The following is a 72,089-nucleotide window of genomic DNA, read 5'->3' as shown; positions in this document are numbered from 1 at the left end:
CACACGTCACTCCTCCTCTTACTGCTGCTGCTGTATTTATCCTCCTGCTGTCAGTGGTCCCACCGCCAGGGTCCACACAATACATTGCCTGCTGCCAGTGCCACACATCACTCCTCCTACTGCTGCTGTATTTATCCTCCTGCTGTCAGTGGTCCCACCGCCAGGGTCCACACAATACATTGCCTGCTGCCAGTGCCACACATCACTCCTCCTACTGCTGCTGCATTTATCCTCCTGCTGTCAGTGGTCCCACTGCCAGGGACCACACAATACATTGCCTGCTGCCAGTGCCAGTGCCACACGTCTCTCCTCCTACTGCTGCTGTATTTATCCTCCTGCTGTCTGTGGTCCCACTGCCAGGGTCCACACAATACATTGCCTGCTGCCAGTGCCACACGTCACTTTTTTTTTTTTAATTACACCTATTTCAATGTGATTTTCCTTTAAACAAAAATGCATCCGAATTACACAAACAAACAAACAACACAAATTTTTTACCGAATTTTGAGCCCGACACCCGAACCGAATCCGAATGTCATGCGGACCCAAATTTGAATGTACCCGAACCGAATTTTGGTACATCTGAGCATGCCTGGAGGTTACTCTTGAAACTGTATATCCATATACAGACTTGGCATAATCCCTTTTATAGAGCTGTAGTAACCTTGTCCTCTCTGTCTCTGCATCAAAGTCGGTTTCAATTGATTGTATTCTTATAAGCCCTAATAAATCTGCTGTTATTGCAGTGCAGGTGGTGATCTTCCTCTTAATGTCCTGGGAGGGTGCTGTGTGTGACCTTAGCTCGTCATGTATTGTCTTCATATCTAACTCATGCTTCTCTACAGCATGCACCATGTTGGATAATTCATCCTCTGCACACTCTTGTTTTAGCTTCATGCGAACCTCATTGGTGTGCATCTTCCATTTTATGTACATTTGGTTGAATTTCCTTTCTCTTTGTGCACCGTCTTGTTGCATATATTCTTGCATTTTGGGGGTATGTCTTTTCTCACGAGATGACTGACTGTCTCAACTGGCCTATCTGTTCTGTGACTGCCTGAGACTCCCTAAGCTCAGCTTCTAAACTCTCTATCTTAGACAGGTACTCGTTTATGTCACAATTTATCTTTTCTATCTCTTCAGGATTAGAGATGGCCCGAATGGTTCACCGGTGAACAGTTCCAGGCAAACTTCCGGGGGTTCGCGATTGCGGAGAACCGCAAACTTTACCGGAAGTTCAATTCGCCCCTATAGTGCACCATTAGGGTCAACTTTGACCCTCTACATCACAGTCAGCAGGCACATTGTAGCCAATCAGGCTACACTCCCTCCTGGAGCCACTCCCCACCTTATAAAAGGCAGGCATCACCGGCCATTTTACTCACTCGTGTGCCTGCAATAAATAGAGAAGGGACAGCTGCTGCAGACTCTCTCATAGGGAAAGATTAGTTAGACTCTTGTAGGCTTCTTAGCTTGCTCTTTGCTGATTCTTATTGCTAAAATAGCACCCCACAACTGCTCTTTTGAGAGCTAATATTGTTCTTGTGATCTATTTTTTTGTGTGTGTCCCACTGATACTTGTGTTGCATAGACAGCCTTGATAATTCATACTGTGTGTGCCACTGCCAGGCCCAGCACATTCAGTGACTACCTGTGAGTGTGAAAGGTGCACATTACCCATCACTGCATATACCTACCTGTTGTTCACTGTACACCCACCCATTCCTTTACCCCTGTACCAATCTGGCAGTAAATCTGTTTTTATGATTTTAGGATACGTCCTTGAATAAATTATCATTTTATTTCATTGGTGTTCAATTGTCGTGATATGTAGATCATGGATAAACTTTTTTGTTGATGAGTGTCTTTATTACTATCCATGAATATGGTTTGGTTAGTGCTCTGTATGTTTGTAGTACAGTTGAACTTTTTGTGCACTGTCTCTTTAAGGGCTTTGCAATACACTCTGAGGCCCTCTTGATATGGCTTCTGCTCTAGCTCTGATGAGGTGCATCTTCTCGCCTCCTCAGAGGGTAATAGTTCTACTGTAACTGTCCTTGGATCCTTCCTTGAAAGATTTTAAAAACATACTGCTGGTACAAAAATAACTTTTTTTATTGGTAACATCATCAGGGTAGGGAATCAGGAACAAAGATGATCACAACTTTAGCAATATTGGTGCATATTGGAATTCTGAGCTGTTTCAAGTGGTAGAAAGCGTAGAAAGTGTAAGAGCGGTAGAACTAAGGGCAAACATACAAAAACAGTATTCAGTATAGACTCTAACATATAACCACTAACATTGTCATTAGCAGCATGAATCAAGACCAAGATAGCTCACCTATTTTCGCCTCATAAGATCTTAAGGGCAGTTTCTCTGCGCTGTCTCTCTCATAAGCCCTGAAGATTCTGTCTCTAAGATAGCTGCTGGCATGTCTGGCTAGATTCTAGAAGATCTCAGAGTGAGGCTGGGTTCTGATTGGCCTAGACTGTCAGTTGACTGGAGTACTCTGATTAACCATGTAATACCCTGTGCTTAGTCAGCTATTATATAGCTGATGCTGCAGGCTGTTACTCTACACACAAATAAACTTTAACAGCAGGCTAACTTTTCGGCTTGTCATGCAACAGACCTATATAGGTATATATATATTGTTCTGTACAGAAAACTAGCCCTAACTTGCTATAAACTTCTCTTATTTAACAATGACTATGAATTATGATGTCCAAATGTTAGATTGGCTTGGGCAGGCAGCTACAGCCCCTGCACTAGAGGCACCTATACCTGGCTAACCTTTACTGGGGCACCTATACCTGACTAATCTATACTGCTATGTTCTGATATTACCATTGCTGAGTGTTGACTTGGATTCTGCTTTGCCTGTGCATTGCCTAGTGAGGGGGTACTCTGCCTTCTCTGCCTCAGTCCCTATGTCTTGAGTATTTAAGGCCTTGGAGTAACAGAATGCTGGGACAAAGTTATCTCTCTGCTGTGTGGGGGCATACCAAATCAGGGGCAAACGCAGGATTTTTAAAAATTCCTGAAAGGTCCAGAAGTACTTATGTCCCCGAGCAGGGCCGGCGCTACCATGGAGGCAAAGTAGGCAGCTGCCCCAGGGCCCCAGAGCTTGTAGGGGCCCCCAGTGGCTACAAGAGGAAAAAAATTTCAAATCGGCCTTATAGTTTTTGAGAAAATCGATTTTAAAGTTTCAAAGGAAAAAAAATACACATTTAAAAACCTGCCGACTTTAATGGTTAATAGCAAATCCACCTTAAATGCTAGAAACCCTAAATTTTCAGGATATGTTAAGGAGATCATTAGAAATAAGAGGAAAAAAATATTTTTCAAAAAGACCTTATAGTTTTTGAGAAAATCGATTTTAAAGTTTCGAAGGAAAAAAGTATACTTTTATATGCGGTAAATGTCACTTTTAGTATCAAACCTAACGGTAGTGTAATTTTACATGCATCAAACGAAAGCGCAATAAATTTCCTGACGGGGTTTCCAGGGGGTCTATACGCAGCTGCAGAGCTTTGGCCAGGGATCGCTATACAGCCGCAATATGGCTGTATGAAGATCCCTGGCATTTTTTCCTATTTTACTAATTTTTTTTTATGAGGGTGGGAATTTAAAAAAAAAAATATGTGGAGTCCACTCTCCTGAAACTTTTTAACCCCTTGTCCCCCATGCAGGCTGGGATAGCCAGAATGTGGAGCTCCAACCGATTGGGCCTTCACACCCTGACTATACCAGTTGCAGAAAAGGTCCCCTAATGCCGATTTTTGTTCCGGGGTATATGTTGGGGGGGCCCCCCAGGTTTATTTTGCCCTGGGGCCCCATTGTTGCTTAAACCGGCCCTGTCCCCGAGTGCTTCCGAATACAGGTGGCTCCATACTGCCCATGCACAAAAGTGTGTTGACGTATTACAGAGCTGCCTATCTTTGGAAGTACTCAAGGATACGAGTGTTTCAAGGACACGAGGGGGGGGGGGATTCCATACATCTGGAACCCCCATCTGAATACGCCAGTGCAAATAGGTCTGAAGAGCAAGATTTGTACATACTGTAGGGACTGAAGGAAGGCAACAGATCTGCTAGGCCTTAAAGGACTTACGAGGTGAAAATAAACTTCGGAGAATAACAATTATATCTATCCTACTTCTCATAAAAATGTATTTTTTACATATCCCACAGTTTTATTTTATATTTAAATCTAGTTTTTAAGTTTTTACTGTTTCATTGTCTCTGCTCAATGACACATTCATTGCAGTATGCCAGAGCTCAAATCTATGATTTATTGACCCCTTTTATCTCTTTCCTGCTCTTAAAAGCCATTTACTGACAGAAAAATGTTTTATGGCTGTAATTACTTATCAGTGAGGGTTATGCTATAGTCTGACCCAGTCCGACCCGGTACCGACCCAGACAGAAACTGTCACTTTCATACCTGATGTTTAACTCTTTCAGGCAGAGAAAGAAAAAAAGGAACACAGCACAATTATTTGAGCGCTTGGCACTGTGCATACACATGTCTATCTCATCATGTCACATGTCACCTCGTAAGTCCTTTAAAAAGCAGAGCTCAAGTCATATTGGTAGCTAAAGCTGCCTCAGCAAGCTACAGGAGCTCAATAATCTACCCTCTTTATAAGTGTTTATATTCCAGCAGTATTCAGTATTCTTGCCTTTTCACTGTAGTCAATTTCTTAGGGAGAAGACAGTTAAGCTACCAGTGTGTCTTTGGGTTGTATGGGTAAACCTATGCCAACATGGGGATAACATAAAAGTTCCATGCAAATAGTTTTCAGGTCAGGAAGAGTGGCATAGCAATAGGTAGTGCAGAAATAGTTACTGCACTGAAACCCCAGGCCCAGAGGGGCCCTCCTTCAATTACTGAAGTAGCTTTTCATTGGTGCTATACTGGTAATAATCATCTTTATATGTGCTTTGAATACTGGTAATCAGTATCAAACTCTTCCCTCCCCTGCTCCCTCCCTTGCTTTCTTAAGGTGCGTACACACGCCTGATTTCTGCAAACTACGGGTTGTGAGACCCAGGCCCGGCCCTAGACTTCTTTTTGCCGCCTGAGGCAATCTGTAAAGAAATCACCACCGCCACCCCCCCCCCCCAAGCCATGGGTGTGGGGGGCCACCCGAGCTGGAGGGGATAGCGGGCAGGAAGGGGGTATTGGGCCTAGCGGCGGGGAGGGGGGTCGGACTCCCTCGCCTGGGTCCCCCGTCCTCCGCTCCCCTCCAGCTTTAAAAAGTTACGTCGCTGGCTGCAGCTATTGTAAGAGGCAACGGGCGGGGATCACTCACCACTTCCTCGTTTCAGCGTGTGCTCCACTGACGTCACTTCCTGTGGCATAGCAGGAAGTGACGTCAGTGGAGCGCACGCTGGAACGAGGAAGAGGTGAGTGATCCCCGCCCGTTGCCTCTTACAGTAGCTGCAGCCAGTGATGTAACTTTTTAAGCTGGAGGGGAGCGGAGGACGGGGGACCCAGGCAAGGGAGGGGGGTCCGACCCCCCTCCCCACCGCTAGGCCCAATACCCCCTTACTGCCTGCTATCCCCTCCAGCTCAGGCGGCCCCCTACACCCACGGACGGGCGGGTTCCGCCCCCCCAAGAAGTGCCGCCTGAGGCAAAAGTTTCACCCCGCCTCATGGGCGGGCCAGCCCTGGTCAGACCCGTCCCTGGGGCGGCCATTCTGATGACAGTTTGCATGTGTGTACAGTCTGTCGTCAGGCTGATAATGCTGGTTTTGACTGATCCGCTTGGCTCGGCTTGACTGATCTGCTTAACTGTCCTTGGCAGGTTCGGTGCTCCATATCTATTGTGTGTACAGTGCTTGAGAGGCCCCAATGTAAAACTCGCACTAGGGCCCATAGCTTAGACCTCTAGTGTGTGAGTTGAGAGTGATGGCCAATATGCCACCCTGCTGCTATTCTTGCTCAACACTACAGTAACAATTAAATCTCAAATCTCTGTTCTCCAGAGTTAGCATAACATGCTTCTTGCAGAAAACTATGGAATTTTTAAGACCTTAGGCCTTTTCACATACTCTTTTTGGTGGCTTTACATTGAACAAGACTGCAAAATTCAAGTATGGGTTAATCCAGTTGCTTTGAAACACTGTTCTGGAAAAAAAGCTCCTACATTTCTTTTACCTCAGGGACTTCAGTGAGGATTCTTCTTCATTCTGGTTGATGCTACCCTATCTCTGTCCAAAGAATGAAAAGGGCTACAAGACGCCCTCAAAAATAAAATTAATTGAAAACAATTTATTAAAAGTGGCAAATGTTGACTTACCTCTTTGATGAACCAAGCCAGATTTACTGGAGTTATGAGCACTAATAACAGACAACGCCTTTTGTGAAACACACTGCTTCTTTAGGTCAACTGAACAACGTGTCAAAAAGCATGGGCCATCAGGTACTTGTGCTAATAAAACCTTTCCAGTCAATGTGGCTTGGTTCATCAGAGAGGTAAGCCACCATTATTATTCTATTTAAATTGTTTTTAATCAATTATGTATAGATAGATAGATAGATAGATAGATAGATAGATAGGCCACCTCCTACCCCTCTTTATCTTTATTTTACTTCTGTTAGAGTTTTTTTGTTGAAGGTTGTTGTTTCTAGTGACCTTAAACTTTCTGTTATCCAGATTCCAGAAGAGTGACCATCCAATTATATACTCTGTTTTGGGGTTTCTCCCCGCAAGCATAATTGATGGTTGCAGTTGTTGCAACCAAATGTTGTGAGTGCCATTAGATTGATTACTTGATTACATTTTATCCATTATACAGAAGTACTACACTATATTGACTCCTGGTTTCCTTTATTTTTTGTCTTTATGGTTCCTAAAGGAGTTTTTCCCTTGTCAAGGACCCATTCTCTAATCCATTCTAAGTCATTTCAGGTGGAAGTCGTTTAGAATACAAAAAAAGGCTAGCTTCCTTCAGTGTCTAAGTAAATGTGAAAGATTAGGGTCCTGAGATGTGCTTGTTAAAGATGTATGTGCCAAGATGCTGATCAAGAGTGAAGAGTCTAGAATATTAAAGTAGAGAAACTAGCACTTGGAAGCTGTCCATCAAAGGCTGGCTTGGCAATGCTGTACATGTTTTCCTGTAGGTGGACATGCACAAGACCGCATGTGCTCACCTGTGTCTGTTACCATCTGTTTACTGGTGTATGATGTTGTGTGTTATGGTAGGCCTCCACCGCCAATGTAAGGTGGATCTCCAACTCAAGGAAATGCATTTAAACCTGCATTTGGCAGCGCAAATCTCAGCTCATTAGACACATGACCTGAGTGCAGCAGTGATAGCAGCGGGCGCAATGGATGATGGGAGATTGAAATCTACGTCCTGGCAGGAATACAAAGCTCAAAACAGTTTGTAGATTACAATTAGCTGCATTGACAAGAGGATAAATAAAAATTTTAATTATCTTGTTTTAACATCAATAGTAGAATCAGAAAACAAAGACCATTACAATAAATGTCATTTACACTTTTCACTAGTAGATAGAATGTTATTTAATGGAAATGTAATTTTTCTTTGATATAGAAATGTAAATAAAGAAAAAGTGTAGAAACAAATGGAAGGCTACTATGTACGGTAGTTTAAAAGCTAATGCGAATCGAAAACAAACAAACAAACAAATAAACAGATACTTATCTAAGGAGAGGGAAGGCTATTGGTCCCATAGAGCTTTCCTGTTCTTCTCACAGTCCCCTTGTTCCAACAGTATCACCTACTTTTCAATCTGCCATTATTGGAGGCTTCAGAAGTCCTCAGGAGCTGGAGTGTTTCTGAAGATGGGTGCCTCCATACTAGGCATGCATGAGTGCATTAAAGAGACTCTGTAACAAAATTTTCAGCCTTAGTTCTTCTATCCTATAAGTTCCTTTGCCTGTTCTAATGTGCTCTGGATTACTGCAGCCTTTCCTAATTGCACAGTGGCTGCGTTATCTCTGTTATATGATCTAATCTGTTTTCTTCTATCGGCTCTGTCGGGTTAAGGCTGGAATGTGTGGAATGTACAGGGCTGCTTGTGATTGGATAGAAGCGATACACACCCTCTGCAGGCCCCCTGCAGGCTCTGTATGACTCACACACAGGGCCTGATTTCTACTTTTTACCGCCCAAGGCCCACTGTCACCATCCGCCCCCTGACCAATCTGACCAACAACATCTCAACTAACCCCATCCCTCAACTTACATACACTTTTTCCTCAAACATATAGCCGTAAAGTGAACCTGAAGCAACATAAAAATTAGATATTTATCATAGTAGATCCTCCTGGGGCCCACTGTTCCAGTGCTGGGACCCCATGAGCATATTCAGACCCCGCCACTGCTGCTCAGAACCTTCTTCTTCCTCGAGGCTGCACTTTCCTCTTTGTACAAGCCCAATTGTACTGGTCATCTTCGAGCATGGTTTGTACATGCCCAGTAGCACAAAGCCACTTGTGTATGGCCTTTTCCTCTTTGCACAAGCTGCTTGTGCTATTGGGCATGTACTTGCACATACCGAGTACAGTTGTGCTTGTACACACAGGGAAGGAAGAAGAGGGTCTTGGGAAGCAGTATGGGTAGTCAGATGACAGCATTCCCTCAGTACAGGTAACCAAATGAAACCCCTCCCACCCCTGCTTTAGGGGAACGGGAGGATCAGAACTGGGGGCCACAGTGTGGGTGAAAAGGAACAGGGTGGAATGGGGGCATACTTGAGAAGGGCGTGTGAATGGGACCGTGCCTGTGCAGTCAGAGTGCTAAACTTACAGAGCAGCCAGTGGGAGAATGGAGGGGGACCAGAGAATGCTGTGGGACCTCACAACCAGTGGTGCTCAGCAGAGCTCGAATATTCGAGTAGCTCGAATATTCGAGCTCTTTTTCAGCTATTCGAGCTCGGTATTCGAGCTCCGAATAGCTGGAGATATTCGAATGGGCTATTCGAGTGAACTCGAATAGCACATTCACTATTCGAGCTATTCGAGCTCAGCTAACAGCGCTATTCGAGCTCGAATACCGAGCTCGAATAGCGTCATAGCCCAGATTGATGTCCTTAGAGCCAATCAGAGGGCTCCCAGGCCCTCTGACGGCAGCCAATCACTGAGGGGGACCCTGGCCAGCCCCTACCCTATAAATAGCGGCCACCATGTTCGGTTTTTCCGTCCTTGCCTGACTTTGTACAGAGAGAGATCTGCTCCTTTGTGCTTTGGCTTAGCAAGAGCTTTATTGTGGTCATTCACCTAGCGTTTTTGCTCACATACACCTCCTATATACACCTATATTGTTGTTAGTTAGATAGACATTGTATTTTAGTTAGTAGCTTGTGTGTTACTAGAGAGCCAGCTGCTGCAGGCAAGCTTACACAACTTTAGGCCTCAGGGCCTGCCTGTGTGGGCAGCTCAGCTGTTCTCTCCTGTCCTCTGTTAGTTTATTTCTTCTCATCTATACCAGTATTTCTGCTGTCCTTTACTAGTACTACTGAGTGATTGTATTTTGTACTGTAGTTATATAACTGTACTAGGACTAACTAGGACACTCACTGTCACTGTTTGTTCATAGCTCCTGCGTGTGACCGTGTGTGTGTGCGTGCACTGTCTGTAGTGTACACACACTCTATTTCCTTCTGATTACTGATTAATTATTGTAATTTCTAGTTGTACTTCCTGACTGTTACTACTTACTTACTGTACTAGGGACACTCACTCAGTCACTGTTCATAGGCTAGCTCCTGCGCGTGTGTGCGCGTGCGTGCACTCACTGTCTGTAGTGTACACACACTCTATTTCCTTGTGATTACTATTGATTATTGTAATTTCTAGTTGTACTTCCTGACTGTTACTACTTACTTACTGTACTAGGGACACTCACTCAGTCACTGTTCATAGGCTAGCTCCTGCGTGTGTGTGCGCGTGCACTGTCTAGTGTACACACACTCTATTTCCTTGTGATTACTACTGATTACTGAATCTGATTAAGTTGTAATTTCTAGTTGTACTTCCTGACTATTACTACTTACTTACTGTACTAGGGACACTCACTCACTCACTGTTCATAGGCTAGCTCCTGCGTGTGTGTGCGCGTGCACTGTCTGTAGTGTACACACTCTATTTCCTTGTGATTACTACTGATTACTGAATCTGATTAAGTTGTAATTTCTAGTTGTACTTCCTGACTGTTACTACTTACTTACTGTACTAGGGACACTCACTCAGTCACTGTTCATAGGCTAGCTCCTGCGCGTGTGTGCACTCACTGTCTGTAGTGTACACACACTCTATTTCCTTGTGATTACTACTGATTATTGTAATTTCTAGTTAGTGTACTAGGGGACACACTCACTGTTCACTGTTCACACTTACTGATTACCGATTATTGTATTTTGTATTTGTACTGTACTAATCAGTTAGCGATCTAATCACTTAGTGATTAGTGTCACCTCACCCACCAACCCACTCCATTAAAGTACCCCACTTTTCACCCGCCCTTTTAAAAAACTTTTGTGTTTACGCCCAAAACATCTAAGATGTCTGGAAGTGGCAGCCAGCGCGGTTTGGGCAAGGGGAAGGGCAGCAAGGGAATCAGGAGGAGAGGGAGCAGCATTGTGGCAAGCCGTGGCCGCGCCACCATGCACAGTTCCGCAGCAGCAGCGTCAGTGGCTAACATTCCTCCTATAGCCACTGGCCGTGGACGCCGCCCAGCAGGAGCATCTGCAACTCACGCTGCAGAGACACAGCAGCAGCAGCGTGTAGCACCTGCTCCGATTTTCCTCCAGCCGGGTCGGAAACGTCCCATTGAGGAAAAGGATGCAGACACTGTGGTGCAACTGATGACGGAGGATGAGCAGCCCGCCATCAGCTCTGCATCCGAGGCCTCCACCCTCACCACCACCACCACCACCACCCCTGTTCACAGCAGCCGCCCAGCAGGGCCTGGGGAGGAGGCCAGTTCACCATCACTCGCCGACCTGTCATTCAGCAGTCTTTTGACCCCAGGCATCATGAGTAAATTGTCTGCTGTTGTTGGCGATCTTGAGGAGAAGATGCTGATGGGCACTTTGGGGGATGAGGAATTGGACAGCAAGACTGTGGCGACAGTCAAGCAGCCCATCCATGCATCAGGAGAGGAGTTTGGGGGGTCATCATCCCAGCAGGACATGTTTCAGGAGGGGGAGGATGATGATGACACGGTGACAGACAGAGACTGGGTGCCACCAGCTCCAGGGGATGTTGTCATCAGCAGCTCTGAGGAGGAGGAGGAGGATGCGCTTGTGGGCCTTGCAAGGAGGCGCATCATTGCAAGCATTGGCAGCAGTAGGCAGGTCCCACAGCCTGCTGGTGTCTCAGGCTCAGCAGCAGCAGCAGCAGCATTTGCCAGTACCACCACCAGCCGCACCCAAGCCCCCCCCCCCCCCAACCACCACAGGGAGACAGGCAGCAGCGGTTCCATGCCGTAGAGGGTTGTTTTTGTCACCAATCTGGCGCTTTTTCACCATGCCCACTGTGGACAGCAAGTACGCCACTTGCAACCACTGTCAGCGGAAGTTGAGCAGAGGTGCAGACCCCTTAAAGTTCAGCACCAGCTCGCTCATCAACCACCTTGCTGCAAAACATTTCCACCAGCATGAGGAGTTCCAGAGGCTGAAGGCATCTGGTGCTGGCAGTGGCACCACACCCATCACTGCACAGCCTTCAGCAGCAGCAGCAGCAGCAACAGCAGCCACCCGCCCTCCTGCTCCTCCAGCAGCACCAGCAGGAGTGCGGAAACGCACTGCTCCTCCCCCCTCTGCAACTCCTGCCGCCGACACTGAGGCCTGTTCTGGCAGCCAGTCCTCAGTGGCCTCCTCTGCTGTGTCTGCTGATTCCCGTGCCAGCAAAAGGCCACGCCAGAGCCTTTTGAGCGAGTCCTTCCAGGGGGTGGTTAGGGCTCTGCCTCCCAGCAGCCGTCGCGTGTGGCAGCTGAACGGCTTGCTGGCACGGGCCATGTGCTCCCAACTCCTGCCGTACACGCTCGTGCAGGAGGGGAGCGACATGCGTGCGCTGCTTGCTTGTGCAGCCCCAGACTGGCAGCTCCCCAGCAGACACTTCTTCGCCCGCAAGGCCATTCCTGCACTGCACCGCTTTGTGATGGCCAATGTGGAGCGAGGGCTGGAGCACGCGGTTGGTGAAAGGGTCCATGTCACCATGGACTCCTGGAGCAGCCGCTTCGGGACAGGCCGCTACCTGTCCTTCACTGTCCACTGGGTCAGCTTGGTGGAAGGGGGTGAGGATGGGAGAGCAGCAGCGGGCACAGCAGCAGCAGCAACACAGTGGGTGGTGCCACCCCGCAGGGTCAGGGGAACTGCAGCAGGTTCCTCCGATCCTCTGCCATCCTCCGGCACACCTGGCCAAACCCCCCGCCTCAGCAGCAGCGTGAAGGCCCGCCACTGCCAAGCGCTGCTGCACTTGGTCAGCCTTGGGAAGACCAAGCTGACGGCAACCCATGTATTGGCCAAACTCCAGGAGCAGGAGAGGATTTGGCTGACCCCCAGAGGCCTTAGAGTCGGAGAGGTGGTTGCCGACAATGGGGCCAATCTGGTTGCCGCAATAGACAAGGGAAACCTGACCCACATCCCCTGTCTTGCCCACGTGCTGAACCTGGTGGTGCAAAAGTTCTTGCGCACCTACCAGGGGATGGGCGAACTGCTGGAAATGGCAAGGAACGTTGTGCGTCACTTCCGGCGCTCGGCTGCAGCCTGTGCGAGCCTGGAAGACGTGCAAAAGGAGCTGGAGCTGCCACGCCATCGGCTGATCCTTGACGTTCCGACTCGCTGGAACTCCACCCTGGCGATGTTGGAGCGTCTGGTTGAACAGAAGCACGCTGTCAACCAGTACCTTGCCCTGGCCACTGTTTCCGCCGCTCAGAGAAGGGACAAGACCAGCAACATCCCGTCCATCGTCCCCGATGATGACTGGAGGCACATGCAGCAGGTGTGCTTAGTGCTGGCTCCCTTTCTGCAGGCCACTAACATGGTGAGCAGGGACCATGCTATGGTCTGCGAGTGGGTGCCCCTGGTTTGTCTGCTGAACAGGGCCCTCGATGCTTTGCTGGAACAGGGAGCGGCAGCCTTGGACCAGCAGGAGCGGCAAGCAGCTGCACAGTCCACCTCTGAGGGGGAGGAGGAGGAGGACTTGGTGGAGGTCCCTGACCTTGCTGCCGATGAGGGGGATCAGCACAGTGCAGCTGAGTTGGTGCGGGGGTGGAGAGAGGATGAGGCTGAGGAGGGAGAGGAGGAGGATGAGGACAGCACTGCCGCCGATGTGCCAGCACACATGGCCCGCCTCTTCCCAATGGCAGCGCACACGCTGACGTGCCTGCACAAGGACCCCAGGGTGATCCAGATGAAGCAGAGGGAGGACATCTGGATCAGCATGATGTTGGACCCACGCCTCAAGGGGAAGTTGAGCCAGTTCCTGCCGCCTGCAGGAGGAGACCCAGCGCAACAAATAAGGAGCTTGCAGCAGGCCCTTGTTGAGCGCTTGGAGGAAGCCTTCCCCTAGCCTTCCACCCCCACTGTCCAGCCAGCACAGAGGCAGCAGCAGGTGCCTGCATCCAGCAGCAAGCGCCCCACAGACCTGCTGTCTCTCAGCAACGAGCTCTACAGGACTGTAGAGGCTCCGGCAGCAGTGACTAGAGAGGAGGTGCATGCAGCAGCATCCTCCTCCGGTCACAGCCAGCGCCTGACCCGAATGGTGGCTGACTACATGGGGTCCTACAGCGGGCTTGACAGCGATGCCCCTGTTGATCCCATGGAGTATTGGGTCAAGCGCCTGGAGATCTGGAGCGAGCTGGCGCAGTACGCCCTGGAAGTGCTGTCCTGTCCCCGCGCTGCTTCAGTGCAGTTGGTGGCGTGGTCACCGAGAAACGCGCACGTCTGTCTCACAAGTCTGTGGACAGACTGACGTTTCTCAAGATGAACCAGGCGTGGGTGGAAGGTGAGTTCCTGGCCCCTGTTGTCGGCGAGAGGGGGACATGAACTGAAGAACCATCGTTAATGTGCCTTACCACCCTTTACCACCTCCTGGCTCCTGCTCACTAAGCCAGCCTGGTTCACTTTGACTATTACGTCGCCTGCAGCCACACATTTTACCCCTACAGTGGGCTGCTGTGTACTGCCCTTCTGCTGTCTGTCTGTGTTTCCCACTGCAAGGGTACACAGATTTACCTTCTGCTGCCACTCTGCCACCAGCTATTACGTCAAACAATAGCTATATATCTGTGTAATTTGTTTTACAAACAAAACCAAAAAACCATAAAAAAAAAGGTTTAATTTTTCTGAGGTGCCCGGGTTGAAAACTGTGTTGTCCCAGTTGTGTATTGGACACAATGTGGGCTGCACGACCGCTGTCTGGGACCTCCTGTTGTGTTTATTTACGCCCTGGTATCACCGCTAGGTACCAGGGCTATTATGTCACGCTGCCTGCCTGCTGCCACACTCACAATACTCCTCCATTCCTCCTGCTGCTGCTGCTGTCTGTCTGTGTTTCCCACTGCCAGGGTACACAGAATTACCTTCTGCTGTCACTCTGCCACCAGCTATTACGTCAAACAATAGCTGCTCACATAATTACTCCTCCATTCCTCCTGCTGCTGCTGCTGTCTGTCTGTGTTTCCCAACGCCAGGGTACACAGATTTACCTTCTGCTGCCACTATGCCACCAGCTATTACGTCAAACAATAGCTATATATCTGTGTAATTTGTTTTACAAACAAAACCAAAAAAACATAAAAAAAAGGTTTAATTTTTCTGAGGTGCCCGGGTTGAAAACTGTGTTGTCCCAGTTGTGTATTGGACACAATGTGGGCTGCACGACCGCTGTCTGGGACCTCCTGTTGTGTTTATTTACGTCCTGGTATCACCGTTTGGTACCAGGGCTATTATGTCACGCTGCCTGCCTCATTGACTGCCTGCTGCCACACACTCATCCTCCTCCTCCTGCTGCTGAATTTACCTCCTGCTGTCTGTGTGTTTCCACTGCCAGGGAGCACATACAATGGCGCTTCCAACATGCGTGCGCCACCAGCTATTTGTTACGCTCAAAAATAGCTGCATTTCTTTAAAAAAAAAATATAAAAGAGAAATAAGTGAAGAAGAAGAAGACGATATAGAAAAAGAAGGAGAAGAAGAAGAAGGAGAAGGAGAAGGAGAAGGAGAAGGAGGAGAAGGAGAAGGAGAAGGAGAAGGAGAAGGAGAAGGAGAAGAAGAAGAAGAAGAAGAAGAAGAAGAAGAATATACAGTACTGAACAAAATTCTGGACACAACTTCTCTTTCCACCTTTTTTTTTAAAGGAACATCCCCACATAATCACTTGCTGTTGTTACTTGGAAAAAAAGATGTTTCTTGCATCATTCACCCTCAAAACAAGTGTTGGAAGCTATTTAAGGCCAATTTGAATAGTCAGCTCGAATAATGAGCTCGAATACCGACTCGAATAGTGAGCTCGAAGTCCGAGGTCGAATCGAATAGTAAAAAATATTCGACTCGAATATTCGACTGAATTCGAATAATTTACTATTCGAATTCGACCAAACTCGAATAATAAAAAGGGGTATCCGAGCATCACTACTCACAACTATGGGGAGGTGGAAGAAGCCCCAGGTAAGTAAAAGAGCAGAGTTTAAAAGTGACCCTGAGATGAATAATAATACGTTTTATACATACCTGGGGCTTCCTTCAGCCCCCTCTGCACCAATCGCTTCCACGCCGCTGTCCTCCTCATTCTCCCGTTAGCAGACCTGATAGCTTGGCGAGTGGGGACACACTGCACGCACCCCATTGCAGGAAGTACTCTGTGTCTGAGCAGTACTACTGCGCAGGCACAGAACGCTCCCAGCCGACTGGCCAAAGTTATGGGGCGGCTGCTAACGGGAGAAGGTGGAGGATGATTGCGTGGGAGGGATCAGTGAAGAGGGGGTTGAAGGAAGCCTCTGGTATGTATAAATCTTTTTTTATTATTCGTCTCAGGGTCAAGTCTGATTTAAAGAATAAAAAACACCACCGCACAATTCCAAAAATGTGATCTAAACGGAAAAAAACAAAACAGTATTTACAAATACTTAGGGCTTCTTCCAGCTGCAGGGGGAGGAATACTGCTTCTGGCCCCTCAGTTCCTTTACATTCCTCTCCATCTGCTGTAGCAACACTTACTACGCTGCGACTGTTCTCAGTTGCAGCTATGGTGCATGCAATCTCCTCCAGTATGCTTCCAAGCGGCAAGGCAACCGTGGTCCAGAGCATTCTGCACGTGCATACTTCATAAATATTCCAAATCGGGCATGTACAAAACATTACTTGCTGTGGCTGCTGTGCTGGGAGCATGATTGAGGAGGTGCTTGTGCACACAGAATATTGCATGCACCAAAGCTGTGATTGTGCTCAGTAGCAGCTTTTTAAGAGGGGTGACAGCAATATAACAGGAGGTATTAAGAGCTGAGGGGCAAGAACTCTATGGGGGTGGGGGCTGGAAGAAACCCCAGGAAGGTGTAAATCCTGTTTGTGTTGTTTTTTGGGTTTTTTTTTTTAAGCTTAAGGTCTTGTTAAAAACACACAGTGCATCTTCAACTTACACTGTCCTGGGTGCCTCCTCCACTGAATCAGGACGTGCCCTGCTCTCTCACTCCCTGTCCCTTTTGTGAGCCCAGGGCTCAGTGCACCGGTAACTACAATCTCTGCAGCAGTAGGAGAACAGAGGCGCCAGCAGGATAAAAGTGGATAAAAACTTTAAAATTTGCTGGGAGGAAGTGGTGGACTTACCTCCATAAAGCAGACACGAAAGACTGTCCAGCCCGCTTCATCAGGCAATAAAAATGGGGACAAGACAGAATTTCAGCAATAGCAGGTGTAGCGCCTGACTGAGGCGCTACACCTGCTATTGCTGAAATTCTGTCTTGTTCCCATTTTTATTGCCTGATGAAGCAGGCTGGGCCTGCGAAACGCGTTGCGCTGTTTTGGGGTACTAATTAATAAATGTGACTACTATTCAGACAGTCTTTCGTGTCTGCTTTATGGAGGTAAGTCCACCACTTCCTCCCAGCAAATTTTAAAGTTTTTATCCACTTTTATCCTGCTGGCGCCTCTGTTCTCCTACTGCTATACCGTGTCCACCCCTGGTGGAGGGGTGATCTACCCCCTTTCGCATCTACAGAGAGCGACTTCTTATCCCTGAGTGAGGACAGGTCTAATCTCCTCACCTGCCTATACAGTGGTTGCCTGTGTGGTAACCCATGTTTGTGAGTATAATTTTCTCACGATAACCTTTACTTCATTTATGCTTAACATACTACACTATATTGGGCTCTCGGTTTCTCTACACTTTACAATCTCTGCAGGTTCAGCCATGTGGAAAAGAGGGGGAGGAGTTGAGACTCCTGACACATTCGTGTCTGCAAAACACAGACCTCCTCTTGCTAGCTTTACATTGCCCGGGCACAAACACAGGGGAGGAAGTGGGGGCAGGGCAGCCTTATCTTGCGACTTTTACAGAATGACAGAGGCAGGGCTGCAGCGATACAGCCACTGCTCCTGTCATCCTCAAATTAATAAAGCTGCCGGGCGCTCTGTTTCTGTCTATAGCCGCTGCTGCTGCACACACACACACAAGCAATGCTTCTGTGTGCAGAGCAAAGCAGGGGCGGCTGCAAACAAATGCACAACATTTTTGAGAGGAATGGTGTCGGCAGCTGTTGGGACAATGGTTGACTGCTTGTCAACCCGCCCCTTCCTTGGCTCCGCCCTAGGCATGGGCCTCTTAGTGCCTTCCCACAAATCCGGCTCTGCTCACACACTCTGCTTCTGTCAGCCTATCACAAGCTGGTTAGTTTGTTTGTAAACACTGCCTAAAACTGTTAATTACAAGCCAGGATTGCAGCAGAGAGTGGCAGAAACAGCACAGAGGGGCCCAGGAGAACATAATGAATAGAATGGTATGCTTTTTGCTGTAAAATTTGTAGAGTACAGATTCTCTTTAAAGAGCCTGCTGGCGCAAGTACAGTACGGATCCCTATCTTTCACACATCCCCTCTGCCAATGGCGTAGCTAGGTTAATTGGCACCTGGTGCTGATTATTTTCAGACAATCTGCCACCTGAAAAAAAGGAAGGGAGTGATTGCGGTGCTCAAAGCACACCACGGAAAAATGGGTGTGGCTATGACATGGTTAGAGCTAACTGTAATGTAACAGTGTAATTTTAAGTTTAAGGCAGTGTCCTGAGTTTCCTCGCAAAACGCAGTTAGGCAAAGTGACCCTAAAGCTAATTGGACAACGTCCCCCAAACAGTTATCTCTGTCGGAGATAACATTTGCCTCATTTATTCCCACACATAAAATGAGGCAAATGTTATCTCCGACAGTTTAAAAGCAGCAAATTTTACCTTGCACACATGCAGTAATAGAAAGTTTACCTACAACACATGATATTCAGCAAACATGAAATGCAACAAACATTACCTCCCACATATGGTAAAATGCAGTTAACATTACCTTACATAGATGAAATGCAGTAAACATGTGGAATGCGGCAAACAGTAACTCTGACACATGTGAAATGCACATACATTACCTCACATGCTATATATAAAATGCAGCAAAAGTTACCTCAGACATAAATGCAGCAAACGTTACCCCCACTTGGTGCTGGAGGTGTGGAATGGAGCTGAAGAGTGGCATGGGAGGGTAACATTGGGAGTGGAGGAAGGTGACACTGGGACGCGCTCCCATGCCCAGGAGCGTTCTGCGCCTGTGCATCTGCGCAGGCACAGCAACAGAGGAGTGCATGCTGCCGGACTGTGCCTGCACCGACTGGCCCTGACCCAAAGACTTTCTGTGATGCAGAACATCCAGATGGTGCAGGAGGATGGTGAAGGAGGGAACAGCCTGGAGAGGCCTGAGGAGGCCAGAGTTATGTTTATTTTTTCTCTCTCCTGCCCATCTCAGGTTGGGTTAGGCATCACAAGTAGGGAGTAAGGTTAGGCAGCACCACAGGAGTTTATGCCCATTTTACTAGATGTAAAATTAGAGATTACAGTGGGGAATAGTACAATATAAATATTATAAACTATATTTCATGGCACTTCCTGGTGCCCGTTTTACTAAATTATACATTTAATAATGGCTATATCTGGTGTCCTTTTTTAACAGGTGCCTTTTCTTTATGAACACACTGTAGTTCCTAAGCAGCTAGTCATTTCTGCCATAATACTTTATACAGGAAGTGACTGTAGCTTCTAAGCAGCTAGTTTGTCAATTCTGAAAAGTTTTTCAGCAACTAGACAGTAGTGAATCCATTCTGTTGTCTTATAGGAAAGGAGTTATTTTAGTCAAGGGTATATTTTAATATATGCCAGAATGTAACAATTCTGCCAACAACAGCAAGACTGTATCTGGATTTGACAAAAGCTGACTGAGGCTGGAGCTCAGGTATATTGTGTGGACCTGTACACTGTGCACAGTGGCATGCTGTGTGCATGCCACTGTGAAATTGTATGCAGTATATTCTGGAACAATTCAATTCCCACAGCGGTCTGGAGGAGGCACCCTACATCACTAATCATGATGCTTTGTGAAGAAAGGGCCCTAATGCATGAAACTGTCATTAATACTTCTCCAACGTTATGTTTTTTTCACCATATCCATTTAATAGGTTTTCTGCAGCTAGCAAAAAAAAAAAAAAAAAAGCAAAAAAATAAATAAAATAAAATAAATAAAAAATAGTGAGAGAGATCATAAGAAAAGTAACACCAGCCGGCAGGCAGTCGGTGTTGCTTATTTTCATTACTTCACTCACTGCATAACGTGAAAACAATGTGCCACAATAGATATCAGTTATTTATTTGCACCACTATGTGTCACCTTGTGGCTTGTTTATAAAAGCCGAGCTGTAGTAGTACTGATATGGTTGCTTTCGTGCAGAATGGTTGCTGCTAGCATGCATCACTTAACGATGTATATACATATGGCATTCACTAGACTTGTCTCTATTCATATAGAAAACTACAAAATGTATCTTCTGTGATAAGCAAGAGACGCTCGGAACTACTTTTTCCCTGCACAGTAATAATTTTCATACAATAGAAAAATGGAATCTATCTATCACATATTTAGCTTCATAAAAGCAGTAATGCATGATCTCTTATGTAGGATCTCTCTCTTTCTACACTCACACACATGCATATATATATATATATATATATATATATATATATCTATATATATATATATATATATATATATATATATCTATATATATATATATATATATCTATATATATATATATCTATATATATATATATCTATATAGATATAGATATATAGATATATACACACACACATACAGATGATGTACTAAACTGGGAAGTTTAGGCAACTTGTATTTTTCAGGACTAGCCTCCAAGTATCCAATCCAATGAGGCTCAGCAAAAATATTGAACATTGAAATGTATGCTGCCTTGGTTGGTAATTTAAAACAAAAATGAATCAACCACAGCCTAATAAGCAACCTGTGCTCGGATAAAGCCGCCTATGTCGAGAACTGAAAAGATGTCGGAGGCTGAAAAGAAACCACCAAGTCGCAGCTCGGGCACATTTTATTTATTACCCATATGTTCGCGATGTTATTTCCTGTTTGTTTAAATGTTTTTTTTCACAAAATCGAATTTTATGGCTTGAGTAATTTTTTTCTGCCCCATGTGCTCTTTCTCCTGCTTTAAGTAGTTATTTTTGTCTCATTCCGGTCTATGTGCTAATACCAATGGATCAGGTCCGTTCAACTCCAAAACTCGACCCGCATTTGTTTAAATGTAAACATTAAATTAAAAATGTTAGGAACATGAATCTATATACTTCAACATGTATATATTATTTTAGGGTATCCGTTGTTCAGCTTCATAAAACTGTCAGGAAAGAGCACGAAATTAAACTTTTCATGACTTCTGCATTGATCGTGCGCCGGTACACAGGGGATAATGAACAATATACATTTTAGTGTAATCTGTGCGCACAGTGAGCTGCACATATTATGCAGACGGACGTTCCATTTTTTTCCTATCTTTCTTTTTTTTTTGGCTTTAGACCTTGAACTTCTAATCAACCCCTGTGTGAGCACCCTCTTCACAGCAAACATCATCTCTGATGATTATTTATTCTTGTTAGGGGATATAAGGTATACTTAACAGAACTTAATAGTAAAAGCTGCGATTTGTCGAAAATAAATACGAATAGAAAAGGTAAAACAGCTTGGTTGATTTTACCTTTGACTCAAAATGCACATATTTATGAAATTACCCTTAAATTCTATAATTGCGCTTGTGTAAATGGATTTCTTTCTTAGAATTCAAGATAAATGGGTATTTATAATACTAAAAAAACCTGACATAAAAAGATTAGAGAAATAGATAGATAGATAGATAGATAGATAGATAGATAGATAGATAGATAGATAGATAGATAGATGCTATATGCTCGTGCTCCGCTAAATTATGTTGGTGATGATGAGTACATGATCGCTGTTTTCTATTTCAGAGAAGATTTCTTCACTCATATCGCTTTATTTACGGTCATGGAGCGATCACCTGGCGATTTACTGTAAACTAAACTAGGAAATGCCTGGTATGCTTTGGAGATTTATTACCTGTATCTATGTATACCATTGTTGAAATGTAATCACACCATTACTCAAGATCATATAATTGGCTTGTAGTCCTGTTTTAAATTAAAAGTAAGAGTATAATCTTCCTGATAATTTGCCATGGTGGGAAATGATATGTTAGAGAGGATTTTGGGGTGATTGGCTCTGCCCCCTCCCCTCCTCCTCAGCTCTGTCCCTGCATGGAGGTCATGGTGTTATAGGCTGATGCAGGGAGGGGCGGGGCTCGCGAGCACTCCCAGAGAAGTTTGGAAACTTTCAGGCTGGTGTCAGTGCTGCAGCAGACTTTACCCTGCTTCGGGCAAGAACAAGAGGATCTATTGCTTCTCCATCGAGCAGTTGATTGAGGTCACCGTCTGGAGAGGGCTTGGGTCTTGCTAGAGTTCGTTGCCCTCCGCTAGGAGAATGACAGGGAGTCTGAGAGAGTTAAGCAGCCATCTGAAAGTTTGGGACTGTCTGCTGTAGCTTAAAGCTTTGGATTTGAGAGGCTGTTGTAATTCAGGACGAGGGGTCTGCAGTGAAAGACCGAGCAGTATGCAGCACCCCCTGGAGATCGGGGCTCACTATTTCCCCCATGAAACTTTCGCTGATCACAGATCTCACCGGTACAGGAGTTTCATGATAGAAGAGATCCTCACTGATCACCAGGATCACAAATCCTCATCTCCTCCTACAGGGGAGCTGCTCAAGTTCGGGGTCCAGGCGCTGCTCTCTGCAAGACCCTATCACAGCCACCTCGGTATGTAGCTGTACTTCTCTGTCACTTTACCATCGGCAAGCACATCGCAGCGCATGTCAACGAGTCTGACTAGAAAATATACAGTGTAAAGACCAATAATATTGAGGAGAGAGTACCATTTATCCAACAATGTGGGGAGAAAGATAAAAGAGCTCTCTAGATAGATAGACAAATCGTTTGATCGATATATTCCACACTACCGTTGTTCAATTTGCAGTCAGCGCCTTGAGTAATAAAATGTTTAGTTAACTAGTCGGGACCAGGCTTTTTAAGTCTCTAGGCTCATTCCTATCTGTGCTTGAAAAACGTTAGTGTGTAGGATACCCTATATACTATTTATATTAAGTACATAATATCACCCCGATCATTAGATGTGCGTGTAGTTTAGCAGACTTTATATGAAGTGTGTATCATCCAATAATACAGTTGTAAAGCGTGTCCGTCCAGTGCGTACAAAGTATATTATTATCCAGCCATATTTAAAGAACGGGGTACCGTAAATCAAGCTACGTTGCTTAAATACCCAAACTATAGACCTCCTACTTTATACATACTATATACAAAGTTATCATACTCCGAAAAGATACAAACACAGTATAAAAACACACTCTACACTGCACACCAATCTCATGCTCGTTATTCTTAGACACTTTACATATACATAATGCACACTATTCGCAATCATACTTAAATTTATTAATGTACATATTAAAATACTACACATACAGTATGAAGATTTTGTAATGCTACTCTTATTTATTTTGTTCAATGCATAGCTTTACTTTATTTTCACATAAGGTTTTTTTTTTTTTTTGCTTTTACAGTACTACAAGTGTTTATCTAATGTAGGCCACATACATACGTATTTATGTATAATATAAAACAACTTTATATGTATTGGCAATGTAAAGATTTATTACTCAGTGATAGTATGCGAGCATTAAAATTCAAACATTTTCACGGGTAGTGGGTGACTACTTGAAATCACTGAACTCAAATTCAAATAGTGGTTAATTGGTTATGACAAATTACCCTAATACAACTTATTGTGAAATGACTGCATAGAGGAAATATAGACAAACATATTCCAGACGACGTATTTACCATATCACCATTAGTATTTTTTTTTTATAAAACGTCCACGCAGTGATGCTGCATGGCATGCTCTACATTCATGTATTGCTGAACTTAGTTCCTTGCAGAATATTCAGCACAGGACTCAACCGAGTCCCAGCCCTTACTATATATCTAGAAATCAGATTCTTTGCTTCACTTGGAGGATGAAAGGTGGCTGCTGCTCACATGAACTCCACATTTCCCTTTTTTAAATCAGGACTCAATTTATTAGAAGATGTGCAGTGAAGAACAGAATATCTGGAGGAGAAATATTAGTTTAAAAAATGCATAGATTTAATAAACAATCCATTAGAGATTATTTTTACTATTTTTATATAATCTTGACTGGATGTCAGAAAAATAGCACACAGACTAGGGACAAATAACATTACTCCCTTATCTATACAGTTTATTTTCTCCTGCTATGTTTTGCTTCTATTGACAGTATTTGTCAACACCTCAGATACATATCTAATGGACCATAACTGCAACCCCTGGCCTTATTTTCTTTTTAAGCTTGGAAGGTTTTTTCTTCTTCCTTTTTTTGTGCATGTATCTATATTTTTTTTTAAAGGAAATATATAATATAATATAAAAATATGGTAGACTTTTTCAAACTACGCTTTACAATTCAACCTATGTTTATCCCCCAATAAATTACTTTATGTGAGTAGTGGAATTCTGTATATTGCACTGCTTCAGCAGATGTATTGGGGGTTTATAGATTTTGAAAATGCCTGTTTCCACCAGCTTGGTGACATTTTCTTTAAGATGTGTGATGCAAACCATGTATGACATTCCCTAGTACATAACTATAAATTCTATATTAACAATGAATAGTAATAGTTAAAATACAGAAACCACCAAGTTAAGGTACTCTCCATACTTTGATATTCTGTTTTAATGAAACAAAATTTTATATATATATATATATATATATATATATATATATATATATATATATATATATATATATATATATATATATATATAAACTGGTCAGCTAATATTGAACTTGCCTGCCTAATTTTGTGTAGGTGCCTTTTGTGCCACCAAAAAGTTCACACTTGTTCAAGACATAAACTCCACAATACCACAATACCTATGAAAGTGTCCTGTGGTATCAGTGGCTAGCACCAGGACATTTGCAGTAGATCCTTGATGACCAATAAATTTAAAGATGGGGCCTGTATAGATGTAACATGTTTCTCCAGTATATCCTACAGATGTTCAAAATTAAAATAAAAAAATAAACATGATTCACTCGAAGTAGGCCTTCTTTTTCTCCTGCTCTACACTCCAGTTCCGATTCTCACATAAGGACTTTTAAAGGACAGGGTTCAGGGGTCTGAATTCCCTGTAGCTATTTGGTCTCATACAAAGCAAGCTGCAATGATAAACTGTATGTTCTGGCACATTTTGGTTATGAACAGCAATATATTTTTTAGCAATTTCTGCTATTATAACTTTTCTTTAAGATGGACAGGCAAGTCTTCATTCTCTAGAAACATCAATGAGCCATGAGTGCTCAACAGCTCTGTCACCAGGTCACTGGCTGTCCTTCCTTTGACCATGTTTTGTAAGTACTAACCCCTGCATAGAAGGAACACTCCACCCCTTGACAGGTGTCATTGTAGTGAGGTGTTTTCACTTCAGCTTTTAGTGTTTTATTGTTGGGAATGATAAGTGCTATACTGTGCATAATTTAATAGAAGATACTTTTGATCATAATTATTATTAATAGTATTATTATTATAGCCAGGCTGTCATTTTGCAGTGTTGTTCTGGGTTGTTTGTTATTCAGTGCAGACCTGCATTTTTATTTAAAAAGCGCATCTCTGTAATGATTCCTAATCATGTTTAAAAAGTACTAAAATGGGGCTACCATCACTTACTTTGCTAGTGCACATTAAGCTTAGATGACTTTCTAGAAAGATTGAAGACCCACTTGCTCTTTGTAAAGACTTTATGTGTTAAAATGTAAAAGGCAGTGTAAAGTTAATTTGCCAGTGTCTTGTAATGCATGGTTGATTTTGTTATAACAGATACTGGTAATGCATGCAGCAACACTAAGGCTAAATTCACAGTGGGATTTGCATTGGATTCCCTGTGAAAACAGGAAAGCAACGGAATGGAAAAGTCGCACTACACATTATGCACACGTTACATGGCACACCGTGACACATACACTCAATGAAAAGTATGCTTCACTGTCACTGTTAACAAACGTGGTATGCAGTAATGCACTACATGCAGTGTGTTGGGATACCACACTCTGTCAGATCGCACCGCACCAGACACACTGTGAAAGGTTTTACGTCCGGAGACCAAACCGATAATTGCATCAGAGTAAGGTGAATGGATCAAAGCCTTTTTTTGAATTCACTAACAAAATGTATAAATACATAGAGTGCCACACAAACTGTTTTCCTTTCCTAGTACACAACATCGTAGAGGTTTAACATTGCAGTGTGACTTTCCACATTACAATGTGTCCGTTATGTCACACCGCAATGCCCCATGAATGGGGCATTACACTGATAAACTTTCCACTTCAAAATGTTGCTTCATATTATATTCAAATTTAATAATAATCAGTTACTGAAAAATGTATTCATTGTTACACTGTTAAGATAAAATTTAATACTTTCTGTATACCTAGGAGTTGAAGGCCATTTTTAGAAATTTCAGTGTGTAAAATAAAGGAATCCAAGTATTTTGCAGGAATACAGCACAATAAAGGTCCACACTCATCACATAGTTGTTTAAATTATTATTCTAAGGATTTTTAATGGTAATACCAATAGAAGAGCACATTTGGATTGTTCAAATTAAGATTTTCAGTGTCAGCTACACATAACATACATTCATATTGTCTCCCCCTGGCATATTACACAGTTCATCCAATGCCTTGCACTTTGTTAGCTCATAGAACATCTATGCATTACAGTCTTATAATTGCTAGGATTATTAGCAGATGCTGTTCTGTGCTATATTGATACAGTTACTGCTTTAACTCTCCATTGGAGTGTGTCATGCATTTCTTCAATATATATTTCATATTGGGTGGGCTCATTTGTAAAAACGTCAGGAAATATATTTGAAGTGAAACTAAAGCCCAAAGTAGCAAATTTGGTCCATTGCTTTTACTAATGGGTGGAAAGTGGCTTCCTCAAGAATTTGCTTCATTTTTTTTTCAGTACCTTGGATTTATTTTAGAGGTTAATTCACATAGAGGATAAGGAATACTGTGTACTCATATCACATATTCAGCCATGTGTAAATAATTTTCTTTTATTTTTAAATGACTTGTGAATACCATTTGAATTCACTGCTCTTCACCACCATAACTATTCGAAACATGTTCCCATACAGTTCTTATGATCTCTGCTCTGTAATAGATTTGTCTAACAGCCACTCTCTGTACTTTCTCCACAGCTTTACTCAAGGCAGAGCAGGCCTCAGTCTTCAAGTTTCCCCTTAGCCCTCTGTCCTGTCCTGGCCTCGGCTCCCCCATCAGCTCTGCACTGCTGGCTGCCAGCTCAGGACTTCAGGGGGCAGCTGGTTCCCCCCACCACCTGCCACTAGAATTGCACCTCCGAGGTAAGCTGGAAACCGGAGTATCTGAGGGGGGTAGCAAAGCCAAGAAAGGTAGACGGAGCCGGACAGTGTTCACTGAATTGCAGCTTATGGGCCTGGAGAAAAGGTTTGAGAAACAGAAATATCTCTCCACACCTGACAGGTAAGTGGTCCAACTTACTTACCATCTTCGTTTAGTACATGCTCACAAGTGACACGTTAGTGTTCCAACAAAAGCACATGGTGTCAAACAACAGTGATTAATACTAATGGTTCAGCATTAAAACTCAGGGCTCACCTGTTAGGTGAATGTATCGGTGTGTCTAGATGATGTGCGGAAGAGCTTCATTTGTACTCAAGTTTTCCTAAAATGGCTCTATCACATGAACAAATGATGGGCTAGGCTCCACTCTGCTTACTAAAGAATGTTTTTATGCATAAAGGCAAAAGCATTATATTTAAATACTGACTGAAGAGTTGAGAAAAAAATCTCATAACAATATTTTTCTGTCTAGCTGTCTCTCTCTCTATCAGTATATTGCTGTCCACATTTGCTACAAATACCTTATAAAGTAATTACATATTACATTATATTCTGCTTAATACATTACCCAAGGCTTAACAATTTATTGTTGCTTAAAAAAACTCTAAAATTCATTACATTTAGTAATGAAAAGCCTTAGGCTAGGTTCACAGTGGGCATTGCTCAACTGGAAAGCTGCACCACTGCGTGTTGCATCGCATATAGTTGAAACAGTAAATTAAAAGTATGCTTCACCATCTCTGTCAGAGTGGGCATGTTGCAGTAACCGCACTGCATGCAGTGCATTACAAAGTCGCATGCCGTTTTACCGCAACACATGCTGCACTGTGAACATCTCATAGATGGTGCATTGCAGTGTGGCAAGCCACGTTACAAATCGGCCGTTATGCTGCACACTCCATTGTGAACAGAGCCTTACAGAATGTTTGGAAAACATTCAGCGCTGCATAATATGCTGGCACTTTATAAATACAATAAATAAATTATTATTATTTATTAGTATTGTTATTTAATATTTATATAGCGCCGACATATTACGCAGCGCTGTACAGTGTATATATATATATCTTGTCACTAACTGTCCCTCAAAGGAGCTCACAATCTAATCCCTACCATTGCCATATGTCTATATTATGTAGTGTAAGTACTGTAGTCTAGGGTCAATTTTTTTAGGGGGAGCCAATTAACTTATCTGTATGTTTTTGGAATGTGGGAGGAAACCGGAGTGCCCGGAGGAAACCCACGCAGACACGGAGAGAACGTACAAACTCTTTGCAGATAGTGCCCTGGCTGGGATTCGAACCAGGGACCCAGCGCTGCAAGGCGAGCGAGCTAACCACTACGCCATTCACACATATTTAGGCTAGGATCATAGTGGTCATTTACATAATATATGCTTTATAATGAGTGTGAAGACAGGACAAAGACTTTAATACAAAGCCTGCATGCAACAAGTTAGAATAATGTGATCAGTTACAACGCAGTACTGTGAAAAGGCTCAGGACTGAATGGGAAGTGAGTTGACATACAGTGTTATTCTGCAATGCAACTGAGCACTGTGAACTAGTAACTGAGCAGTGTGAACTAGTTCGAAGACAGCCCACAAACTCAGGAACAATATACAATGTAGTCTATTCACACTGGGGCCTTACATACCCTACAAAAACAGGGTCACAATGCAATGGAGGTGAAAAGACGCATCCAGTGTTACACATGTGATGTGACGAACTAAGTTAGTGAAAAGTGTACTTCACTGCAACTGTATATGTGCACATTGTCTGGTACCGCACAGCATGATGGCATGCCTCGCGTTATGTCAACAGATCTGTACCACCACATTGCTAATGCGCTGAAGTTAACATACCATTACAATTGCATTACCAATGTGATTATATTGTCTGAGGCAATGCATCGTAATGCCTCAGTGTAAGCCTAGCCTTATAAAGTACCAAAAAACTGTATGTGCTAGGGGTAGTTGAGATGATATTACACACACAAGTAGTACTCAGTAAACATGGACTTTTATAAAAAAACGTACACACAGTAATAATATTAAGAAACCTGGGTTGCACTGTGGTGTAGCACTCTTGCCTTGCAGTGCTGGGTCACTGATTTGAATCCCATTCAGGAAAATATCTACACGCAGTGTATGTTCTACCTATGTCTACGTGGGTTTCCTCGGGCACTCTGGTTTCCTCCCACATCCCAAAAACATACAGTTAAAAAATTGGCCCTAGACTTATGATAGACATAGGAATATGGCAGTTATTAGATTGTAAGCCTCTCTGAGGGACAGCTAGTGACATTACTATACATGTTCTGTAAAGCGCTGCAGAACACGTTTGCACTATACAAATACTGAACAACAATAATGAAAAACCCTTTTGTAATGAATATGCTATACTTAATATTGTTCCTGAGTTTTTGGGCTGTCTTCCAATCCTCTTTGTTGTAACATGCAGTTGTCATAAAGGACCATTGAAAGCCCTTTGTTTTAATGCAACTGCGGTTTTGACATGGATTTTTACATACATTTTTTTTGTAGCTTGGTTTATATGTGGATTTGAGAGGCGTTTTACACGTGGTTTGGAAGTGGTGCCATAAAGTGCGCAAAGAAAGGGCTGCAAGAGTTATCTTGGATTTATTGTAGCTGTGACCATTGTGTGGCTGGTTAGGTTTGCTGCTTCATCAGTATTAGAAAAAAAATATTAAAAATGTTCATACCTATCATCCAACCATGTCATATCAAGGCCTTGTTAAAAGCTTAGTGACCCAGCAGGTCCATGCGTGCACAGGCAGCTTTTCTGATTACCGTAAATTCAAATGTTCCTATCTACTGCTGCTAATTTACTTTATAGTATCTTTTACCGAAAATATTCCCATATCATAAGACGCTTCTTAATAAATCCAGGGCAGATCTATATGATAACTTACATTCTCAGATGCCTTTCTTTCTGGCTAAGAAAAGCCTTTGCAAATACACTTTATTCTGAATATTATCAGCAGTGCCAGTCACAGATATATAGATTTGATTTTTTTTTTTATTTTCCGTAAAAAGTTATGCTGATACATTACTGCCTTAAAAAGTTTTATTACCCACAAGCAACATACAGGTCTCCTGTAAACTTATGTTGGCGATTAAAAGCATTAAGGGATATTATGAGGATCCAATGTTACATTTGTTGTAAAATGTCAGTTCATTAGCATGTGACATTGTGGATTAAGACTCATATTTATGGAGTTTTCAGTAAGAAGAGGAGGCAGAGTCTCATTAATCCACCAAAGAGTCATACTCAAAGTATTTTTTATTTTAGCATCGGATTAATGTATCTGGAGCTGCCTATTGTCAGGAATTACTAAATAATGACTTCTGTACTTTGTACAGGGGATGTCCACCCAAACATGGAAGTTCAATTATAGAAGGAATCTAGAGTGTTGAGTCATACCATTTTTATATCTGTTGGAGTAGTTGGTAATAACAAGTTTTTCACTGTTTAGATCCTGACAATATATGGATGAATTAAATACCTATGCTGGAGACTGTCAGCATGGAATTACAGAAATACACTTACATCTTTTTTCAGTTTTGACTTAGACATTTACTGGCTGGAAAAAAATGGAAGGCTGTACTTTTTTGTTCTCTATAGGCCCTCTATAACTTGCACATAACATTTAGCATTGTGCTGCAGAGGTCTGTGTACACCGTCCACATTGAGGTAAATGGTGACTTCGAAAAAAGAAAGGACATCATTTGGGACTGAGGCGGAGCAGACTGTGCAATTGCGTAGAGTAGCTACTAAAATTGAGACCTAATGATTTTTTTTTCTCTAAAGGAGCATAACATATATTTCCCTCGGGTAAGGCATTAAAGGAGATTACCCCCTTTCTCTAAGCAGGTCTAGTTCTAGTAACAAAGGAGTCCCAGGGCAAAATTAAATGAAGGGCCCCCCAGCAGAAGCCCCCAAACCAAAAATGGCATTAGGGGATTTTGTTGTAGGCAAAATCCCCCTAAGGCCCTTGAGCTGGCTGCTAACACCCCCCTTCCTTCGATCACCTCCTAACTTAACCGTGCTCTCCAGGGCCTCTGCAGAGTCTTTGGCAGAGTAGAGCCTCACCTGTGTTGGGGGACGCACACCTTTGTCAGTCTATGGCTTCATGCACTCCGGTCTTCATCCTGTGGGTGCCTCTCCTCTGTGGCATGCTTTTATGTAATAACATGATGTGGGTCACAGAGAAGATGCAGCCAGTGGTGGATAAAGATGTGAGTGCACAGAGCCACACACTGAAAGAGCACAGGTAACACATTTCTCTGCCAAAGAGGACCCCAGGTAGCAACAGTTAAGTTGGGGGAGACACCTTGGGGGCCCCTACAGGCTCTGGGGCCCTGGGGCAATTTCCCTCTTTGCCTCTATGGTAGCACTGGCCCTGATACTAAGTTAAAGTATCCCCCAACCACCATATATCAGTTAAAGCAATTCATACTTAGAGAACTGTTTTCCCTGTCTTGTAGTTCAATTTGAAACATCATTGAGGCCCTGTTCACAGTGCTCAGTTGCATTGCTAAATGATTCTGCATGGCAACTCACTGTCTATACAATTCTATGGGCCAGTTCACAGTAACAGATTGCGTTATTCTAACTCGCTGCATGCAGGCTTTGCATTTAAAGAGGAGCTCCAGTGAAAATAATGTAATAAAAAAAAGTGCTTCATTTTTACAATGATTATGTATAAATGATTTAGTCACTGTTTGCCCATTGTAAAAGCTTTTAAATCCCTGATTTACATTCTGACATTTATTACATGGTGACATTTTTGCTGTTGGCCGGTGATGTAGCTGCTGCATGCTTTTTTTGGCAGTTGGAAACAGCTGTACACAGCTATTTCCCACAATGCAGCAAGATTCACAGACAGGAAACTGCCAAGAGTTATTTTCTGCCCCTAAAAATATGTATATGACTAGCGTCATTGGCCTTGATTCACTAAACCGTGATAATTCATATTACTGCCGTTTTCGCGTGCACTTTCGCGTTTGCACGCGATCGCAAATTCTCGTGCAAAAACGTGAATTTCCATGTGCAATCGCAATTGTGTGCAAATTCATGGTTTCACACGAAAATTCACGATCGTGCTCAAACGCCAAAATGCCTGTGAAAACGGCCGTGATGTGAGATATCATGGTTTAGTGAATCAAGCCCATCGTGTGAGTTTATATGTATTTTATATAGACATCTCTACTCCGTAATAATACAAATGGTAATTATTCAGAAAACAGGCATTCTGTTCATCGGTGCGATAATTATTTTTGGATCTGTCTGATGAGCTATGTGTTTCTTTACTCATCTATCTGCATAATTTATTGTCTCATCTACTAATTCTAACTAGAGACAGAGTTTGAACACAGTAAAACTGTTCATTGCTTATAACCTCCAAACAAGAGGACCATTCCTTCATTTACATTTGAGATTTTTATTTAGTGCTTGTTTTTGAAACCTATTGTGGTATTCTACTTTATGTTATTCAGGTATTAGACAGAGCATTGCAACAATAAAAGTGATCTTTCCAGAATGTTGGTAGCCTATATTCATTTAATTATCCTGTCATTTTTATCATTTAAGTGCAAGTTCATAGTGCTCAGTTGCATTGCAAAATAATTGTCCACTTACTGCCCATACACTTCTAGGGGCTTGTTTGCAGTCCTGCGTTGTAACTGATTGTGTTATTTTAACTCGATGCAGGCTTTGTACTAACCACCACAGGACCACTGGTAGTATTAAAACGTCCTGTTTGCCCCAGTTACCAGCAAATGGATGTTATATTATGGTGCTTGTCACTGCAGCAGCCATACAGACGTGTACGCTCCTGCTGCAAGACTGACACATCTTTGATAGGTGAATGGGAGCATGTTCTCTGAGCCAATCAAAGTGCCTGTAAGGAAAAGATCATGGCTTCAACAAGAAGCCACTGATCTTTCCTGTAACCACAGTGCCTGTGTGCTTTGAACTCTGTTCAGAGCACACAGAATAAGGTGTGTGGGGACATCTAGTGGTAAAAAAATGCGCATTTTACACTGTATAAATAAAATAAATTAAATTGAACCCTTCTTCCCCCTCCCCTGCCGCCTGTAGTTACCAAAAACAAAAACACCAAACAAAAACATTTGTCTTGTAAAAAAAAATAAAAATAAAATAAAAATGGACAGCATTTAAAAAAAAACAAAAATAAAAACATAAATAGTTACATTAGGGCCTCAGCTTTTACTATACATGACATGAGGTTATATTTCTGTTATTTTTGAAAATAAGGGCTTATAATTATTGATAGGGTAAAAAACCCCCCACAAAAAATACACCTTTACTTCAAAATAATTTATTGTCGCCATACATTGTACTAGAGGCATAATTTAAATGTTGTAATAATTGGGATGAATGGGCAAATAAAATGTGTGAATTGTATTTATAGTAGCATTGTTTATTTTAAAACTATAGGATATGGGATTGGAGAAATAATGCATTTTTTTTTCATGTTTCTCTTGTTTTCTCTTTAAAATAAATATAAAGTAAAATAATTACTGCAAATAAATATCACCTCCCATAAGCTTAACTAGTTAAGGACCACAGGCTTACATGCCCCTAGTGACCAAGCAATTTTTTTTACAATTCAGCATACTGCAGCTTTAACAGTTTGCTGCACGCCCATACAACTTAACTTTTTTAAATTAATTTTATTGTTAATATATTGTATTAAAATTGTTTATTTTGCTTTAAATTTTCCCTCCCCCTGACAGCCAATCACTGAGATCACCTCTCATGGGCATCAGCCTATGACAGGGATCTGTTTCCTTGCCACTCAAGGAGACAGCTCAGTTACAGAGCTGCCCCCAGTACAGCGTTGCAGTAGATCGCAGTGCTGTACAATGGAAAAAAAAACAGTTTGTTTATTTTTTAACAGCCTGCAAGCCACGGCTAGCAGGCTGATCACAAAGCTCCGCTCCATGTCTCTATGCGGCCGCCGATCGCCGTTAGGCAGTCCCAGAGTGATTAATTTGTGCCAAAGAAAACAAGGTATAAATCATTTTAGTGTGATAAGTAATGATAACATTATTGGTGAGTCAAAGAGAGGAGCGCTGAAAGGTGAACATTGCTGGTCCATAAGGCTAGAAACCCCTAAGTCTATGTCCAGTCTCCACTGTTGTAGTGGTCTCACTCATTATAACAAGTGCATTATGCAACTGACCGCTGTCAACCTAGCTTAAATCATGTAGGCCTTCTACTTTATATGTTCCATGATGTAAAGTCACCTAAGAAATCACAGCAAAATTCAGGACAGGGGCCATACGAATGAGCATGGGCGAATCTCTTTCTATGATTTCTGGTAAAACATCTGTTAACAAAAGGGATTCCTAAATTTCCCCTCTTAGAGCAGTAGTTTGGCTGACTGGTATTTCCCTTTCTCATGTGCCAATGGCGCACACTGCAACATATTTGGCCAATTATGTGATGGCAAAACCTGAATCATCCAAGAGTGGAGATTAGAAGAAAACAACACACTCGCACTAATAAAGTCCTTGGTTTATTGCATCTTCCATCCTGCCTGAACAATATCAAAGCAGACAACTAATTTGGTTGGAGCCTTACACTGACTATTGGCACATAAGGGCTAAAGGAAGGCTTGTCTACAGATATTCATTATGTGCATAGACATTGTTAAACAGTTGTCCTTACTATTGAATGTCTGTTTTCCTGTGAAAAACTGTATGCTTTTAAATATTAATTTTGTTTTACAACTTATCCAGTTTCATAAGTTTATTAGTTACAGGCCATTTTTTTTAGATAAAATAGACTTTTTAATAATGTACACACTAAAGAAATACATTTGATGAAAATCCTGTTATCGGTGTAGCCTAATTTTTAATGGCAAGCTGAATTCTGCATTGATTTTTAGTAGATCATGTAAGCAGCCCATGGGTGTAACAACAGACCCTGCAAGGGATGCAGCTGCAGGAGGACCCAGAAGCTTCTTTTCCTTGTCCAGAGAGACTGACAACTAAGGGCACGGAGAGAAAAAAAAAATTCTGCTCTTTGCACAATTGTTCTAATGACTGCATCTGCTCAGCCACTGATAAGGAATCATACAAAGATTTGCAGACAAAGATTTATAGGTAGTCTCTATTCAGTGTGCAGCATTGAGCGTAATAAGCTGAGACTGAGAGCACACTCGACTGTCGTGTTTTCTGTATGCGTTTTCTGCACACTGTATGTGTAATGTGCGTATCTGTATGTGTAAAAACATGCACGTTTTATCACAGAAGCTAATGGAATTGATTGAGAAAATGCGTGCAGTGCTTCACTGCTGTCTGTTTTTATCAACATGGGGAAAACACTTTCAAGTGTGGTCTAGCCAATTAAATTACATTTGTTCTCAGTTTATCTGTGCAGAAAACGAGGGGGGCAGTGATTTCTAATTACCCTCCCTGATATCAATTATGTTTATTAATATGTTGCCACCTATTATAGCAGTACAAAACTACATGGCTGTTGATTGTGCATTGCTCCCTACCCTTACTGCTGCCTATGTGTTCAACTGGGGGTGAAATAACACATGATGATCAATGCTCGTATAATAAATCAATCTAAAATTAGCTAAAAGAATCATAGATTGGGAAAAGTTTTCCTAGACTATCTTTTTCTGTTTTTTTTTCTTTTTTTTTTCTAATTCAAATCTAACATATAATCTGTTAAAGAAGAAAAATATATAATAGTCTTTGATTACACTAAGTGAACAGAGTTAAAAATGCTATGCCTGCCTTCATAATTTCTGACACAATGGTCCAGAATCAGTACGAGACATGGCACCATTGGCTGTATGGTTGATAAAGAGAGGGAACAGTACTAAATGTTAACATAGTTCCATATATAGCACTGACTGTACTTGTAATCACTGCCATCACATAGCTGGTCCTCATTAGGTGCAAATCCAACCAACAGCCCTGTTGCACAGGTCATACCTCAATACAGACTGTGCCACTCTCTGCCCACAAGCAGAGGCTGAAAGTCAGGCAACTTGCACTGTTTATAAGGGAATGAAGATTACAGCCCCTCTCTTCAAGTTTCCTGGTTTCACAGTGGGACGTTACAGGCGCACGTTAGAGCAGCCTGTAACGCAGCCCACCGCACAGTAATGAAAAATCAATGGGGCTGTTCACAGTGCCCACGTTGCGTTACATTGTAACGCTGCGTCACAAGACAACGTACTGCATGCAGTACTTTAGACGCGGCTGAGCCGCGTTAGACTGCTTGCACATGCTCAGTAATCTTGTGGAGGAGCGGAGAGCGGCCAGGCACATGGCTAATTAATATGCACTGCATGTTGTGACGTGCAGTGTTTACTTCCTGGAGCGGCCGCTCTGTGCGGCGATTGGCCGGCGGGACCACGTGATGCCGCATGCTCACAAGAGTGCGCATCACTGACGCCAGAGTGAGCTGCACAACGCGGCTCATTCTGACGTCCAGATCCAGCACCACCAGGCGTTCCGTTAGGGGGACGTTATGCGACCTTAACGCCCCCTCTAACGCAATGTCCTGGTGTGAAATTAGCCTTAAAGTGAACCTTAAGTGTCCCCAAAAAAATGAGTTTTACTCACCTGGGGCTTACCTCAGCCCCCTGCAGCTGATCGGTGCCCACGACGAGTCGCTCTGATGCTCCGGGTCCTGCTGGCGGCCACTTCCGGTTTCGCCGTCAGGACCCGTCAGGCTGGGGAACGCGGCTGATACTACGCGTTCCCAGCCAAAATAGCACCCCTATGCGGCCATATGTCCGCATACGGGTGCCTATGCGGACATATGGCCGCATAGGGGTGCTATTTTGGCTGGGAACGCGTAGTATCAGCCGCGTTCCCCAGCCTGACGGGTCCTGACGGCGAAACCGGAAGTGGCCGCCAGCGGGACCCGGAGCATCAGAGCGACTCGTCGTGGGCACCGATCAGCTGCAGGGGGCTGAGGTAAGCCCCAGGTGAGTAAAACTCATTTTTTTTGGGACACTTAAGGTACACTTTAAGGATAAGGACTCCTAACATACCTTAAGGTTACTACCATGCTTTCTCATTCAGTTATTTTTTTAGCCCAGGCACAAGAATAAATCAGACAACTTTTTCATAGCAATAAAGAGATACTTTTTTACTTAACGTTATAATGGATTCAGGAAATTATGACATACACTTTAATAAGTCATGTACATTTTTTTTATTTAAAGGCCTTCTTTCATTCCGTTTACTTGTTTGGGATTTATTGAGTTATCAGTGAACTAGAATTGAGCCTGAACCATCATGATTTGGTAATGGGAAATAAGTAAAAAAAGTACATTAAACTCTAGTTTAATCTAGTTTAAACGCTAGTTATTTTGGGACAATTTATTTTCAGCTTTTTCCTGCCTGGTGTGGTTTGAAAAGATTTTTACTCATTTGGTATGAAAATATTGTCTGTGAGAAAAATCAGAAAAGTAGGACCTTTACATCTTGTATACTGTATGTCCCCAGCAGTTTACATGCTTACAATGGCTGCTAACATTTATTGACTGAGCTCATTCTTACATGCAACAGTGATAGAAGTTTCTGGCAGTGCATGTTCCAGTTCTAATGTATATATCAATAGTAATGTGCTATGTGGTTCTATCTAAAGTGCACATCTTTAATTCCAAACTAGACTACATTAAGTTTAATTATTTTATTGCACTATTTCTGGTTACTGTTTTGATAAGAGCTGTCTAACTAAAATATAAAGTCTTTCGCTGTAGGTGTATGCATCCTGTATTAAAATAACAATTTCTTTCTCTAATTTCTAGGATAGATCTAGCAGAATCTTTGGGTCTTAGTCAACTACAAGTGAAAACTTGGTACCAGAATCGCCGCATGAAATGGAAAAAGATTGTAAGTGAAAGTTACACTCTACCATTCTTCCTGTCTACTATTGTCTACACACTCTCTCTACCATTGTTGCCTGGGCTCAAGGCCGGATTTATACTTTTTCCACCCCTAGGCCAATTATATTGGGGCAACTCTTCCATGTGTGACATCTATGTACAGCAGCCCCTCTCTTTCATATGCTACTCCCTTGTAAATCACCTTCCATTTTCATGTATTGCTTCCCATTTGCAGCCTTCTCTTTCATATGTAGCAACCCCTATTTCATGCCAGGTGCCCCTTTTGACTGCAGCCGTCCAAATCCCAGGCCTTTGTGGCCTTTGCAGAAATCTGGCCCTGTCTGGGTTCACTTTCCCTTCATCTCACTGTCCCAAAGAGACTCCTTAACACATGTCTACTCAATATGAAGCAGTGTCTGCTGCCTATCCCTATTATTTTACCATCCCTATAGATCTGTTCTTACTGCTCTTCATCAAAACTGCCTACAGCTCATTTCCATAATTTTAGAAATATACACATTTTCCTAGAATTAGATTTTAAATATTTTAGTTTTTCATGTCAGTTTTTGATATACGGTAGGTTTTATAATAATAACTCGGGATGGCCCTGCTTAGGAGAACTCATAGAGAAGCATGTGATCAGTTTGATCAGCTGATAGATTTGTAAGGTTCTGATTTGCTGGTCCTGATCATGTGTTAAACCAGGAAGTCATCACTGCAAATCAGAACCTTACAAATCTATCAGCTGATCAAACTGATCACATGCTTCTCCATGAGTTCTCCTTATCAGGACCATCCCTAATAATAACGAGAGCTATCTTATTTAACTAATTTATTAGAGGTTTCAGGTGAAATTCATAAACCCACAATATACAATAACTGTAAATCCCAATATATGTGTTTATAAAAGTAAATTCCAACCTTTCAGAGGTTTTAAAAAGGCTTCTTAACAATTCTGTTAAAAATATATACTGTATTTTAGAATCATTTTTAAACATAAAGTATCGTGAGTGAGAATGTGTTTAGAGCTCCACTCCATTTGCAGTTTTTATTTGGGAACTTTGTAAGTTGTAGAAACCTCTTTTTAATGCAATGCAGTAAAGATAAAATAGTTCCATGGTCATAAAGTAAATCTTTTCTGCCCAAAAGTCATTTCCAGGTGGAGCTTGCAAAATAATATTATTATGATTTTTAACTACAAAATATCTAGTGTCACACTGGTGCATTGTGTTGCACTGGATAAAATAGTCACATTGCTAACGCAATGCAATTACATTGTAATGGTACTATTCACATAAGAGCATTTGTAATGGTACTATTCACATAAGAGCATTTGCAATACAGTGAGATGGATCTGTTGGCATTAACATGATATACCCCATAACATGCACATTAACAGTTGCAGTGAAGCATACTTTATATGTATTGTATGCTTCACTGCAAGTTTTGCACTGAAGGCTAGAGATGGCTCGAAACTCCGACTTTCGGTTCGCAAATCTCAAATTCGAACTTCCGAAAAAGTTTGCGAACCTGCAAACTTTTCGAACCGCAATAGACTTCAATGGGAAGGCAAGCTTAAAAAACTACAAACACTGTTTCTGGCCACAAAAGTGATGGAAAAGATGTTTCAAGGGGTCTAACACCTGGAGGGGGGCATGGCAGAGTGTACTACATGCCAAAAGTCCCGGGGAAAATTATGGATTTGATGTAAAGCAGGGTTATAATCCCTAAAAGGCAGAAATCACATTGCATTGCTAAATTGGAGGTCTAAAGTGCTTGAAAACATCTTGCGTGTGTATATATGGATCAGCAGTTAGTGTAACTAGTGTACTGCTTCACACTGACAGACCAAACTCACTGTGTAATGCACTGCAAACAGCTGTTTGTGTAGTGATGGCCGTGCTGGACTGGTGCGCACCATGGTGAGAGTGCAGGCAATGGCGGTTTTCAAGCCCATATGGTTGGGCTAAGGTAGCTCAATGACAGAACAACTGTTCACAATGCAGCAACGACCTTATTATCTTGGGTCAGGTGTGCCCCCCAACACACTCACATAGCCGGTCGGCAGTCATTGCTTCATTGTGATACGCAAACCCCTTCACCGCAGTAAGGTAATGATCACGAAGGGGAATTGACACATGTACATGCCTTTTGTTTTGTTGTTGCAGCTGCAGTGCAGCCAGAAAAATTAGGCATGTACACGCACCAGAAAAATTATTATTATGTTTGGTAGCAGCCCCTGCTAGCAGCAGCGGCCATAAAAATTCAGGAATCCACCTGGAGTCCTGGACCCTGTTGGTGGTGGCAGAGAAGGCTGACTGCCTTCAGGCAGAGATGCTGTGTGGGGACTGACTTAGTCTTGGGGCAGGCAGCAGCGGCCGGCAGGCAGGCAGAGATGCTGTGTGGGGACCGACATAGTCATGGAGCAAGCAGTCACACGGCGTGCAGGTAGAGATGCTGTGTGTGGGGAGTGGGACTGACTTAGTCTTCGGGCAGGCAGTAGCCCTCCGGGATCCATGTCTCATTCATTTTGATAAAGGTGAGGTATTGAACACTTTTTTGACCTGACTGCTGGTGGTATAATACAAAGTGCAATCACACAAAGGCAGTGAAAGGTATGCACAGAATGCGCTGGGCCTGGCACAGTACAGCAATTAGCATGGGCCAGCTGTGACAGACAGGGCTGTATATGCAGTGTCAGTGGCATACCCACACACCCACACAAAAAAAAAAACACATCAGAAGAACATTAGCTTTCAAAAGAGCAGTTTTGGGGTGCTTTTCATCAACAAATATCAGCAAGGAGCAAGCTAACAGACCTAACTATCGCTTTCCATATCTCTCCAATGTCTCCCCTTCTCTCACTAATACAGCAGCACACAGAGTGAGAACATTGCCAACGCTGCTGCCTTTTATAAGGGGGGGGGGGGAGGCTCCAGGAGGGAGTGCAGCCTGATTGGCTGCCATGTGTCTGCTGACTGTGATGTAGAGGGTCAAAGTTTAGCCCAATGATGTAGTATAGGGGGCGGGTTGAACTCACTAAGTGTTTGGGTTTCACCCCGAACTCAAACCAGCTAAGTTTGCGCGAACAAGTTCTCCGGCGAACCGTTTGGGCCATCTCTACTGAAGGCCTAATATGTGATATAAGTTTTCCTCTTTGTTGCATTGTGATCCTGTTTTTTCTAGGGAATGCAGTGCAACTCCAAAGCTTTTGCTTCTTAGTGCTAAATATAGTAAACAAATGAACCAAATATGGCAAATAAAAACATACATTTCCTTTAAAGACCTCTGAGGACACTTATCCCTTCTTTAAAGTATTCTTATTTTATTACAGAGACAGAAACATAATATACCAATATCCTTTAGCAGATACTGTATTGAAAAGCCTTTTTCTCCTTAACCCCCTTGGCTTTATGATTCTTTCTGGATTTTAGGGTCTAAAAGAGGTGCACCCTTTCAGACCCTAAAACCTGGAAAAAAATCATGCTGCCAGGGAGATCTACAGCAGTTCTGAAATCACTCACCTCCCTGGCTCAAGCGCTGTAGTTATACCTCCATCCTCTGGGTGGCACTGCAACTCTAAAGTGAAATTGATCTCACCAGCAGGAAGCAGAGCCCCGCAGGAGAGGAAGAAGAATGGCGGCCGACTGGATCCCCCAGGAGGTATGTAAAACCGCCCGCAGCGCGCTACACTCTGCACAGACCTCCCAGACCTATGCCGAGCAGAGGTCAGGATTACCGCTCTTAGCTGCGGTTTTCCGACCCTAGCTCGGGTTTACCACCAAGGAGGTTATAGCAAGTCTGAAGTGGAAAAGAAAAAAAAAAGATACTCGCCTATGGAGAGTGAAGGTTCTGGGTACTATAGAGCCTTACCGTTTCTCTCACGGTCCCCCCCCCCCATTCCTGTGCCATCCCCTCCTTAGCAGTATCCACCCATACACTGGCCACAGATTTTCAATAGATTTAGTAATAGAATCTATTGAAAATCTATAGAACCACAGTGTTGGATTGTTGGATATAGTGCAACATATTGGGCCATCAATCTATCCCTGCTCCCTCACACGTCAGATCAACCGAAATTTTCTATCCGGTCTTATCGTAATTTTGCTACAAATTGATAGAAACTGATATATGCAGCTCATAATGCTATAGGTTTCTGATAGAGTGATCAAATCTGCTTGGGAAAATCAAAGCATTTACGCTTGCTTCAGTAGAATCACTTAAAGGGACTCCGAGCAATGACTAAAAACAAAATCTGAACTTACCTGGGGCTTTCTCCAGCCCGCCGTAGGTCGGGAGGTCCCTCAGCGTCCTTCTGGCTCCTCTCCCAGTCCCTCCGCAGAAATGACACCCAGCGCCTCCCGGCGGCACCGGGACCGAGTGTCAGGCTCCCTCTTCCTGAAAGATGACGTTAGTCGTCATCACACCGACAGTACTGCGCATGCGCGGTTTAATCGCACATGCGCAGTACTGTCACGCCGGCTACCGTGATGACGCGAGGTGGCCAGTGTGATGACAACTAACGTCATCTTTCAGGAAGAGGGAGCCCGACACTCGGTCCTGGTGTTGCCGGGTGCCATTTCTGCGGAGGGACTGGAAGAGGAGCCAGAAGGACGTTGAGGGACCTCCCGACCTACGGTGGGCTGGAGAAAGCCCCAGGTAATTTCAGAATTTTTTTAATCACTGCTCAGAGTCCCTTTAAATTTCAAACTTATTCAGAACATAAAAATATAATGTGTTTTAGTGACTTCACAAATAGAGCTGATGGTATGTATCTGTGATGGTTTTAATATACCTGGATGTAATGTATCCTCTAACAACCATATGGTTTTTATTAAGGTTCTACAAGGTGGGGGACTTGAATCACCAACAAAGCCTAAAGGTCGTCCTAAGAAAAATTCCATCCCTACCAGTGAACAGCTCTCAGAGCAGGAAAGGGCAAAAGAGGCAGAGAAACAAACAGAAGACCCGCACTCACCCTGTGAGATTAATCAAGAAGAATAGAGGACCCCATTTGCAGAACTGCGGAAACCAAAGACAAATAATGACTTCTGAAAGAGAACTCAGAGACTTGCTATCAGGATGCCAATGTAGGAGAATGTGGACTTTTCTAATGTTATAAAGAGACTCAACTGACAGGATTACTCTGATCTACCTAAGAGCAAAGAAATACCTACTGTTCAGTTCCAGTAACCTCTAAGTTCAATGACTTGCCAGCATTGTTAGAAGAGGTTCCAATGCCTCTGTGGTTGGATTTTACACCAGCTCTGCCCTTTGCCGGTAGATTTTGCTCGTTTTACTTATTCTGATTCCAGAATGTGGATTTTTAATGTATAGAATGAGGCACTTAAGCTACAAGTTCCAGCTCCAAGTTTTTTTTTCCCTTTTCATTTTAAATTTGCCTCAAGATGCAGTAAAGAACAGGAGTGACTCAATGGTTAGTACACAATTCTCTAATATTATCTGTCCTTTGTATTTAATATGATATTTTTTTTAATGTTTTAATGTGTAATTATATTAGGCAGCACCAATATTTCTGTGTCCTGTACCCAGTTTAACAACATACTCAGCTTTGTATTTTAAATACTAAACAGAATATTTTTTTCCAGGCCATAACCTATTTGATAGCTACCTTTAGGCTAGGTTCACATTGAGATGTTATGGTCCCACATTATAAAGTCATATAACTGTAGCTGTTTACTGCACTGCATTGTTAAGGCTATGCAACGTTCACAGTCTGATGTTAGTGTTGCATTGTAAATGTTGTAATATGGTAGGGCATGGCAGAAGTGCGTTACCTTCAAATGCACACGTTAACAGATACAGGGAAGCATAGTTTTCATTGCCTGTATGCTTCACTGTACCTACTGACGTTAATGAAGCTTTAATGGGCGTTATGACTTTTTTGTTGTGTTGTGTTGTGTTGCGTTGTAATGTTGCGTTGTAACGTTAATGTTGCATTCCAACACAGTGTCCCACTGTGAACTTAGCCTTAAAGACACAAACTTGTTTTTCATGATACAGTTAAAATGCTTCTTAACAATCTCTGTCTTTGTGGAATTTACAAAAAGTTATCTTTTATGTGTTCCTATGTGCCGTGGTTACGTTTAAACATCCAACTATGCTCTTGAATTTAAAAATCTCTTAAGTATTTGATGGAAGTAAAAAATATTCCTTTAGTAACTCATCAATTTAACTACAAGCAGGAGTTAGGACTGCCCTTGTTGCTCAACAAACTGTTTTATTGCAGATGCTTGAAATTTGGAGGCTTGGTATCTTAGTTCAGTATGACAGTATTGCCATATTTTTATATGTTGTGTAAAAAATTGCATATTTCAAAAAATGCATTAAAACTAATTTTTTTTCTACATTGCATTCGTGTGTTTTTTCAAAGTTATTGACGTTAATGTTTATTGTACCTTTTAATCCTGCAAAAATATTAAACCTGGTGTTCTATTTTGTGGACATGTGGAGAAGATCTGTTAAATTTAATTTAGCTCATGTAGCTTGGTGTGTCAATCTTCACAGGACAGGAGAAAAAAAAGAAAAATCTCTTATCCCTGGTACCTATGGCCAATCAATTTTTAGATCATCTATCTATCTATCTATCTATCTATCTATCTATCTATCTATCTATCTATCTATTTATCTATCTATCATCTATACACACGTAGTTCTCTTGTGCATCGCCTTTACTACAGCTTGGCTCTGAATGGTTATGTAGTAAAAAAAAAAAAAAGAAAAAGAAAGAAAAGAACCACGATTACCTCATCCATTCCACACCCCTAAATCTCATATTTTTACATATAATACAGATACATTCAAGCATTAGGAAAAGGTACATATTTTATCATGGAATCACACAAAGGACAGAAAGATTTATGTTTTCAGGCAAAGGTTTTGTGAAGCAAAATTATAGTGAATTGGATAAAAACGCCTTTGAATCAAAACCAAACAATTAAAATGAATCTGGGACTGATGTGCAGATTGTAGAAATGTCTGTCCATGTCAACAAGGGTGATTATAATCGCTAATGGGTTATGTATTCTTTATCCAAGTTCTGAAAATGCATATACAGGGTTGTTTACATGTGTACTTTCCTATTTTTTGTGAGGTTGGTGTAGTGAGAAAGAACTTAAAGAGCAGAATTCCCTTCAAACTTCTAATACACAGATGTGTATAGAAGACCGTTTTAATCCTCCACACATGATTGTATGTTTAGAGAGAACTTTGCTTTACTGCACTACTCACCGCTGTGCATCTCCGTTTCTAAAGCAGCCTTTATCAACTTTAAAGATAGTCATTCATAGTGAAATGTAATAAATGTTTCTGTTATGTTTCATTGGTCAATAAAAGTGCAACTGAGCCAGTGTAAAATGATTTATTCAAATCAGAAAAGCGGAGTAAACAACTTTGTTGTTGTTTTTTTGTTTTGCTCCTTATAGTGAGTCTTTAGTGCTTTTTATTGTATTTAATTTTTTTATATTTACTACTACAATAACTGTTCTTGTTTTTTTTCCATGAGCAAATTAAATATTACAAATGTATGTTTTTAAGTGCCATCTGGTGGTCTGACTCTCAGTTCAATAAAAATCCTGCTTTACTTCTGTAATTACTTCTGTAATAAAAAGGGATGCTTTTAACATTATAGAAACTGAGTCTCTTGACAGAAAATAAGCAAGATTTTTTTAAATAAATATATATATATATATATATATATATATATATATATATATATATATATATATATATATCAAAAATCAAAAGAAAGAGAGATGAGGTAGATAGATAGATAGATACATAGATAAAGATAACAGACTATCTATCAATTAAAGCAGTCATTTTTTAATACGGCTGATACAATTTCATCTTCTCAGTTAGCCAAGAAATGGTATAAATCTTTATGCTTTTAAAAGGGCACTACAGCGAAAAACTGTAAAATTTAAAATTTGTACAAACATTTACAAATAAGAAGTACATTTTTTCCAAAGTAAAATGAGCCATAAATTACTTTTCTCCTATGTTGCCATCACTTAGAGTAGGTAGTAGAAATCTGACAGAAGTGTCAGGTTTTGGACTAGTCCATCTCTTTATAGGGGATTCTCAGGGATATATTTATTTTCAAAAGCACTTAGTGAATGGCAGTTGCTCTGTCCAACTGCCAAACAACTGTGTAGGGAGCATGGAAGCTGGCCAGCATCATTGTTTAAATCCTTTTTAGGGAATATCTTTATAAAGAATAAAAGCCTTGCTGAGAATCCCCTATGAAGAGATGGACTAGTCTAAAACCTGTCACTTCTGTCAGTTTTCTACTACATACTGTAAGTGTCAGTATTATAGGAGAAAAGTAATTTATGGCTCATTTTACTCTGGAAAAAATGTACTTCTTACTTGAATATGTTTGCACATATTTTAAAGTTTACAGTTTTTCGCTGTAGTGCCCCTTTGAATAAAGTATTTAAAGATTGTTTTTGTATGGAAATAATTAAACTGTATTGCTCGTTTTCAGCATACGTTGATGCAGAATATTATTATGGATGGATAGAATCTACTCTGGATTATGTCCATGTATCCAGTGTAATAGGGGATGAAGGAGTACCTTATATTAATTATAAGCTATTTAAAACATGCCTTTTTTGGAGCTAGCCTATTTTAGGGGACCCACTGGAAATCCCCATAGAAAAATGTTCCTAAGTGCAAAACGAAACAATTTTGTGCCTTCCTGCCACCACAAGCCACACATGCCATATATCAAATGAAAGCTTACAATCTCCTCTAATGAAATCAGTTAAATTTTCTGTCTAGGAATGGATGCATACTCACTGAATAAAATGACCCAAACTGCTGCACTCATTTTTCTTTATGCCATTTTCTTTGATCTCTGCCTGATTGTTCTTTGGAGCTGATTGGATAAGCTCTCAATGAGGGGGGAAAAAATTTGGTAACAGAAAACTTGTGAAGGCAAAATTTTGTTATGTTTTCCACTGAGGAAAATTTATCTATAGGGATTTCCAGTGGGTCCCCTAAAGTAGACTAGCACCCCTTTTTCTATATAAACTACCTTGTTTGCACTGCAGATCAAAGCCAATCTGGAGTAAGATAAAAGCAGTAAACCCTGTGCAGTACAGTTTACATCTCAGAACAGGACTACTAGAAATGAAGGCACATATGCAGTATAGGGGTGATGAGTGCGATGCAAATAATTAGTCATTGCATGCAAATTTCATGCAAATTTGTGGAAACTGATTAAAAATTATTTGAAAACAGATAATATGTAAATATATGCATTCTGAACGTGAACTAATAAAAACTGACATTAAGTTATTCTAATTGGTCCAATTTCAATCTTCATATAATTTACAAGAAATTTGAATGAAATGAGACATTATTTGCATCTCATAATCATCCATTGCAGCATACGATAGACAATGATGATGAGCGATTGAACTCCTCGGCACTGTGCTACTAAATACGTTTAGCTTCCAATGTCTGATCTAACCATGTCCACCTGATGTTTATCCAATCCATCTATCTGTTCATCATTCTTCTATCTCATCATATGTCTATCCAACCTCCTATCCTATCCATCTATCTATTCACCTTCTATCCAACCCATTATTTTCTCTCCTAATCTGCAATCGTGCTATCTATGCTATTATTATCAAACATCTGGAATGTTTAGTAAAACCTAGTGAAACTGCATTTTATCCACGGATTTGTTCTTTTAAATCCTATTTCCACGAAACTGACGTTTGCCCGGAATGCAATGATCTGCAGCTGTGTGATCTGTATTCCAGAGCAAAGCAAGTGTTTAGGCTGCTGTTTTATTTCACCTGCTGTAAACAGGACCAGGGAAGCAGCAATGTAGTATGGCTGAATCAATGACAGTTTTAGACAATGATGTTTGATTTTTTCTACAAATGGTAAAAATAATAAAAATTCACAGGTCTATTTTTACTGCATGATATTTTAGCCCACGTGCAAGAAAAATAAAACCCAGCAGAGGATTAATTAAAACAGTGTTGTGAACAACATAAATATAGAACATTGTTAACATTGTTTTATTTCAAATAAAGATATTTTCTAATCCAGATATAAGTATCAATCTATCTATCCATCCATCTTTTTTTATTTCTTACAACCTATGAAGTATTCTAAATATGGGTAATTTCATGGTATATTTCTATGTTTATTCATCGTGCTCCCTGCTAAGGAAAGAGATCTGGCTCCAGCTGTCTCGCTGTGTTTGTCAGTGAAGTGCAAGGTTTGCAGCGGAAGCTGCTACTGGTTCCCCTGAAAAGTCATGTTAATAGCAGAGGATGTACCTTCTATATTGTTACACTTTAATTGGAAAAAAAGCTAATTACGCCCTCCAGCTCTTCCAGAATTTGCTGGGACTTGGAATCTGCACCTGTCAGGTTTTCTTGGCAGAGGAAGGTAGAGATAGGTCAAAAAGTTAGATAAATTGTCAGGCTGTGGAAGGGCAAGTGCAGGCACACACCTCGCCCTCTCATGATCCAGAGAGAGAGAGCTGATTGAGGAGGGCGTGTAGAAGCTGTCTAGAATACAAAGCTGACTCTGCTGATTGCAATAAGTTATTCCCTTGCCTCCACTTCCCAGAGCGACATTCTGTGCAGGTACAGAGTTACTTGTTCAAAGATGGAACTAGTCTGAGATTCAATCAAGCTATTCATATTCATAAGGGAGCATGCAGTAATCAGTAATGCACAAAAGGATCCTTGTCTCATGCCCAACAATCCAGCAAGATAACCTATTCTGTCTGTAATTGTCCCTAAAAAAGATTCTCAGCTATACATATACATGGGGGCGAGTAGTCCACACCAATCATCCTACATGCAGGTATCAATACCAAAGGCAGTCCCAGATAACGCAGTTTATGGCCAGATCAGAAAACGATTTGGAGGTAGCCCTGGCTTGACATCATGGAACATACCAGTATGCAAAATATATTACATTTTTCAGGGGTGAGTTCTGCTCGGTAATACAACACACTCTCTCCAGAGGTGTTCTAGTCAGACAGGCTTACACTTGGGTTCAACTAAACACATACTTATTATTTTTCAGTGTCCTTTCTGGTCCAGGTTTTAGATGCATGTCATTCATGAAATCAGTGTAACTACTTCCTGGGACATACACAGGGCTGGATTAGTACTTTTTGCCACCCAAGGCTACACCACCAGGACACATGCACACTCTCTCTCACTCTCTCTTTCTCTTTCTCTCTCTCTCTCTCTCTCTCTCTCTTTCTCTCTCTCTCATTGATCCCAGTAATCAATGTATTTAAAGATGCTTACTGAATGATCAAACTTCCTATTGACTGGACAGTAAGGATGATGCCAATCGACTACAAATGACTGATTTGTCAAATGTTTTATCAACCTGTTTTGTGGATCGATTACATTTGAAATGGTCACAATGATCATTTTTATTCAATTTATGGGCCAAATCAATGCTTTCTGCTCTGATAGGTTGGAGCTGGGTTGAGGGTGGAGTTGAATTCGAAGAGTGGCCGACGGTGAGGATTAGTGACAGCTCAGGTCACAAACAATAAGCTGCCCATGTTTGTTGCCCCTTCATTCCTCGAGTCCCAGACACTTGCCTGACTGCTGCAGTTCACATGTTTGACAGCTTGCTTGCATGAGTGTGCCCTTTGCTTCCTGGTGACCTAGGCCTTGGCCTTTGCGGCCTTGTCTGAAATCTGGCCATGGCTATACAGTACGTACCACATGTTAAGTATCCAGGATCTAATCAGTAAAGCAGTCCTCCATATTCAGGAGTTTCTAGTCTCGTACATGCAAAAAGGGTTCCTGGAAATTTGTGCACTCGAAATATCGACTATTGGTAAATTTACTATTACTATTATTATGAAGTGCAAATTAAAATTGTAAAATGTTGGTAAATGATACTGATTTTTACTACACCTAACCGTGTTCTTACACAGAACCTTCTCTCTAGCTGTGCTTAACCCTCCTGCTGAAGCCTAACCCTAAACACTCCCCCTGCCGGCCCTAGACTTTTTGCCGCCTGAGGCAAATTTAGAAAAAAAAACCTCCACGGCTTGCAGGCAGGCCTCCTGCCACCTCCTCTCCTTCTCCTCTCACTCCTCCTGCTACATCCTCTTCACTATCATCCTCCTCCTCCTCCTTGGCTGAGTGGCAGTTCAACTCTACTGGTGCTGCGATCTCCTCTCCAGCTACACAGCCCCAGCTCCCCAGGGCCTATGCTGCATGCCAGGTACGACAGTGTCACGCAATCTTAGACATGTCTTGCCTCAAAGCGGAGAGTCACACAGGAGCAGCTCTTCTGGCTGCTCTTAACAAACAGGTGGATCAGTGGCTGACCCCGCACCAGCTGGAGATCGGCAACGTGTTGTGTGAAAACAGCAGCAATCTCCTTTCCGCTTTGAATTTGGGAAAGCTGACAAATGTACCCTGCATGGCACATGTGCTTAATCTAGTCATTCAAAGATTTGTGTCAAAGTACCCAGGCTTAGAGGACGTCCTGAAGCTGGCCAGGAAGTTGTGTAGGCATTTCAGGCAGTCTTACACGGCCATGGAATGCTTTGCGGACATTCAGCGGAGAAACAACTTGCCGGTGAGACGTTTGATATGTGATAGCCCGACTCGCTGGAATTCGACATTGGTCATGTTTTCTCGCCTGCTAGAACAGAAGAAAGCTGTCACCCAGTACCTGTACAATTACAGTAAAAAAGCACAATCTAGGGAGATGGGGATGTTTTGGCCCAACAACTGGACACTGATGCGAAATGCATGCAGGCTCATGTGGCCGTTTGAGGAGGTGACCAACCTGGTGAGTCGCAGTGAAGGCACCATCAGCGACTTGATCCCCTACGCTTGCTTCCTGGAGCGTGCCGTGTGTAGAGTGGTGGATCAAGCTGTGGAGGAGCGTGAACAGGAACAGTTACAGGAGGAACAGTTGTTGGAGCAATTTTCATCAGCACCAGATGTTTCCTGAACACCTGCGGCAGCACAGATAGGGGAGGAGGAGGAAGAGTCGTGTGGGGAAGAGGAGTCAGACTCGGATGATGAGGAAGGAGGAGAAGGTGGCAGCAGAAGAACAACCGCAGCAGGTGTCGCAGGTTGCTTGTGCTGCTCGAAGTTCCCGTGGTATTGTTCGTGGCTGGGGGGAGGAGGAGGACTTACCTGACGTCACTGAGGAAGAGCAAGAGGAGATGGATAGTGCGTCTGGATCCAACTTGCAGATGGCGTCTTTCATGCTGTCCAGCCTGTTGAGGGTCCCCCGTATAAAAAAACTCAAGGTGAATAAGCTGTACTGGGTGGCCACGCTACTAGACCCTCGGTATAAACAAAGTGGCGGACATTTGTTACCAACTCACCAGAAGGCAGAAAGGATGCAGCACATGCAGAACAAGCTGGCAACTATGCTTTACAATGCGTATAAGGGTGATGTCACAGGACAACGCAACAAAGGTACCACTGCCAGTAAACCTTCTCCCATGTCCACGCAGGCAAGGACAGGACGCTCCAGCGATCTCATGGTGATGTCGTACATGCGGACATTCTTTTGTCCAACGCCTCACCTTAGCCCTTCCGGATCCACCCTCCACCAATGCCTGTACCTGCAGGTAGCCGACTACCTGGCCTTAAGTGTGGATGTAGATACTGTGAGCAGCGATTAACCCATGGACTACTGGGTGCAAAGGCTTGACCTGTGGCCAGAGCTGTCCCAATTTGCCATCCAACTTCTGTCTTGCCCTGCCTCAAGCATTGTCACTGAGAAGAGAAGTCGCCTAAGTCACAAAAGTGTTCAGCACCTCACCTTTATCAAAATGAATGAGGCATGGATCCTGGAGGGCTACTGCTTGCCCGAAGACTAAATCAGTCCCCACACACAGCATCTCTGCCTGCACGTGGTGTGACTGGCTGCCTGCCCCAAGACTAAGTTGCTCCCCACACAGCACCTCTGCCCGCAGGCCGCTTGACTGCCTTCTCCGCCACCACCAACAGGGTCCAGGACTCAAGGCGGATTCCTGAATTTTTAAGGCCGCTGCTAGCAGCGCCTGCTATAATAATTTTTCTGGTGCACGTGCATGTACATGCCTGCCTAATTTTTCTGGCTGCACTGCAACTGAAACATCAAAACAAAAGACATGTACGTGTGCCCATTCCCCTTCATGATCATGACCTTGCCTCGGTGAAGGGGTTTGCGTATCACAATGAAGCAATGACCGCCGGCTATATGAGTGTCTCGGGGGGTGGCACACCAAAGATAATAAGGTAGTTGCTTCATTGTGGACAGACCAAATTTGATCAGCTGGACAGTCACTGTTTTGTCATTCAGCTACCTCAGCCCGGTGACCATATGGGCTGGAAAGCTGCCGTCACCTGCACTCTCGTCATGGTGCGCATACCAGTCCAGCATTATTAAAGGTAGTACAGTCCATCAGTGTCATATACAGTAGGGTCTCGAAAGTCCTCCTCTATTGTTATTTTTGGTCACTACCTCAGAATGTGCATGGCATGCCTGCTGCTTTCCTTGGATATGTGGTAGCCGTTCCTGCTCCTTTGCCCACAGCGTGCCTGCTGCCTTCCTTGGATGTGTGGTGGTGGTAGCCGTTTCTCAGGCTCCCACTCCGGACCAGAATCAAACCAGGATTCCCCGGCCATTACACATGGTAACCAAGCTACTGAGAAAGTACCATCTAAAGTTTCACACAGTTGAATGAATGGCAGACTTGCCCTCCATAACACATTCTCATTAAAGGATTTAAAGTTGATTCATCTCATATACAGCAGGGCCTCGAAAGTCCTCCTGTATTGTTATTTTTAGTCGAACCAGGATTTCCCGCCCATTACACGTGGTCACCATGCTACTGAGAAAGTTTCACACAGTTGAATGAATGGCAGACTTGCCCTCCATAACACATTCTTGGCAAATGCTTTCAATTTGGTTCATCTTGCGCTGGGTCAAGGGTCCATCTGACCACAGATGCCTGGTCTGCAAAGCACGGTCAGGGCAGATACATTACTTATACAGCAAATGGGTCCTTACTTGGATGTGCGGTGGTGGTAGCCAGTTCTCACGCTCCCACTCCGGACCGGAATTGAACACTGATTCCCCAGCCATTACCCATGGTCAGTCACAATGGCAGACTTGCCCTCCATAAAAGATTCGATTCTCGTTGCAGGTACTGAACAGCAAGCAGAACAAGTATTTAAAAAAATAGATGTAAGCTTTAACAATGGTAGAGAAAGAACCATCGAAAGTTGATAAGGCAGTCAGACATTACCTGACATCACTGAGTGAGGAAGAGCAATCTCGCCATGGTGCGCACCAGTCCAGCCGTCACTACACAAACAGCTATTTGCGGTGCATTACACAGTGAGTTTGGTGTGTCAGTGTGAAGCAGTACTCTAATTACACTCCCTGATTGATGTATACACATGCAAGATGTTTTAAAGCACTTTAGGCCTGTCATTTAGCATGCAATGTGATTTCTGCCCTTAAAACGCTGCTTTGCGTCAAATCCAGATTTTTCCCTGGGACTTTTGGCGTCTATCCCACTCTGCCATGCCCCCCTCCAGGTGTTAGACCCCTTGAAACATCTTTTCCATCACTTTTCGGGCCAGCATAAGTGTTTCTAGTTTTCAAAGTTCACCTCCCCATTGAAGTCTATTATGGTTCGCAAAAGTTTGGGTGAACCGAACCTTCCGCGGAAGTTCGCGAACCGAAAAACGGAGGTTTGGGCCATCTCTACTGCTGATGCTTCTACAGGGTAATAAGGTGGAAACAATGTCTGCCAGAGATAACTGTGTAGAATATGGTGGGATAACTCATCTTCACACAGCTGGTCGCATAGTACTCTGCTCAGATTGGTCAGCTTTTCTTTCTTTTGCACTGGGTTGGGTAGGAATTATAGCACTTTTCATTTGTAGCATTCATCCAGAAGGGTAGCCAGTCATCATCCCACATTTTTAATGCTGTGAATGTGGGGCTCTCTCTGTAGGCATTGCAACATGTGCACACTCATATGAAACAGACGCCAAAAAAAATCTTCCTCCAGCTCAGCAACATCCTCTACACCCTAAATGTCCAAGGAAGTCCCGCTACACCAAGAGGTAGGGTGAAGTAGAAAAAATACTTTATTGTAAATCCATCTTAATCCATCACCAGTGTACAAGTAAAAAGCTCACGCGTATCGGAGCGATGTATGGCTCCTTAATCATAGCTATGATTAAGGAGCCATACATCACTCCGATACGCGTGAGCTTTTTACTTGTACACTGGTGATGGATTAAGATGGATTTACAATAAAGTATTTTTTCTACTTCACCCTACCTCTTGGTGTAGTGAGACTTCCTTGGACATTTATGGACTTTTAGCATTGATCTCCCTGCTCCCATCTGTGTACACACGTAAGTGTAGCGGTCTACCCTTTCGCTTTGCAATCATCTACACCCTCTTCGAGCTGCAGCAGTTCCTTATCCTCCATCACCCGAACAATGCCTGTGGCATGATAGTAGAAACATGGGATAATGGGGTTCTGTCCAGCATCCCCAGAATTGTCTCCCACACTGGCCACTCTGTCCACTGTCCCTTTTAACTCACCCTGATACTGTCTGTGGAATGTCTTCCTCCCTCTCTTCCCCTTCTCTCAAGTCTCCACTTTCCATCAGGCCACACAGGGTACCAACAAGCACACAAATGAAGGGTATGACCTCATTCCAGCCTGACTGCTCAGGACTTCTAACATTTGTGGCCTGCTCAAAGAGGGCTAGTACCTTGCACAGTATCTCCATCTGCTGCCACTGATCACAGAAAAAATAGGATAGCTGTGTAGCTGTATCATGGGCCCTGGCACCTGCATGTATGTGCTAACTAGGTAATGCTGAATGGTTAGCTTTTGCTCACACAGATGAGTGAGCATGTGCAGCGTTCCATCTAGTCACAGTGCCTCCTGTGTCCATGTAGAGGCAACTTCTGTTGGCACTGAATTTTGTGAAGCACAACGGTGGTAGTAGGCGATCGGTGGAAAAGACTGCAGATGGAGCAAGCCTCCAATCCTGGGTATGTAACGAAGAAATGCTGCATCACTGGGTTCAAGATGTGTGCAAAGCAAGGTACATGTGCTATATCACCCATGCATAGTGTGGCAAGATGATTGGCCCCATTATTGCACACCACATTGCCTGTTGAGAGCTGGGAAGGTGTCAGCCAAGCCTCAACCTCCTTTTGCAAAGCAGACAAGACTTGTCTGGTGGCGTGACTTTTCTCCCCCAAGGTCACCAGCTTTAGCAAGTTCTCATCCTAGAGTATAAGGATTTTGAAGTGGTCTTTCCAAAAATAAATAATTAAAACAAATTAGGCAGTCCTCCACTTCCATGTTATGTTTACAATTTTTAAAGTATTGTGGGGGTAGAGTAGATGGAGAGAGTGATAAGTTGGTAGGAGAAAGATGCAATATCACATATTCAGCAGGATGTGCCACAAATAACATGATTAGGCTGTAACAGACTCTCTGTCACTGGTGGGGCGAGCCCAGGGAGTCCTACCTTGGCCCATATGCAATTAACTTTTTCACTTGAGTTTTCTCCTAGGAGATAACTTTTCTCTACTCTTTAAACTAATTTTTCAGCATTTTACAATTGAAAAGGTACCCAAAAGTTGGTGAAAAGGTACTATCAAATTTATTTTGAGTGTTTCCTTGCTTGCTGGTGGCTTAAAAGGCATTTTATGACAAATTGTGAAAATATCACCTAGGAGAAAACTCAGGAGAAAAAGGGAATTGCATATGGCCCCTGGTGCCTATATGCAGCAATGTAGTATGGCACTCACTAAGGGTGTGAGCCTGTCATCCTTTGTGGGGCACGCTGGTGAAGACCAATAGCCACTTAGACCTGTTGTCCATGACTACTACTGGTGCTAGGGTCAACAGGATCCACCCTTGTACCAGTCTTCAGCAGCTGCACATCACCATTAATTTAGCAATCAGAATTACTACAGATAAGATGTAGTGAGACGAAATTAAGGATGGAGTGAAAACAGCAGTACCTGAACCACAGTGGCATAACAAATGAGATTGGCCCCAGTGGGAGTTTTACATAGGGCCACAATCACTGTATTGATATGAAGCCCCAAAACCTACCAAGGAAAACTGCAGTGTCCGAGAGGTGTAATCAAACTAAGGAAACAGTTTGTTAAGAATTACTATTCAATGCACATATAGAAGTGTTTATTACCAGCATAGCACCAATGCAAAGCCAATATGATGGATTAACCTCTTTAGTGGTAATCCAGAGTCAGGCTCGGGATGGAAAGTCGCAGAACAGGGTGATAATCCCATGCCTGAGTGAGTTTCATGCAGGAGCTTAAGGAGGCCCCCTAGTGGGCACCTCTGGTCCAGGGACCCCGATGTGGTTGCAACATCTGCATCCCCAAATGACACTTTGTGAAAAAAAACGATTAAAATCAATTTCCGCTAACTTGTGACAAAAAAATAAAATCTTCTATGAACTCACCATACTCCTAACTGAATACCTTGGGGTGTCTTCTTTCTAAAATGGGGTCACTTGTGGGGTTCCTATACTGCCCTGGCATTTTAGGGGCCCTAAACCGTGAGGAGTAGTCTTGAAACCAAATGTCGCAAAATGACCTATGAAATCTTAAAGGTACTCATTGGACTTTGGGCCCCTTAGCGCAGTTAGGGTACAAAAAAGTGCCACACATGAGGTATTGCCGTACTCAGGAGAAGTAGTATAATTTGTTTTGCGGTGTATTTTTACACATACCCATGCTGGGTGGGAGAAATATCTCTGTAAATGGACAATTGTGTGTAAAAAAAATGAAAAATTGTGATTTACAGAGATATTTCTCCCACCCAGCATGGGTATGTGTAAAAATACACCACAAAACACATTATACTACTTCTCCTGAGTACGGCAATACCACATGTGTGGCACTTTTTTTGCACTCTAACTGCGCTAAGGGGCCCAAAGTCCAATGAGTATCTTTAGGATTTCACAGGTCATTTTGCGACATTTGGTTTCAAGACTACTCCTCACGGTTTAGGGCCCCTAAAATGCCAGGGCAGTGTAGGAACCCCACAAATGACCCCATTTTATAAAGAAGACACCCCAAGGTATTCCGTTGGGAGTATGGCGAGTTCATAGAAGATTTTATTTTTTTGTCACAAGTTAGCGGAAATTGATTTTAATTGTTTTTTTTTCACTAAGTGTCATTTTCCGCTAACTTGTGACAAAAAATAAAATCTTCTATGAACTCACCATACTCCTAACTGAATACCTTGGGGTGTCTTCTTTCTAAAATGGGGTCACTTGTGGGGATCCTATACTGCCCTGGGTTTTTAGGGGCCCTAAACCATGAGGAGTAGTCTTGAAAGCAAATGTCGCAAAATGACCTGCGAAATCCTAAATGTACTCATTGGACTTTGGGCCCCTTAGCGCAGTTAGGGTGCAAAAAAGAGCCACACATGAGGTATCGCCGTACTCAGGAGAAGTAGTATCATTTGTTTTGCGGTGTATTTTTACAGATACCCATGCTGGGTGGGAGAAATATCTCTGTAAATGAGAATGTTTTGATTTTTTTACACATAATTGTCCACTTACAGAGCTATTTCTCCCACCCAGCATGGGTATGTGTAAAAATACACCCCAAAACTCATTATACTTCTTCTCCTGAGTATGGCAATACCACATGTGTGACACTTTTTTAGCAGCCTAGTTGCGCAAAGGGGCCCAAAGTCCAATGAGCACCTTTAGGCTTTACAGGGGTGGTCACAATTTAGCACCCCCCACATGCCAGGACCGTGAACAAACCCCACAAATGACCCCATTTTGGAAAGAAGACACCCCAAGGTATTCCATGAGGGGCATGGTGAGTTCATAGAAAATTTTATTTTTTGTCATAAGTGAGCGGAAAATGACATTTTGTGAAAAAAACATACAACAATTTCTGCTAACTTGTGACAAAAAATAAAATATTCTATGAACTCACCATGCACCTCACGGAATACTTTGGGGTGTTCTCTTTCCAAAATGGCCTTGTTCGTGGGGTCTGTCCTGGCATTTTAGGGTTTCTGCAATCATTACATGTATGGCCAGTATTAGGAGTTTCTGCTATACGCCTTATATTGGGCATACGGGTAATGCACTCTGGGCTGAAAGGAAAAATGACAGTCAATCAATCAATGTGGATGAAAAAATATCTGCCAAAAAATGTGAAAAAAAAGAGGGGAAGGCGTCTGCCAGGACATAGGAGCTGCCACCCAAAAACATCCACCCACTCAGCTCGTATGCCCTGGCAAAGCCGATTTATCCATTCACACCGATCGATGTGGATGAACAAATCATTGCCAGAGTTCTTTTTTGATACAAAGTGCTTGCCAAAGCATAGGAGCTCCAACACCGCCCCTCAGCTCATATGCCTCGGCAAACGTATCTTTTTTACTGCGGAGGAGAAATCTCGTCCTGCAGCGCTGCATGCACCGACTTGTGTGTAATCTGACAGACACACAATGCTTCTGTCAGGATGCACCATCAGTGCTGCAGCTGATTGGTCGGTCGTCAGTCGGTCGGTCCACCTGGAAGGGTAAAGGATGGAAAAAAGAGAAAAAAACACACACACAAAAAACAAGCAAGCAACAAAGCAATAACTTCATTAACATCAACTTTTATAAACTTTAATGAACATTTTTAACCCAAACATTAACATTGGGAACCAAACATTAACTTTTTTGCTTACCTGTTTTTTTTGTTTGTTTGTTTTTTTTCTTACCTTTCTGAGGACAAACCTCTCGTCCCCCATGGGACAATGTGCAAAGTGCAAATCGCACAGAGATGTGGCGAAGTACATTATGCACTTTGTCCCAAGTGAAAGGAGAGGTTTCTGGCAGCACTGTGTATTAGGGTCTCTGGAAACCTGATGTCTGGGTTCACACTGCATATTGGCATATCCGGTGGGTCTCGTGCACCGCATCACCCCAAACAGACCTTCAGGGAATACCGGTAGAGTAGCATTCGACAGTAATTGCATTCGGCCTAGTAATTAACTGCGTCGCCGTAGACTAACATGACTTCCGGGCCGACCCAAATTGCCGCAGAAGCCATGCAGTAACATAGACATGCACTAGCGTTAAGTCAAGCACTTCCGGCGTAGGGGGGGACCGCAAAGTGTGACTTTCGCTAGGCAATTTTCCCTAACACATCACGCCAGTGTGAAATAGCACAGAGACCCTTGTGTGCCTACTGCTATGTCTTGAGTTCCCTACTCTCTAAAAGTGTATCTGTTCATGATACCTCTGGAAACACTCCCCTAGACATAGGTCAGGCTGGTCAGGACACATGGGACAGTAAACAAAGGTGTCACGCCTTGTTCCAGCCCTGCTGCAGACACAACAATGTTCTTGGGGTGCGTTGATTTGGGGCACTCGGAATGGGAAAGGCGTAGTGCCTTTCATGCAGCCGGCTAACTGCATTTTGGGGTTGGGCCACGGCACCTCCTGGATACAGGAGTTCCATAACGATGTGTTCCTGGAATTTAAGGAACGCTCCAGTTCTCCCAGCCTTACTGTAGAGAACACAGCTGTTGTAAATACCCAATCGAATTAAATAAACAGACACTTCTTTATACCAGCGTCTGGTTTTGTGGGAAACTAAATAGGGCCCTAACATCTGGTCATTGAAGTCCACCCCTCCCATGTAAGCATTCTACTCGTGGACGGCGAGGGGTTTTTCAGTGACCTCAGTTGCCCGTTGAATTTGGACTGTCGTGTCTGTGTGAATGGTGGACAGAAGGTAAACGTCCCTCTTGTCCTTCCATTTCACCGCGAGCAGGTCATCTGTACACAAGGCAGCCCTCTCCCCCCGTGCAAGCCAGGTATTAATGAGCCATTGGGGGAAGCCCCGGCGACTAGGCCGTACGGTGCCACAGCAGCGGATCCCTTCTATCTTTAAATGCTGATAGAGGGCCACACTTGTGCAGAAGTTGTCCACATAAAGATGGTACCCCTCCTGGAACAAAGGTGACACCAAGTCACACACAATCTTGCCACTGCTCCCCAGGTAGTCAGGGCATCCGACCAGCTCCAATTTTGAGTCTTTTCCCTCATAGACCCTAAAGCCATAAGTATAGCCTGTGGCCCTTTCACAGAGCATATACAGTTTCACTCCATACCGGGCGCGCTTGCTTGGGATGTACTGTTTGATGCCAAGGCGCCCGGTAAAATGTAGGAGGGACTCGTCTACACAGATGTGCTGTTCAGGGGTATAAGCATCTGCAAATTTTGATGACATGTGGTCTATGAGGGGCCGAATTTTGTGGAGCCGGTCATAAGCAGGGTGGTCACTTCGATGACAGGTTGTGTTGTCATTGAAGTGCAGGAAGCACAGGATCATCTCAAATTGTGTCCTGGACATGACAGCAGAGAACATGGGCAGGTGATATATTGGGCGCATAGACCAATAAGACCGCAATACATTCAATTTGACTAGACCCATGTTAAGGAGAAGGCCCAAAAAAGTTTTAAAGAGAACCCGAGGTGTGTTTAAAGAATGTTATCTGCATACAGAGGCTGGATCTGCTTATACAGCCCAGCCTCTGTTGCTATCCCACTAAGGTCCCCCTGCACTCTGCAATCCATCATAAATCACAGCTGTGCTGGGAGGCTGTGTTTACATCTGTAGTGTCAGTCTCAGCTGCTCCCCCGCCTCCTGCATAGCTCCGGTCCCTGCCCCCATCCCTTCCCTCCAATCAGCAGGGAGGGAAGGGATGCAGGTGGGGACTGGAGTTCTGCAGGAGGCGGGGAGAGCAGCAGACTGACACTATAGAGATAAACACAGCCAGCTCTGACAAGCTGTTTGTCAGCAGCGTGGCTGTGATTTATGAGGGATTGCAGAGTGCAGGGGGACCTTAGGGGGGTTTGGGATAGCAACAGAGGCTGGGCTGCATAGGCAGATCCAGCCTCTGTATGCAGATAATATTCTTCAAACCCACCTCGGGTTCTCTTTAAGTTCGGAAACTTGGAGTGGTTTCCACCGGTAAGCTTGGGCATAGTACTTATCCGGGTTGTCGGTGATGTATTGTGTGGCATAACGGTTGGTCTCAGCCACAATTAAGTCGTAGAGATCCTCAGTGAAGAACAGTTGAAAAAAGTCTAGGGCCGTTCCTAGATTATCTGTATCCACCTGGACTCCAGACTGGGTGGTGAAAGGGGGCAGTACGGGTGTGGCGGAACCAGGGGATTGCCAATTGGGATTTGCCAGCACCCCTGGAAGACTATGGGTAGTACGGACCTGTTTTCTTGGTGGCTGCGACTCGGGTCTTAATGCACGTGCTACCGAACCAGTTTCAACTTCCCTTCTGGTGTTCACCACTTCACCAGGGTCTACGGAAGTACTGGTGCTAGGTCCAGGAGATGCTGCGCTGCTGGTGTATGCCTCACCATGAAACCTCAGACCAGCGCTAGCACCACTCTGCTGCCCTTGAGGCAGATCCTGCGCCACCTGCGGTCCAGTGACATGGGGTGTGGTACGCCTGGCTCTAGCCGGGATCTCAACCTCGTTATCGCTATTGGTCAGCGAGCCACTGCTGTCCACAGGTTCGTAATCTGACCCAGAAGATTCGTCGGATGAGACGTCCCAATTGTCCTCATCCAACTGGGCCGTGTACCTGTACACCTCATCATCGGAATACCCCTTTCTTGCCATGGTGGGCTGCTAAATTTAGGAGGTTTTCTTCTGAGACTACCCAGGAAAAAGAGCACCTACCTAGCAAAAGGAAGTACTTGCGGAGCAGAAAGCTGTGGTCACTGAGTTTTGAAAAAATCAAAATCAAAACTGATCTTTACAGTGCCACAGCTATTGTACAGTGTTTTTTTGCAGTGATCAGCGACTAATTAGTGACTGTGGTGCGATGGGCTGAGCGCTAACTGATACTAACACAGGGGCCTAGCTAACTGGCCTAACTGTTAACACTAGTGATACTAAAAACACTGTTTTTAGATCACTACTAGGATAGTGACCGGGGGGGGGGGGGTGATCAGGGGCAATCAGACAGCAATGGGGGCAATCAGAAACAATCACAGACAATCAGAGGGCAATCAAGGCAATTACAACACAATTAGAGCCAATAAGAGTGATTAGAGGACAATCACAGCCAATCAGCGCAATCAAAGCCAATCACGGGGCAATCAAAGCCAATCGCAAGACAATCGAAAACCAATCACGGGACAATCGAAAACCAATCACGGGACAATGGAAGCCAATCACGGGACAATCGAAGCCAATCACGGGACAATCGAAGCCAATCACAGCACAATCGAAGCCAATCACAGGACAATCGAAGCCAATCACAGGACAATCAAAAAACCAACTGAGGGACAATCAAAAACTAATCACGGGATAATCAAAAACCAATCACGGGACAATCTAAGTCAGTCACAGGGCAATTGAGACAATTGGAGCCAATCAAAGCACAATCAAGCGTTACAGACAGGAGATTAGATGTACACAATGGCAGGGGGGTGTTCTAGGGCAGGATGGAGTGATCAGAGGGAGATCTAAGGGCAGGGGGGAGGGTGATGAAGAGCCCACAGTGACAGGTGGTGACGGGGTGATTGATAGGTGATTGGTAGGTAATTACAGGGGAGAATATACGCAAGCAATGCACTGGCGGGGGGGGGGGGGGGGGGGCGGCTTCTGTGGGTGATCTGAGGGTTCGGGTGGGTGATTGGGTGCCCGCAAGGGGCAGATTAGGGTCTAACCTGATGGGTAGCAGTGACAGGGGGTGACGGGGTGATTGATAGGCAATCAGAAGGTAATTACAGGGTAGAATATATGCAAGCAATGCACTGGCAAGTTGATCAGAGGGGGTCTCAGGGCAATCTGAGGGGGTGGGCGGGTGATTGGGTGCCCAAAAGGGGCAGATTAGGGACTGATCTGATGGGTAGCAGTGACAGGTAGTGACAGGGGGTGATTGATGGGTGATTGATGGGTGATCAGTAGGTGTTTAGAGGAGAGAACCGATGTAAACAATGCACTTGGGAGGTGTTCTGAGGGTGGGTCTGTGGGCGATCTGAGCGTGTGGGTGGGTGATCAGATGCCCGCAAGGGGCAGGTTAGGGTCTAATCTGATGGGTGGCAGTGACAGGTGATGACAGGGGGTGATCGATGGGTAATTGACAGGTGATTGACAGGTGATTACAGGGGAGAATAGCTGTATACAGTACACAGGGGGGGGGGGGCTGGGGGGGGGGGGAGGATCTGAGGGTGTGGGGGGTGATTAGGAGCCACCAGGGGGCAGTTTAGGGTCTGATCAAAAAGATAGCGTTGACAGTTAGTGACAGGGGGTGATTGATAGGTGATTTGGGGGGTGATTGGGTGCAAACAGTGCTGTCAGGGGGTGGGCAGGGGGGGGTCCGATGGGTGCTGTAAGCGATCAGTGTGCAGGGGGGGCAGGATCAGTGTGTGTGTGTTCCAACTCACAGTGCTGCCTTCCTCTCTGGTGGTCGATCGAGCGCTGTGACCACCAGGGAGGAGGCAGCGTGTATAATACGCTTTGTGTACCTAACAAAGCGTATTATACACTTTCTATTGGCTAGTTTAAAACTTTGCAAAGCGCCGGGACTGTTGATTGGCCGGCGGCTTGACGTCACATGTGGGCGGAGCCTAATGCCGGTGATGCGCGGGCAGTCTGCGCGCTTGATCGCCTGCAATCCCCTCCCCCAGGACCCGACGCCATTCTGCGTTACATGGTCCTGGGGCTGCCACTTTGCCGCCGCCAATCTGTAGTAGGCGGTCGGCAAGTGGTTAAAGAGAACCTGTAACAAAAAAAACTTTCCCTGGGGGTTACTCACCTCTGCAGGCAATCCAGCACTGGCTCCCCCGAAGTGTCCGGCAATCCTCCTTCGACAAGCCTGACAAGTGCTGATAAGCACTGATTTATTTACCTTTCCTGGCTCCAGCGGGAGCACTGTTGCAGCTCTCCGTAAAAATAGTCGATCTCTGTTGGGTCCGCTCTACTGCGCAGGTGCAGGTGACTGGCACCTGCGCAGTAGAACGGGTCGAAAGCGATCAGCTATTTCTACCTATCTCTGAGCGGAGAGCCGATACCTGCACAGTAGAACGGGTCAAAAGCAATCAGCTATTTCCACCTATCTCCGAGCGGAGAGCCGATACCGCACCTGCGCTGAAGCCGGGAAGGTAAATAAATATTTAGTATCAGTCTCATGGGCAGTGCTACACTGGGAGGGGAAGGGATTTTAGAAAAAAACGGTGCACAGGCCCATTATTGTAACGCAGAGATCACCCCAGATTCTGGGGGAAGGCAGGTTGAAAATTGGATACTGCATACATATAGAAACACAACCGCCACTCAAATGATCATTTGCTGCAAAATATTTTATTCAATATAGAAAAACTGTGGAAACCACCCTATAAAGCCAAGAACCCCCATAAAAACACGATGTGGGCATCATCCTAGGAGTACTCCTGGAACACACGCACGCCTCCACTTCAACTCACACACACACAGATAGGTCGGCCGACCCTTTTAACTGCTGGATATGTTTGAATCGGGGGTGCATTAGTAGGCTGTATGAAGAAAAAAACTTCCACGTCGGACCAGTTCTTTCAATGAACTCCCTTGACGTGCAAACAACAGTTCAATCTTCAGTTAAGAAGCCTCACCAGATCATGAGCCAGGAAAAGTCACTATGAATCCGCGTCACATAACTGACATGGATGATGTTCCACAGAATCTTTGTGAGCCACCCTATGAGCCACACTTAACTGCTCACTGCAAGGTGCAAAACAATCTTGATACCTCTCAGAGTTCTTCCTTTCCGCGGCGTCCCGCGGGTGGCAGGTACCTGCTCTGTGATCCGGCTCGCAACAGCGCCTCCCAGCTCACCGCGTGTTCAGCGGGCGTGCGTCATGTCTTTACTCCAAGTAGTTCCTCCAGCCCATCATCCTCAAGCCTCGCCCACATACGTTACGCCCACATCACGTGGGCTTCGTCAGTGTGATGCTGCGATAGTGGCTTGCTGGGACAGGTTTCCTCCCTTTTGAGTTCAGCATCAAGCCCCGTTCTAGTGCCTCTTCCTGGTTGTGCGTTTCAGCATGCGATCCGCTGCTCTTCATCTTCATATTGGTGTAAACTAGTTTGACACTGTCCATCTTTGTCAGCATTCACTTTAAGAATTTATGGATTTTGTGAGACCAAGGAATTCTTCATTTAGATTAATAGTCATTTCTTATTTGTAACACCCTTCTTTTTCCCATCATTTAAAGGGGAAACCCCAGCCCATCCACAATGCATGCAAACAGAGTCCTGCGATTCCCACAGTAACATTGTTGGATCAAATACTTTGATGGGCATCTCCAAATAGATAAAAACTAGGATGACAAGAATGACACCCATCTCACAGAAGATAATGAATACTCATTCAGGACCCCCAGTTCAACACATCCATGCATATTGATGCCCAAATATTTTGCATTCATGGTACTCGCGCACCCTAGACCAAAAACCCTGATTTTAAGCATCCTTAAAAGATATATATAGAGTATATAGAGAGAGAGTGGGAGAGAGAGGGGGGGGGGGGGGGGGGCGCGGCAGCCCAGGCTAACCAGAATATCTTAGAATAGCTGTAAACGTATATAGAGATATCAATGGGCTACCCTGGCCAAGGTCCAGTGCCTTGGAGGAGGCCCAAAGTTCTCCAGGTTGAAAAGGGAATTGGTCTTAGCTTAAACCAATAGAGAGGTAATTCTTCTTCCCTATTACACCCTTAATATTCCCTTAAAAAATGGACCAAGTTCAAATCAGTATTTAGCCCGTTTGGTATGAGCGTCCCTAAATTGTAGATCCACCTATTTTCAATCTGATACAGGAGCTTTTCGTGGTCTCCTCCCCTATTACTCCTTTTGGGCCTAATAATTCCCTTGAATCTCATACATTCTGGGTCACTGTCATGAAAGAGAGCAAAGTGTGTCCCAAGTGGGCTCTTTTCGTCCGCTGTGTTAATGTTCGTCACATGCTCCCCTATGCGCTCCTTTAAGGGTCTTTTTGTCTTGCCTGCATATTTTAAACCACAAGGGCATGTGATCATATAGATCACGCCCTCAGTATTGCAATTCACATAATTTCTGATTTCAAATTCTCTTGTCCCTTTGGCATTCTCAAACTTCTTAGTTTTTTCTACTAATCTGCAGTATCTGCATGACCCGCTTGGGTACATACCTGTGGGGAATGGGCCAAGGAAGCCCCTCCCTTTGTCTTTGCTTCTTGTTTCAGAATACACCTCTGCTCTGACTAACGAATCCCTTAGATTTGGCGCTCTCCTGGGTGTCAGTAGCGGGCATGGGCCAACTATTTCCAGGATCTCTGGGTCAATTCTCAAAATGTGCCAGTGCCGCTCAAGCACCTTTCTCAGCTGAGGCCAATGAGAACCATAAGTTGTAATCAGCCTCACTTTTTCATTTGCCATTTTGTTATCCCTCCTTTTCTTTTTGGATTCTAAGCATGTTTTCCGCTCTAAACCCGACACTCTTTCCATCGCATCATGGAGGATATCCTCTGGATATCCCCTTTTGCGGAAACGTTCACACATTTTAGCCGCCTCCTGCTCAAAATCATCCTCCTCAGAGCAATTCTGGCGAACCCTAACTAGTTGCCCATACGGTATACCACGTTTCTGACACCCAGGGTGGAAACTGGAATTATGCAAATACGTATTTCCTGCTGTGGCCTTTCTGTACACTGAGGTTTCAAGTTTGTGATCCTTTTTGCGGATCAACACATCCAGAAATGCCATTTGTGTCGATTCTACTGTAGATGTGACTCTGAGATTTTTATTGATGTTATTCAGACCCGCCAAGAACGCATCCAGGGTTTCTCTTGGTCCCCTCCAGACGAGGAAGACGTCGTCTATGTAACGAAGCCAGAGGGCCGCGTGCGCGCCAAATGCCTCCTGGGGATAGACATCCTGTCTCTCCCACGCACCCAAATGCAAACATGCATAGGATGGCGCGCACGTGGCCCCCATCGACGTCCCCCTCGTCTGCCGGTACAATTCCCCGTCTGCCATGAAACAGTTGTTAAACAACACCAACTCCAGCAAAGCAACCACCACCTGGTTTCTTTTCTCCGTCCATCCCCTGTATTCTCGCAGGAAATATTTTGTAGCTTCTACTCCAACCTCGTGAGGTATGGAGGTATATAATGACTCTATGTTAATACTGACCAACAAATCTTCTTCCTCCACTTTAAACTCCTGTATCAGATTGAGCAACTCTCTTGTATCCTTGATAAATGATGGCAATTCTTCTACCAGGCCCTTTAGATTTTCATCCACGAAAATCCCTATTTTTTCCAAGGGCCCATCAATGGCCGCTACAATGGGCCTCCCTGGGGGGCTAACACTGTTCTTATGGATCTTTGGAATGAGATAAAGGACTCGTTTCTTATAATGTTCTGACTTCATATATTTTAACTCTGCGGCAGAAATTGCTCCCTCAGCATATGCTTTTTCAATGATTTTATCTCTCCTTGAAACTATGTCTGGAAAGGGGTCCCGCACAAGTCTTTCATAAGTGTCCTGCATCTCCAACTGTCTCTTCATTTCTGTAAAATATGCCCCTCTGCTCCACAAGACGACATTTCCACCTTTGTCACTCCCACGAATGATAACCTCCTCGGCTTCTTTCAACTCGAGCACTGCCTGTCTCTCTTGGGGGGACAGGTTATCAAACCCCGGTCCCCATCGTATTTTTTCCAAGTCCCGACTTACCAAGTCGGAAAACACTTGTATGTTCTTATCCATAGAGAGAGAAGGCATGTACCGGGAGAATCGCCTGAGGTCAGAGTGTACAACACCAGTTTTTCTGCCATCCCATGAAGCAGAGGGGCCCCCCTCGTCTAGCAAACCCTCCAACTCTCTCAACAACCTCCTCTCTTCTAATGATCTCACCCCCTGTGTTTGTTGCATTTCACTTTCAGGGGACTGGGAGGGTGAGTCATGCCTGTCCGAGTACATCTTTTTAAGTAGAACTTTACGCAGGAAAAATTGCACGTCTTTGTAAGTGTCGAAGGGATCCCCCCCAACCACCGGGGAAAATGACAAGCCCTTATTCAATACTGATATATGGTGCTCATTTAACACAAAATCCGTCAAATTAAAGATATTGTTTCTATCCTCTGAGTCTCCTGTTTCAGGGCCCTCCTCTAATTCCTGTTGTTTTTCCCTTTCCGGGGGGGCTGGACTCTCTTCTTCAAAATGGACTGTGTTTCTTTCCTTGGGTTGTATCTGGTTTGTTTTCTCTGATGTTTGGACCTCTCTATTTCTTGCCTGTCGCCACCCCTTCTGCCTACTATGGGGGCCTCTTCTTCTTCTTCCCCTTCTGTGTCCCCGCCATCTCCTAAAAAAGAGACCGGTCCTGCAGAAGAGGAAGGATATCCCCTTAGGTCTTCCTCTTCATCAGAATCCTTACCTCTCCGCCCTCTGGAGCGAGACCTCGCTCGTCCCTGAAGACAGTTATAATATTCCCCCTGGTTCCATTCTTTAACATCTATTTGAAATTTATTTTGTTTCACCAATTTGATTTTCTTTTGCGTAATCTCTACCTCACGTTTTACCATCTCATTGAGTCTTACAAACTCACTGTTTGAACAGTATCCCTCTAATCTCGCTATGCTCTCCTTGATTTCTGCCTTAAGTTCCTCCAGCTGTATGGTCTCCTCTTCTATGGTAATGCGCATGACATTTAAGTCATATGCAATAGCCATAGCCTTCCATTTTGGAATGAAACGAGGATTTCTCAAATGACCTGCTGGAACAAACCTATTTCTCATTCCCCAGGGGACAACTCCTTTGTCTACATAGGACTGTATAGTAGAAATTCTCCATTTGCATCTGAGATGTCTCAGCGTTAGTTTCTTATGAACTCTGAAAAGTTTTTTCAAATCATTCAAGTCCTCCTGGTCAACAATATTAGTCTTATTAAATGCTGATGAAATGTCAGTGTCAATGTCTGCACTCAGACCATATGCCATGATTCACTGCTTGTACACAGGAGTCAATTTCATAAAAACACACCAAGTGACTAAATGAAAAATCCCACCCTTGGTTCAGCGTTTTAAGATGGGTGGCTTCCACTAACCACTATATGCAACAGCCGTTCACACGGTACTTGAAATAAGCGAAAGGATTTTAGAAAAAAACGGTGCACAGGCCCATTATTGTAACGCAGAGATCACCCCAGATTCTGGGGGAAGGCAGGTTGAAAATTGGATACTGCATACATATAGAAACACAACCGCCACTCAAATGATCATTTGCTGCAAAATATTTTATTCAATATAGAAAAACCGTGGAAACCACCCTATAAAACCAAGAACCTCGTCTGGAGGGGACCAAGAGAAACCCTGGATGTGTTCTTGGCGGGTCTGAATAACATCAATAAAAATCTCAGAGTCACATATACAGTAGAATCGACACAAATGGCATTTCTGGATGTGTTGATCCGCAAAAAGGATCACAAACTTGAAACCTCAGTGTACAGAAAGGCCACAGCAGGAAATACATATTTGCATAATTCCAGTTTCCACCCTGGGTGTCAGAAACGTGGTATACCGTATGGGCAACTAGTTAGGGTTTGACGGAATTGCTCTGAGGAGGATGATTTTGAGCAGGAGGCGGCTAAAATGTGTGAACGTTTCCGCAAAAGGGGATATCCAGAGGATATCCTCCATGATGCGATGGAAAGAGTGTCGGGTTTAGAGCGGAAAACGTGCTTAGAATCCAAAAAGAAAAGGAGGGATAACAAAATGGCAAATGAAAAAGTGAGGCTGATTACAACTTATGGTTCTCATTGGCCTCAGCTGAGAAAGGTGCTTGAGCGGCACTGGCACATTTTGAGAATTGACCCAGAGATCCTGGAAATAGTTGGCCCATGCCCGCTACTGACACCCAGGAGAGCGCCAAATCTAAGGGATTCGTTAGTCAGAGCAGAGGTGTATTCTGAAACAAGAAGCAAAGACAAAAGGAAGGGCTTCCTTGGCCCATTCCCCACAGGTATGTACCCATGCGGGTCATGCAGATACTGCAGATTAGTAGAAAAAACTAAGAAGTTTGAGAATGCCAAAGGGACAAGAGAATTTGAAATCAGAAATTATGTGAATTGCAATACTGAGGGTGTGATCTATATGATCACATGCCCTTGTGGTTTAAAATATGTAGGCAAGACAAAAAGACCTTTAAAGGAGCGCATAGGGGAGCATGTGACGAACATTAACACAGCGGACGAAAAGAGCCCACTTGGGACACACTTTGCTCTCTTTCATGACAGTGACCCAGAATGTATGAGATTCAAGGGAATTATTAGGCCCAAAAGGAGTAATAGGGGAGGAGACCACGAAAAGCTCCTGTATCAGATTGAAAATAGGTGGATCTACAATTTAGGGACGCTCATACCAAACGGGCTAAATACTGATTTGAACTTGGTCCATTTTTTAAGGGAATATTAAGGGTGTAATAGGGAAGAAGAATTACCTCTCTATTGGTTTAAGCTAAGACCAATTCCCTTTTCAACCTGGAGAACTTTGGGCCTCCTCCAAGGCACTGGACCTTGGCCAGGGTAGCCCATTGATATCTCTATATACGTTTACAGCTATTCTAAGATATTCTGGTTAGCCTGGGCTGCCGCGCCCCCCCCCCCTCTCTCTCCCACTCTCTCTCTATATACTCTATATATATCTTTTAAGGATGCTTAAAATCAGGGTTTTTGGTCTAGGGTGCACGAGTACCATGAATGCAAAATATTTGGGCATCAATATGCATGGATGTGTTGAACTGGGGGTCCTGAATGAGTATTCATTATCTTCTGTGAGATGGGTGTCATTCTTGTCATCCTAGTTTTTATCTATTTGGAGATGCCCATCAAAGTATTTGATCCAGTGTGGCTCATAGGGTGGCTCACAGAGATTCTGTGGAACATCATCCATGTCAGTTATGTGACGCGGATTCATAGTGACTTTTCCTGGCTCATGATCTGGTGAGGCTTCTTAACTGAAGATTGAACTGTTGTTTGCACGTCAAGGGAGTTCATTGAAAGAACTGGTCCGACGTGGAAGTTTTTTTCTTCATACAGCCTACTAATGCACCCCCGATTCAAACATATCCAGCAGTTAAAAGAGTCGGCCGACCTATCTGTGTGTGTGTGAGTTGAAGTGGAGGCGTGCGTGTGTTCTTGGAGTACTCCTAGGATGATGCCCACATCGTGTTTTTATGGGGGTTCTTGGCTTTATAGGGTGGTTTCCACAGTTTTTCTATATTGAATAAAATATTTTGCAGCAAATGATCATTTGAGTGGCGGTTGTGTTTCTATATGTATGCAGTGCTACACTGGGGCACACTGGGGCACTGCCCCCCCCCCCCCCCACTGGGAATCACTGTGCCACACTAAGTCCCCCCCTCCCCCCTCACACACGCACACACACTCAGATGCATACAGTTACCTTTTCTAACATTGTCAGTCACCAGGAGCAGAGTCTAAAAACGGCTTACAAGCTGAAGGCTTACTGTTTTTCTTTTAAATTAGCCAATAAACTAGAGCTTGTATTTTACAGACAGGAAGTTTTGAATCAGGATAATAAACCTGATTCAAAATTTCCTATCTGTAAAATACAAGCTCTAGTCTCCAGAAATGCTTAGCTACTAAGATAAGGACTAACTCATACAGTGTTTCTTTCCCTTTTGCCTCTTCCCCCTCCACTTGCTTGTAGAGTCATAAGACACAGGCTGGCGGCTGGAATGATTTGTCTGTGATCCATCCATACAGGGGCAGCTTGCTAGCAAGTGAGGATTAAAGCAAGCCAGCAAACTAGCCAAGTACATCTGTATGTAACTTTTCTTTGATAATAGCACCATCATTTAGACAATCTGCTCTGCAAAAAAGCCTCTGAGTTCTGTTTGTGATATTTACATTTGG

At 43.6% G+C, this 72,089-nt stretch overlaps 1 protein-coding gene across 1 annotated transcript; it reads left to right on the top strand.

The window, feature by feature from the left end:
• Positions 1-21,982: 21,982 nt before the first annotated feature.
• On the top strand, positions 21,983-44,451 carry BARX1 (BARX homeobox 1). Its single transcript, XM_068251728.1, has 4 exons — positions 21,983-22,431; positions 26,986-27,289; positions 38,006-38,090; positions 42,923-44,451. Exons 1-4 carry the CDS (start codon positions 22,227-22,229, stop codon positions 43,085-43,087), a joined length of 759 nt encoding a protein of 252 aa, XP_068107829.1. The 5' UTR covers positions 21,983-22,226; the 3' UTR covers positions 43,088-44,451.
• Positions 44,452-72,089: the final 27,638 nt, after the last annotated feature.

This window comes from Hyperolius riggenbachi, chromosome 9, assembly GCF_040937935.1.
Source record: "Hyperolius riggenbachi isolate aHypRig1 chromosome 9, aHypRig1.pri, whole genome shotgun sequence".
Lineage (NCBI taxonomy): Eukaryota > Metazoa > Chordata > Amphibia > Anura > Hyperoliidae > Hyperolius > Hyperolius riggenbachi.
Note: the sequence above shows the minus strand (reverse complement) of the source record. Positions and strands in the feature narration are given on the sequence as shown.

Coding starts and splice junctions, on each gene's coding strand:
- BARX1 (XM_068251728.1), top strand. CDS start 22,227: ATGCAGCACCCCCTGGAGATCGGGGCTCACTATTTCCCCCATGAAACT. Junction 22,432..26,985: donor ACCCTATCACAGCCACCTCG/GTATGTAGCTGT, acceptor CTTTCTCCACAG/CTTTACTCAAGGCAGAGCAG. Junction 27,290..38,005: donor TATCTCTCCACACCTGACAG/GTAAGTGGTCCA, acceptor TCTAATTTCTAG/GATAGATCTAGCAGAATCTT.